The following is a 71,643-nucleotide window of genomic DNA, read 5'->3' as shown; positions in this document are numbered from 1 at the left end:
ACACAGCATCAACACAGCAATGAAAGAAGCACGGGCACATATCGACAGGTACGCAATAAGTATTTTACAGACATGCCCAATCATAACATTAACCTGGTTCTACAGATTCAAACGAAATCTATACATTAATTTAACTAATTGCTGTCATTTTGCGTAGGGTTCACTGTACAGCCATGTTATGATCGGCTGCTGTGTTGCATTTTGGAGTCCTCACTTACGTTGAGACTTAAGAATATACATTATATTTTATATATGGTATGGTATGGTCAAGGAACATAATAGTATGATTGTGGTGAGCAGCAAGTTGTACAGGTGGCTCAAAGTATTGTTGTGTATAGGGGCTGCTTCAGGAGTGGAAAAAGCTGATCTGTATTTTTCCCACATCAGTACATCAGTTTTGCAAGCCCATTGCGCTCTTCTGTCACAATGAAAACCACCACACAGGAGAGCTCAACTCACCTTTATATTTGTACAATTTTTAATAAATTATCATATTCTGTAAAATCCTTCTGAAGCCTAATTTATTAGAATGTTTTAATTCCTTCGGTATTGTATTTTTATTATTATTGACAATTATGTAGTTCTCAGATGTAATACAAAGCAGCTGAATTACCTTTTTAGCAGAATGGTTTCATAATGGACTGGTGTAACAGATGAGGTGTTTTGCACCACACCATTTGAATTTAGCAGACTGACATGAATAGGTCTGTCTGGACTACAAGCACAAATTTCACTTCATAAGATAATTAAGTATATATTTATGCTATAAGTCATGACATTTCAATTAATGGAACACCCTTTCTCACATACTTTATAAAACTTTTCTTGCAGGAAATGAATGAAAACTGCCACAGAAATGCAAGAAACCACAGAAGCACATATTTTGAAAGAATGAACTCTGTTTATGATGGGCTTCCAATAGATGCTGCAGTCGAATACAATAGCTGAATCGAGTTCAATTTTGGACTTTCACATTTAGTGCTTTTCAAACTCCACAGTAATGATAATGTGGAAAGCAATAATGAACTTAAGAACACCAAGCAGGTCAGAAACAAGACAAATCCACTCACATCACCTTGCTTGTTTGGTTGCCAACCTTATGGAACTGCTTCTTAAAGGATCTCAGAAAGTGAGCTTCAGCAGCTGGGTTGGGTTATTTGCCACCAACTCCCACAATTCCTGGAGTAATTAAATGCTTCCAGAACAATGCTGTTTCCATCCTGAACATGGTTTGTTCTAATAATGTTGGGAGCAGCACACTTTGCTTTGTTCAAAGCTAAAGTATGAAGGAGAGATGTGCAGAATTTGTGTCAAACAAACAAAAAAGTGATTTAAGCTTACAATATATATGTTGCTTAACTGTATGTGATATATTTATTTTCCTGGGGTACTTATGTAAGACAAGGATATGTTGAGACAGAAACTTTACTAAATGGATTCCGTTAATAATAATAATAATAATAATAATAATAATAATAATAATAATAATAAACAATTTCATCATTCTCCCTGTGCTTTCTGTTGATGTATAAGTCCTCTCCCCTTTAGCTCTTGATTTTGAAATGTCTTTCTTAGAGATTTGGAAGCTCCCGGGGTTCTCAATTAATTATTGTGTTGGGTTAAACTGAGATTTTGATGCAATTAAATTTGATTTTTTTATTCTTTGACTTACACAACCTATTCCTACTCCAAAAAAATGTTTTTTTAATTAAGCAAAATAAAAAACTTGAAATGTCTTCAATAGAGAAGTATTCACCCCCTTTGCTATGACACTCCTCAGTAAGCTCAGGTGCATCAAATTGCCTTCAGAATTCACACAATAAGTTGAATGGAGTCCATCTGTGTGCAATAAAATGGTCCACATGATTTTTGATTAAATGCACCCGTCTCTATAAGGTCCCACAGTTGGGTAGTGCATTCAACGATATGGCCAAGACCACCAAGGAGCTTTCAAAACAACTCCAGGATAAAGTTGTGGAAAGGCACAGATCAGGGGAGAGATAATTTTAAATTTTAAAGACATAGAATATTCCTTGAGACCATCCTCCCAAACGGAGCAGTAAAGAAGGGCATTGGTCAAAGAAACCAAGAGGCTAATGACAACTCTGAAAGACAGCATGTCAATGGCTGAGATGGGAGAAACTGCCCATGTGTCAGCAGTAGCTCATCTGTCCTAAATACAAAGCATTATGTCTGGTGCAAACCCAACACAGCACATCATCAAGGTAATATCATACTTACTGTGAAACATGGTGGGGTCAGCATAATGTTATGTAGATGCTTTACAATGGCAGGGACTGAGAAGCTTGTCAGGGTAGATGGCAAAATGGATGGAACTAAATACAGGCAAATCCCTGAGTAAAACCTGATTCAGTCTGTTAAAGACAGAGATTCACATTTCAGCAGGACACTGATCCCAAACACACAGCCAAAGCATCATTGGACTGGCTTAAAATCAAGAAAGTGAATGTCCTAGAGTGACCCAGTCAAAGCCCATGCTTGAATCCAATTGAGAAACTGTGGCAAGACTTGAAGAGTTCTGTCCACCAGTGATCGCCATCCAATTTGAATCCAGATGTGCAAACCCGAGACTCACACCTGTAAGTGCTGCCAAAGGTGGTTCTACAAAGTGTTGACTCAAGGGGTTGAATACTGAGTGCTTTTCAGAGCTGCCTTATAATATTTAGGCTAGAAATGTCAATTAAGATGTGACTTTTTCAATGAACACACAGCACAAGAGAAATGCATCCCTGAAGATACAATATGAGTGGGTTTGCCAGAAGCAGCCTTAATGCTATATTCAAAACATTGATCCACCCACAAATAGTAATAATAAAATACAAGCCCGTACATAATAGCGGTTACATTAATGAGTAGAAGAAACCACCTTCCTACAAAATGTGAAGCCTCCTCTGAGTACAGCACATAGAATTATCAGGAGCAGGGCCAGAAGAGTGGTCGAGGGGGCAGGCAGGAGGTCAGGCAATCGGGCAAACAAATCAGAATGGGCAATCCAGGATGCGATGGTCAAAGCAGCTAAGCAAAAGGTCAAATTGCTATAGCAGGCAAAAATATTAGGAATGCTTAGAAGTGACTCTAGGAAGTAATCAAGACTTATGCCTCGGTTCCACTGGCTTAAGCGTCGTGTCGTACTGGAGTTTTTTCTGTAAAACCAGGCCCCTGTGAATCCGTCCCTCTGAATGAGGAGCAGCGACTGTGGGTTTGGTTTGCGTTTGTGTTAAAAACAGAGACAGAGAACAACAATACAAGCGACACACATCTGTGACAGACAGATGATACATAATTAAAATGTTTTATACTAGCATGTTTTCTCTGTATTACTTGTCACCTAGGCATTTGCTTTCCCTTTTAACTGTTGTATGAAATACAGTTTGCTGCCATTTTCTGTTATTTGAAATTTATTGTATGACTTCATGTACAATACTGTATCTGGAAACCAAAAAAGGTTACAGATAGGTCACAGAGAAAACTATGATAAGATCAGAGTGTACACTCTGGCTGTGTGTATACTGTTCTTCAGTTATGCACAGTACAGTACAAAAGTAGGATAGCAAAACAAAGAAGAATGGAATTTCAGATTTTACTCAAATCTATATACAGTGCATAAGGAAAATTTACTTTTTGCGGTGTCAGTGCTTCAGAGTTTCATGCATTTAAATAAGGATTTTATTTCTAATTCTCTACACACCATACAAATACACTAAAATACGAAGCTGAAATATCATAATTGAATACATCTCCACAATCCTGATTTTTTTTTTTTTTTTTTAAGGAAGCACCTTTTGCACCTTGCAATAACAGCTGTAAATCTGCTGGGATAGGTCTCTATCAACATTGTACACCTAGATTTGATAATACTGAAACATTCATTCTTTACAAGACTGTTCAATCTCTGTCGAGTTCCTTGGAGAGCACTGATGGACAGCAATCTTCAAGTCACGCCACACATTTATAATTGAATTAAGGTTGGGGCTCTGACTGGGCCACTCAAGGACAAAAAACCCAATATAAATAAATATATTGTTAAATGTAATCCAGAAAGAAAACATTAAAAACACTTTTAGTATTACGCAGAACTTTTCCTAACTAACAACCCGAAAGAAACCTGTTGAGTGAATCACAAGCTCCATCAATGTCAAAAAATAATTATATTTTGTTTGAAGATATATGCTATGAATGCGGCATTATATTGATACATGTACTTGGTGATCACACTTTTGTTCTGTTGCGGATACAATTCCTGTAGTACACAGGTCTATGTGTAAATAGTTTTATAATGCAGACAATAAATAACACAAACTATGTCCCGAATGGTGTGCTATTGTTTTTATTGTGGATGTGTGGTCTACTTTTGGACCTCCATGCCACATGCTTTAAAAGTGAAAGCAGTTTATAACTCTCTAAAGGTTGTAAATACAGTCATAGTACTTATTAAATGCTTATAGGAAACCTTAGGTGCTCAATCGGTCTACACCATTTGCTGGGACCTGTGATATTCCTGGACTGAGAAACAGCATCTTGGCTCTGATGCAAGGTGCCATCACATATTGAACATCTAATTACACCTCCTAAGATGCTATTATGGCTAAACATACTATTGAACACTAATAGGAACTCCTGTATGATGTTTCTAAAAATGCGATCTGCTTTCTGCTCAGAGATATGAGCAAACAATACAAATAAAATAAAAATTGACGGCTTATAACTCCTTTCGGGTGCCAGATACGATATTTTCTGTAGAACACATATAGGAAAGCATTGATCCCCTATCCATGGATGTCCTTCAACTTGACCTTTGACCTCTTCTTCATGGTAAAAAGTAAAAATGTTGACTTTTACTATGAACACCTACAAATTCCACCATGGCCAACATACCATAGTAAATAAGGCCAAATTTGATTTTTGAAAACAGATACTTTGGATTTTTTCCTCACCTTCAGGGTGTAGAGGTAAAGCATATGTTTGCTTTCTGATTGAAGATAGACCCACCATTACTATTAAGCCCATAAGTGGGCTGTCTAAAAATGTCCTTAATTTTGACCTTTGACCTCTCCTTAAAAGTCAAAGGCTAAATTTGAGTGATTTCTGCTATATAACACCTAATACACAGAAGATAGGCCTTTGGTCAATGTAGAACATATATAAGAAGTCATAGATGTCCTAAAATGTCGTTGTGACCTTTGACATCTCCATCCAGGTCAAACACATATTTAGAGTCAGAAAAGTCAATTTCACACAGAAAGAAGGTTCACAGCTCCACTCTGAGTTCAGATTCTGAAATAGCATCGCTAGTTTACTTAAGAAATGTCTAAATATACTTGACCTTGACCTTTGACCTCTTTGTAAAACTCATTCAACATTTATCATAGCTTATTGTGCTGTAAAAAATGCAGATGGGATAGTGTTTCTTGTAGAAAACACATTTGTAAAAGTAAAATTTTTACTGTCATGGTTGGTTTTATTCAAAATAATTACCTCTCTCCGCCTACATCCCTTCTTGCCTCCTCCAAGTGACCGCGGATCTACTCCCCTTCATCTCCTCCCTCTCAACTCCACTCCTCTATGGCTGTTTCCCCTCTGCTGTCATCCCACTCCTCAAGAAACCAACCCTTGACCCACCTCTCCTCAGAACTACCGCCCTGTCTCCCTACTCTTCTTCCTCTCAAAGACTCTCGAGCGGGCAGTCCACCGTCAGCTCTCTGCCTTTCTGTACCAAAACTCTCTCCTTGATCCTCTGCAATCTACTGAGACGGCTCTCCTGGCAGTCACTAACTCCCTCAGCTATGCTCAGGCTGCCTCCTTCTCAGTCCTCATCCTCTTTGATCTCACCACAGCATTTGACACTGTCGATCATTCCATCCTCCTCTCCTGCCTCACTGACCTTGGAATCTCTGGGACTGCTCTCACCTGGTTCTCCTCCTACCTCAGTGACTGGACCTACCAAGTGACATGGCGAGGCTCCTCATCCACCCCCCAACCTCTCCTCACAGGTGTACCCCAATGCTCCATCCTGGGCCCCCTCCTGTTCTCTCTCTGCACTCACTCCCCGGGCCCCCTCATCACATCCCATGGTTTCTCCTACCACTTCTATACTGATGATGCCCAGATCTTCCTGTCTTTTCCCTCTTCTGACTCTTTCATCCCCTATCGCATCTCTTTCGGTTTGTCTGCTATCTTCCGCCTGGATCCACTCACACCACCTCAAGCTCAACCTCTCCAAATCAGATCCCCGGTTTTTCTTCTCTTCATCACCTTCTGCTGATCTCTCCTTCTCAATCCCCTTGGAATCCACCACACTATCTCCTCCTTGAGTCACCCTTGATTCTGCACTCTCCTACACCCAGCACATCACCACGCTGACAAGCACCTGTAGATTCTTCCTGAGCAACATACACCGAATCTGTCCATTCCTCACCGACTACTCATCTCCAGCTCGTCCAGTCCCTGGTCCTCTCCCGCCTGGACTACTGCAAATCCCTCCTGGCCGGCCTGCCTGCAACTACTACCCGCCCGCTGCAGCTCATTCAGAACCCTGAGGCTCGTCTGGTATTCTCTCTCCCCCGATTCGCACATGCTACTCCACTGCTCCGCTCCCTCCACTGGCTCCAGATACCAGCACGCATTAAGTTCAAGACATTGACCCTCACCTACTGCTGTCTTGACCACACTGCACCAAGCTACCTTCAGTCCCTCATCTCCCCATACATCCCCTCCAGACCACTGTGGTCTTCCGGTGCCAGAAGACTAATACTGTTCACAATCTGACCCGATTTTGTGAACAGCGGGCAGCTCACACTTAATGACTAATTTGCACCGAATGTATGTCTTTTGCATTGTGAAGGAGCGCACACTATATGATCCCTTAAGTACAGGGGAACACACACTTCACGACTGATCTGAAATCCTTGTTGTGGCAATCTGCGTCACAGCCTCGAAACTGCCCTCAACACACGTGATCCATCCAGAGAAAAGTTCAACAATCATGGACGTGGACATTTTCATGGCAAACTTGTGCAGCGCAGATCCAAGCTGCTCCACCAATGGGATCAGTGGATTTCTGTAGATCTGTGCAAAACTGCGGAAAGAACACGACCACAAGCCGCAGTTGTTGTTTCCGTTTGTATGTGCAGACAAACACAAAACAGTATTATAGTATTTTAAAATAACGTGCCCCAAAACAACCATTGGTAGTTGAAGTATTTTAATAAATACTTATGACAATCTTATTCTCCTGTCATGTTTATTCTTCCGTTTCTTTTTTCTTCTTCAATCAGCTCAGCTCTCATTGGCTGCTGATCATGTCAGCCTCCATGACCGGTGCGGATCGAGTCGTAAATATTAAACGTTTAATAAAATCATAGCGGCTCCGAACAGCTTACGATCGGATCGGAGGGCGATTACTTCTCTCTAAGCACGTATCTAAAATTACTTGTCGGAGAAACTACTCAACATACGTACATTATTATTATTACTATTAATAAAGCCTTTCAGGAGGACACTGTACAAAAAGGTCACTGTTGCTTTGGAACAGTAGAACGTTAAGCAAAATATATATTTTTTAAGAATGTAATAGGTTTAATATATTTTTTATCTAAACTTTTTTTTTTGGGGTAAATAGCTTGATCCTTCCTTGACACACTCCTGCACCCCCCCTAGATGGAGCACCACACAGTTTGACATAAACCAATCTACAACTGCCAAATCCCATTTGCTTATTTTAACTTGCTAGCTAAATTAGTTAACTTGATCATTGATGCTGCAGAAGTAGGCAGTATAGAGGCAAAAAAAAAAAAAATATATATATATGCAGATCCTATTCAATGTAAAACTTTCTATAGATGCAAATACACAGCCACCATGTTTTAATAAAATGCTATTTGGTGGCAGGTAAGGTGAACTTGGACTGTGCAGTTAAAGTAACGAGAGGGAAAAAAAAAAAAAAACTTACAACCAGCCAGCTATCTGGTTTAGCTACACATTGAATGTCACCGTCATTGAAACAGTTATTATGCAGCAAGCTAAGGTACAGCAACAAAGCATAACCAAATAATATTACAATATCTTTCTCTTGTGCTTGTCTTTCTTCACTTTATTTTTATGCTTTTGTGTACCAGATTTGGTGGAAGAAATACCAAGAATGCACCAAATAAATTGATTGTGTTGCAGTCATATATATATATATATATATATATACACACATACATACATATATATACATACATATATATACACACATACATACATATATATACATATATATACATACATATATATTTTCTGCTATACCCAACATGTACCAAAACCAGATCGATGGCATGTTTTTACAGCATAAATTATGGTTGATTCCATTATCAAACAAAATCAAATCTGAAAACTGATCAATGCTCAATAATAGAAAATAGAAAATATTAAATGTATTAATTCATTTTTGCTAGGGGACCCCTAAGCAGCCGCTTATGCCTAGAAATGGCTCTGCACCAACATGTTCTATTTTAATCACTTTGGTGAAGTATAACGAAATGTTGTAAAAGAGTAAAGACTTGTATGACTATCAATACTGTACGTGTAATGTAGCAGCTCAGGCATGAGGAACCTAGATGTGGAGTAAAGGGAGTCCAGGGACAGGCGAGGGTCAATACCAGCAAAGAGCAATGTCAAGGAGGATCCGAAGGCGAGGTCGATAAGGCATATGAGGGTCAACGATAAGGCAAACAGACTGGTTGGGAGAATCTGGGAATCAAAGGTCGTGGTACACAAAGAGGTCAAAAACAGGCACTCACTAATCACCAGGAACACTGAGAACAGAAAGAAAGACTAGACTTAGTATTGAATGGGAGTCACAGAGGGGTTTATATGTGTAGCAGAGGGGAGCAGACGGCAGTGAAGGAGAGTGCTGGTCCAATGGGAGTTTGAGGAAGATAGAACAAGTGCACATGGTGCCGAGGAATGTAAAGTGGCTCATTGCTGAGGAATGGGAGGGCTAGTATTAGGATGATGATGACCTCTGGTGGTGAGCTTGTGAATTGTGGGATGTGTGGGATGAAACAGTGACAGTATGCTTCAATTGCATCACTGTCAAACATACTTACATATATTTCTAAATTCATAACTCTAGTTACACTCTATCAGGTGGATTAATAAAATTGGAGGGTATGATATACTGAATTCATCCAGTGTATGACTATCCACAGCTACGTACTTAAATTGACCACATTGCTGCTCTTCACTGCAATTCAGTCTATATTGAAAATCAAAGAAAGAAACAAATCAGAAACATATAACTGAATTATCTCTCATTCATCAGATGGCGGAGCTGTGTGTGGAATCAAAGAGGTCAGGCAGAGACTGAAGAGGTACAGAATAAGTACCCACAGAAATATAATTTGCTTCACAATTTGTTAACTCCCTTGGACATGTATAGTGAATGCTGGCCTTTACCTTATCCCGAGATTACTCTTCTTTATTTTGTGTTATGGTGTTATGATTTAAGAAGTGTTTCTTTCCCCTTTTAAAATAAAATGTTTCCATTCTGTTTATTTTAAAGTGAAAGATCATTTAAATATATATATAGCTACCACTATATGTACAAGAACTGTGATTGATCTTTAGGTGTAACTTTGATGTCAGTCATTTCCTGCTGGTATATGAAACAAAAAGTCACACTTTCTTTGAGACAACAGAATGATAAGGTGTTATGGCATCACAAATGTGTGCAGTGTAGCAAACTGTACAAAAATTCAACAACAATCTTCATACAATGCCACGGTTACATCATTATTGAGTGCTTTGGCATGGTTCCTTTTATGTTGGTCTTATGTTTCTTGAGTAAAATGCTGTAAAATTACATGTTTTACAACAATGTGGTCACTTTTATTTTTTAAGGCTCAGGCAACACTATAATAACATCACACTTTGTTTTACAAACACGACAACATCCCATTATAGGTAAATACAGTGAAGGAAAGATTATTCAAATAGTAATATGTGAGCTAATATGCAAAAGCATTGTAAAGGTAGGCAGGTTTCTGTGTGAAATTATGTTGAGAGATAGAGGACATACAATTTCTGAATATAAAAACCACAAAGAGTATGATCACAAAGAAAACAAAAAAGGGAAAGACTAGGCCACGTCAAAACAGATAAGAATACCAGAAAGGGTTTAAGGGCTCATTTTTATTATTTTATTTTAATGAACATTATCTTTAGTCATCCATGGGAGTTTCCTGCTTTCAAATGAGTAAAGAAGATTTCAGAAAGCATTTTCAAAATAGGATGAAGCTTTTGCAATTCAGTGTACTGAATCTTAATTACTATCTAATACTTCTAATGAATGAAATGCAAATTACACCTGCCCTGAGTCTGAAGGTTTAATTTGCTTGTGTCATCTGTGCTTCCTTCCCCAGTTACCCAACACCCAGCCCTGACCGGATGCTCAAAACTGAAGCCTGATGTTACTCCTGAGTGACTAGGAGTTGAAACACTATATATACTTTCATATCAACTTTTGATAGCATGTTACTGAAAGCAAGCCCTAATGCTATAAAAAGATCAAGATACCAGAAGAAGCTGGTTTGACCAACATAATATATAATATAAAACTACAAACCAGTACTCAAGGCCCTCAGGTACAGGTTTGTATGTGCCTTAATCTGATTGGTTGAAGTTTTTAATTAATCTGGTCCCATATCTTTGACTTTGCCAAAATATATTTTTCAAACGTTTGATGTCACTCTTCCTCCAAGAAGAGACAATCATTGGATGTGTTTCAATGCTTTGCACACAAGAGAGAGCTAGAGTGTCACAGTTTTTAAATACATCTGATATTTGTTAACTTTAATGTTTGTGTAATTGCACTTCACCACAATGTGCGAACAAGATGGCAATTTCCAGAGTGTAGGAAAAGGGCATGTTTATGACGATGCTCACTTTTCATCACCACAGTGTGAAACACAGATCAAGTTGACCACACAGCTACATAAGGCTGGTGTGGAGCATTTCACCTGGCCGGCACCATCTGTTTCTCCACACACTTGTACACATAGACACCTTTAATGCTCTGGACTAGAACAAGTGCGTTCACAAACCGTACCTGAAATGTTACACTTGCCTGAATTTGACAGCACTACATATTTACCCTATGAAAAGAATTACTGCTGAAAATATATCCTTTTAATGTTGACATCTGCCTGCATCCTTTCCTTTTTAAATATATATATTTCTAAAAAAAGATTTATGTATTGATGTATTTCATTTTGTATGTCATTATTATTTGTTATTATTTATCTTTTCTATAGTAATTTTGTCTTATTAATATTAAAGTAATTATTTGATTATTTACATTTTTGAATGTAAAGCAACTCAGGCTGCAGACTTTGTATAAGAAGTGATCTATAAATAGTTACCATTATTAATATTATTATTATTATTATTATTATTATTATTATTATTATTGATAATTTGAGCATAAGATGAGTAAAAATTGTTCCTTCTTCCACTGCCGTCTGTCAATTTCAAGATGGAGCATCAGTGGTGCTGTAAAACGATGTGAGGGCTATAAGATGCTGCAGTGGCGTGTCCAGACTTTTTTGATTGGGGTGGCCCAAGTGGGGCACTAACTTATACAGGGGTGGCATAAAGTACGAGCACACACGGACATACACACACACACACACACGTCTGAATAGCATTAATTTACTATTTGTCTCCACTACCCATATCTACTTTAATTACTAACATTACAGTGTCTTATATTCCTGTGTTTAAAGTTTAATTTAAAAGATAAATAGACCTACCAATCACAACACAACAGGCACCATACAAATGTAATATAAATTTAACTTAATTTAAATAAACTGTACTTCCAATAGTAGGCTACATACAAAAGAAAACAATGCACATTAAAAAATACAGTAACAGTATAAAGTGCCAACAAAACAATTAAAAAAATGAGGCTGTGTGGACAAAATATTTACTTGACAAAATTGTGCAAGACTTCAAATATGCTACAGTGTAGTTGTTTAGAAGAACAGACTGTATTGATTTTAGCAACAGATAGACCGGAACTTACACTAACTTACTTTACAGCAAGAATAAAAGACTCACACCTAACAAATCAGCAGATCTTGTTTCAACACTGTAACATGACTTGTTAAATAACTAATCTGCTAAGAAATAAATAAGAATAACGCTACAGGCACTTTTGTTGTTTAAAAGTTAACATTCAGGTTTGAAGCCAGTGATGTATACAACTACACTTATGAGGAAAAAAACGATTTCACCAGCTTATAAACACAATACTGTGTACAGTTAATGGAAAAACAACAATTCCTAATCATTAGGTAGGTCACATTGTGTGTTTGTAACACCATAATCAAAAAGTTTGAGCTACAAACAGATGTCTTTGCCTTTGTCATACTTTGGTAAAATGTTATATAAATGGTGTGGTTGGACCCAACAACACTGTGGCCAATCACACTAATATCTTTGTTGCAATTTGCCGTTTCAACATACTGTTTTGATAAAGCAACACTTCCAGCACTATTAAATGTCTATCTTGATATGTACTTCATTTGCTACAAAAGATATTAGCTGCCTCTTGCAATACAGCCCAGGATACATTTAAAAGTGTTCAATTTGCCTGTTCTTGTATTGGCTTGCAAACACTTTTATGAAGTCAACCATGTTCAATGCCTTAGCTCTTCTTGATTCAATGCTTAGCACACCTAAACGGCTTAGCCTGCCATCTACCATGGTTGTCTGAAAATTATTTTTAATGAGATTTAGAGCTGAAAAGCTCCGCTCACAGGCAGCACTGCTGACTGGAAGGGCTAAAGCTACTTTGCACAGCCTGAAGAGCTCATGAAACACCTATAATGCTTGCCAACTGCACTGCCCCACTCTCAGCCTTCCTTTTCCAAATTCTCCTAGCCTGGTGAAGCTGATGAGTAAGATCTTCATGATTACAACCATACATTTCACCCAAGCCAAATACCTGATCATCTTGAAGGAATGTACTGCTTTTAGGGTTTAGGGCCTGTGTACCTTTCATTATTAAATGGTTTTGAGAACCTTCTTTCTATTTCACCAATTATGCAGTCAAGGATGGAGTAGAGTAGTCTGTGTCTGAATATATCTTTGTCATCATTACCCTTGCGCAGGCCTATAGTACATGTCACATAAGACCCACCAAGTTTGGAGCTAACTTTTTGTGATCTCTTCTCACCATTCTCAACAGCTATATTGTACTGTTTGGCTGTTTCTACTATGTCGTGCCACAGTTGATCACTAAATGTCTCAGTCCTGTACTCCTGACATGTATCGTGAGGTGACTCCACCATGTCTACTGTCATAGATAAATCACCTGAGGGTGACTGTAGCAGGTCAGAAAGCAGCTTTGTGTTACCAAACAGTTTTCGGAAGGTTGCAAGGAGGCCTATGAATGTGAGGTCAATCTGTGAAAGCAAACCTCGAGCATCAAAACACAACACAGCTGGTGACCTTTCCATCAACTTCCTGCAACCCAACGCAATACATGCCCATCTTGTGTCACTAAGTTTTTGTAACTCCCTAGGCTGGTCACCATACATCTCCTTTTCTGGTGCATGTAAGCTCCTGACATGTACACATAGAGGTTCTCAAGCAGTGAGAAGAAGCAATCAGCCTATGGAACTGACTTCACAGTGTCAGCTAAGACCAAGTTCAGACAGTGCGCATTACATTCCTTAATTCTGGCTGCCACACCTGAGTGTTTGCCACTCACCACTGAGGTCCCATCATAACCTTGTCCAGCAAGATTTGATAGGTCATAGCTTTGTAAACACTGGATGATCATTTTGCTCAGCCCCTTAGCATCTAGACGTTGGGCATGTTGGAAATTAACAAAGCTTTCATGCACAGCCAGGCTGTAGTAATACCTAACTACTAATGACAGCTACTCTTTCTTTTGCAGGTCTTTGCTTTCATCAGCAATGGCAGAGAATACCTCACTCTCCTTCACTTCTTTCACAATTGAATCATGCAACATATTTGCTAAGCACTGCAGAATTTAATTCTGTATGGTATTGCTTGTGTATTTTGCATTGTCTTGTGCCTTCTTGTGCTACCATAGAATTTCTAAGAAATTCCCTTTGTTATCAGATTCTTCATATTCAGTGTGACCTCTTTGTGCTATATTCTGTGTTGCTGTCAAAATGTAACTGCGATTCTCTTCAACTTTCTTTCTGTACTCTTTGTTAATCATGTCTAATATAGAAGAATCTGTAAGCGCTACCCTCTTGTGCGCATTCCAAGCAAACATGGCATTAATGTGAGACTCAGATTTCTCATGCAACTTAAAGCCACCATCTTTGAACATTGCTTTTTTCCAATGTGAAAAGACTGATTCTGAGGTAAAAACAGATTCTGACAGATTAGGCAGGGAAAAGTGTCTGCATGCATAACAGTAGGCTGAATGTTTCCTTTGTGAGTATTCAAGCCATGAATGCAGGTTATACCACAATGGATTGAACAACCTTCCCTTTTCACCTGCTGCTATTGACTGTGAAATATCTGAAAGTGACAAAAGCATGAGAATCAGATCTTGCATTAAGTGTCATGTAAGTCACAGATGTGATTGACTGGGAATACAGATGAAAGAATTGAATGAAGTACAATATATTAAGTGCAATATATTTTATATGAAAAATGAAATATTAAGGCATACCATGAGGTCCAGGTGACACTGCATGGCCTGCTGGTACTGCTGGATGGTTCTCATTGTCAGTATCATTTTTTGACTCTGAGAGTAGCTGACTTGACACACCTGAAGCAATACAAGGATTGTAGTTGTATCAATTTATTTGGACACGCCCCTGAGATGCTGCAACATTCACGCACACAAGGGCAAAGAGCAAAGAATGGAGTTTGCAGAATCTAAATTAGCTTGGAACTGTTTTAGATTCTGGACAATGCATAATTATTCTGCTTCATATATATAATACTAAAATACACAGTGAAAACGTTCTGGTAAAGCACCGGATACTCATGCTTTTTGCCACAGATCTTTATTAATTATAAATTAATATGTAACTCTTGGTCTGCCTTGGTCTGTTCCCACAGCAGTCACTTGCTTAGTGTGGAGGTGGAGGCTTTGGGAAATGAAGTGTTGTGCTTCACTTTTTACAAATATGGTGACTCCTCAAGAAAGTACAAATATGGTATTAACGAGAGGTGATTTAAATGTGCAAATGAGCCACATATTGATCCATTTCCATGTATTATTTAAACTACCACTGATATTTAACTAGTACTTAATTTAGGATCGATGTTCTTACTTTACTCCATTTGTTTATGGGTTGAATTCATTTATACCCCATGGAAGCTATTGGAACAAATTATCTGAATGGTTGTTTTAGGTGTAGACCTATCATTTACCATTAAGATTCCTCTTATTATTCTCAGTACAAATATAATCTGGACTGAAAACTGGAATGCATTGGCGTTATTCTTTCCCCTGGTACCTGCAAGCGAAATGACTATCCTAAGCAACTTTCTCCTTTGACTATTTTTGACTTTTCATTGATAATTTATCATAGAGAATTAGAATTAATTTTAGGACATTTCACAGAAAATATAATTCCTGAATTACTTTTTATTTTGACATTTAAATTCTAGTTTAGAGCAACTGCGTGTTACACTCCGCACTTGAAAGTGTAAAACTAGCCTGAATTTGACTGAGCTACATACACCGATCAGCCATAACATTATGAGCACCTGCCAAAAAATTGTGTAGGTCCCCCTATTGCCACCAAAACAGCCCTGACACGTCGAGGCATGGACTCCACTAGACCTCTGAAGGTGTGCTGTGGTATCTGGCACCAAGACGTTAGCAGCAGATCCTTTAAGTCCTGTAAGTTGCAAGGTGGGGCCTCCATGGATCAGACTTGTTTGTCCAGCACATCCCACAGATGCTCATTCATCAGACCAGGCCACCTTCTTCCATTGCTCCGTGGTCCAGTTCTGATGCTCACGTGCACATTGTAGGCGCTTTCGGCAGAGGACAGGGGTCAGCATGGGCACCCTGACTGGTCTGCGGCTACGCAGCCCCATACGCAACAAACTGCGATACACTGTGTGTTCTGACACCTTTCTATCAGAACCAACATTCACTTTTTCAGAAATTTGAGCTACAGTAGCTCGTCTGTTGGATCGGACCACACGGACCAGCCTTCGCTCCCCACGTGCATCAATGAGCCTTGGCCGCCCATGACCCTGTCGCCGGTTCACCGCATTTCCTTCCTTGGACCACTTTTGATAGGTACTGACCACTGCAGACCGGGAACACCCCACAAGAGCTGCAGTTTTGGAGATGCTCCTACCCAGTCGTCTAGCCATCACAATTTGGCCCTTGTCAAAGTCGCTCAGATCCTTATGCTTGCCCATTTTTCCTGCTCTAACACATCAACTTTGAGGACAAAATGTTCACTTGCTGCCTAATATATCCCACCCACTGACAGGTGCCATGATAACGAGATTATCAGTGTTTTTCACTTCACCTGTCAGTGCTCATAATGTTATGGCTGATCGGTGTATTTACCCTATGAAGAGAATGACTGCAGTGCGCTGACCTCTAGTGGCACTTCACCCACATTGCACACAGCCCAATTATACACGCTCAATTGGAGTTTTCCAGGAAGTTGTGCTTACATTACATTTTCGTTATTTTCTTTAGTCAAGCATGAATAAAAGTCATTACAATTTTATTCTGCCATCTCTTTACTGCTAGATTTATTACATTTATTAAATATTTCCATATTTCCAGTTTTGGGATTCCTAAATTAAAACGTAACTTTGAGTAAAACCAATCGAAAGATAGGCGATCGACATCGTAATGAAGTGACGGTACATGATTTGAATGGGTGAGCAAACCTGATGAAAAGGTCAGTCCTGGAGTAAATCCTCACTGGCAATCTGTCTCTGCGAGCTTGTTTTAATATTGTCGAAACTCAGAACCGAAGCCACTCTGTGCGTTTTTATTTTTGGGAGAACTGGTCCTTAAAATGTATTACACAGAAAACGTCAAATATATATAAGTAGGACAGAAACACACGAATCAATAAAATTGAGGATCACTCTTCCTGGCAGTGAGGTCACATGATTTCACACAGATGTTTTCATAGCCGACTAATTGATTCTGTATGTAGTGCCTGCATTCTTGTTAAGCAGTAGTAGAAGTGGAGCTAGTAGTATTGTATTGTGTGGTTACACTTATTGAACTACGAATATAATGGTGGTTTTGGTCATTAGAAAATGTTGATCTGAATGCTTGAAAGGCTGAAGGTTACACAGCAGTTCTGTAATGCTTCATTGTCCAATTAGACCTTTTTATGAACAGTAGGTTTAAATACAAATCATATTGTGTTCATGATCAATAGATAGTGTTGTGGATGGGTGAGATACGATGTAGGGGGCAAAAGTAAGATAAAACAGTTCACATCAGATCCACATACACAAGCTTGAGAAACTGGTGTTCACTGCACACACACACACACACACACACTGTCATCTACAGTCATGTGATGCAGTTTATTTATCTTGTCTTCAGGTATCACAATGTATTGGAGTGTGAGTGAGGGAGAAGAGAGCTCCGACTCGGACTGCGAGTGAGTACTGGAGGCATGACACTACTATTCTGGGGTGGGGGGGTAGATTATTACTATTTGCTTATTGACAGACTGTCTAACTCAGACAAGAAACATAATACACTCAGAGCAAGAAAATACAACAAACCTTGAATATGAACTAAGAGCAAATACAGAATACATAGTAGGAATGTATTTAGTAGTGGGTCAATTAAGGGCAGAGGGTGATTTCATGTGCAAGAATTAGTAGTGACTGCTACTGACACAAATGGCTGACCTGATTAGGGGAGGCAATGATGAAAGGCAAGAGGTTTTACTCTTTAATATTAAGCCAAACTCCAGCCATTTTTCTCTTGTTTATTATACGTAAAGGTATGAGGTGAAGAGGGAGAGTTTTTCACGGGAGGAATTCTGTCAGATTATGGAGGAGACTGGGAGAAGCTGGGCAAAGACCCATGAAAATCTGCTGGAGTACTACAAGGATCTGGTGAGTGAACCTAACAGACAGTTAGAAGTGAACTGCAAGTCTTTGTCAGACACATCTGCATTTGAATGCAAATTTTAAATTATTAACAGAGAAATTACTGGAGTGTTTGAAATTATAAAACTGGTCATATAATTGCCTACTCAATGCAAAGTTATCTGTAAATGAAAAGCAACATAGAAACTTTCTTTATGCCATCTTCTGTTCTTTCTAACAGATTGAAAGGAGAGACTCATCAAGGAGGCAGATTGCTGAGCAGGAAGAAAAGGTGCGTCCGGTTCCCCGGGCAACTGCATTATGAAAATCTAAAAAATTATTCATAGGTTTTCATTTTCTTCTCCACCCCCTTTTCTAGTTGTGCGTGACTTTACAGATTTGAGAAACTTGCCCCTCCTACAAGTAAGCAGAGTGTTTAGGAAATGCAGCTTTGAATAACAGGATATAAAATTCTCCTCAAGAGATGAATGATGTACCGCAGTAAATCTATCAATAGTCTGTAATTCATTATTTTTTCTTCTAGATACAAATGCTGAAGGAAAAGGGGAATTATCTGACAAAGATAAAAGACCAGATCCTGGAGACAGTGAGATACATAGAGGTGAGCGTTTTGGCTTTTTAATCTGTAATGTTTACTTCAGGGAGGAAGCAAAGTGTCCTGCTTTGTCCAGCTGGAAAATGTGTACTCGTCTGTTAAATCAAAACTGCACCATCTTCCCCACAGCGGAGAATGTTCCTTACATCAGAGGAGATCAGAAGGAGGCAGAAGATCATCTCTGAGGTAAGTGTCAATCACTCTCCCTAGGTAAGGTGCAAGTCACGTGAACCTAATTATCAGCTATGTCTTGTGGACAATGGTGTCATTGAGGATGCCTGTGTGGAAAGGAAGTCTGCCATGGATCTAAATCTCTGTTCTCATTACAGGAGCTGCAGAGGAAGCAGCTTCTGCTCAATCACCTGGAGGAGAAGCAGATGAGACATGAGGTGAGAACTGGAAATCTCGTCTTTGCAGGGAACACACTGTTAACTGACAAACCCCCTCATGAAGCCAGGAACAGAGCTCTGCAGTTGTAATGGCATGGGTTTGTGGGGTCATTCATTTTCTGTCCTGGTTATTGAAATTAAATCTTAGTCAGCCGTGCTCTGTAGGAAAGAGGAATGTCCAAATAACTGTGAATCACTGCGTTTGATGCCCTTTCCCCTTGTTCCCTTACAGGCAATGGAAGCTGATGTGGAAGCTCTCCGCAGGCAGCTCTATCTCTCACTGAGAAGAAAGTACGGTGGCCACAGCAGGTCAGGTGACCAGCCCCAACTCTTGAGCATCTGGTGGTCAGGTCCAGATACAAGACAAAGCTGCAAGAGATCCTGAAAGAGAGAGAGAGACTGCTTAATGAAAGGGACAGGATGGGCCACTGAAGAGAGTTAATTACCTGTTGCTGAGGCTGAGAGAGAAGTGGCTTACTAGCCGAGAGACTGATGAGGACTGGACTTGTTTCTTTCAACTGTTTAGTTTTAGTTTTAGGGTTTAAGTGATTTTAAGGTGATTTTAGGTAGGTTTAGCATATTTCCTTTGTTTTGTGTGTGACTGAAATTAAAAAAAAAACATTCTTACCTGCATTTCTCTTGTCTGTGGTGGTTGTTCGAGACCCTGGTCTGACTCTGAGTGGGGAGCTGTAGAGGGTGGTGTGAGGTTCCCCTCATTAATATATCAGGTTGGCGTAGTCAGGGCATAGGAGTCCTCTATCACCCGTGACATAATTTGTTCCACAATTTGCAGAAGCTGAATTTACACTGCTTCTACATCTCCGTGTTTGTGACCTGCACAATTCAGTTTCCCTCCCTCACGGTTTTCTTCAGCTTGTGTTAAGTCGGCAGTGTGTGTTGTGCACTGCCACTATAAAGCAACTGCATTACATTGTCCAGCTGAGTCTGTTATATAAACACTCTTATTTCAATAAAAAGATTTACTGTGTAACAGGTTAGGAATAGGTTTCTATTAATTGTGATGAATGCAGGGAAGTCTGAAATTAAGAAACCTCTTCATACCTGTGTCTGTAACCCCTTATGGACTTAATGACTTCCTAAAGCATTGTGACAATATAGCAATAGGACAACAAAGACAAAACTGTGCAGCTGCTGCTTTCATGACTACACAGTTTTGCTCCTAGTTGTTTAATGCTACAAAAAGTATGTGTCTCCATGTTGCTATGTTGTGTGCCTTCAGTGCTACAGCTTCAGGACACAAGTCTATTTTAAAGTGCTGGAGTCATGAAACACCATGACATGTTATTGTATGTGACTTGTAATAGGGAAGAAAAAGTGAGCCCAATGTTTATACAGTTAACAATATATTCTACATATTATACAAAGCTGAGAAGTGTTAATTAATACAAAAGCTAAATACTCATTGTTCCCACACACCCTTGAGACCTCGCACTGCAGTGCCCTGTACAGCAGCTGTTTTAAAGGGTGGGAATCACGAGGCTGCAGGTGTGGTTAAAGTAAAGTGTTACTGACAGGTTTGTTCATTCAATGTGTAAGTTTGTTTTATAGTAATTTGGAATAACAGTAAAAGATTAGTTGAAGGGCCGTACAACTTGTATAAACAACAACTGGCAATCAGGTGAGACTTTGTCACCAACTGTCCTGGAGGCTGAAAACCCAACCCAACGATGGCAACACAGGAGTTCTGCATTTAATGATTGAAGAAATGTGGCAGGATGTCTCTATTTTGTCTACATACTGTATATTCGAAGATGGAAATTCATAATTGTATCATTCTATCATTCTATCACAATAAAGCCCAGCCCTAGATAATCTTATTTCTGTTTTTAATCTGTTTAAGTGTTTCTAAATGTTACTTTTCCCCCCAATTTTTTTGTTTGGATTTTTTTTTCCAAACATTATAGAAAAGCATATCACAATTGTAGTATTGAATACCATGTAAATTCCGTAAATTGTTGATCAATGATAACATGTTTAAGGTCTATGTCATGTAGCAGGTTGTATAAAATAGATTTTGAAACAGTTTTTTGTCAATTTCATGGTTATGTTTTACTTTTCTTGGGAAATCCAGTTTTTACAGCTTGAAACAAAGTCTATAGACTACAATTACTATTGTACAGTATCTTATTTACTGCAGTTATTCATCTGATTTCAGTGTATTTTATTTATTCATTTTATAGATAAATGAATGCCTTAAAATGTACTGGCCACTAGCTTAACTTCACTGGCAGTCCATAGGCTGATGTTCAGTTATTAATATGACAGTCTTCTGTATGAACTGTTTCACACTGTGAAGAGATTCAACACATATTTACTTAATGCTGGTACAGTATGACTTAACCATACATGTACATGAATAAAGCTACAAAACATCACATTCACTGATAAAAGTGAGAAGTTCATAACTTAGGTTTTATTTTATGAGTACATTTGCGTTCTCTTCATATATGACTTAAACCACTGACTGATGAAAAAACAGAAAATAAATAGTATCCTGATATTACATTGAATGTCTAAGGCAGGGGTTCCCAAAGTGCTGTCCGGGGGCCAAATGTGGCCCTCAAGGATGTTTGTTGCGGCCCTCCAAAGTCAACCTTCAACCCACTCCTCTTCTGAACCTTTACTATATTGTTACAGTTTCTGAACATTTTGTTACAAATTGCACATGTAATTTGGGGGGAAATAATAAAACAACAGTTAAAGTTCATAAATGTTCCCTAACATAAATGTATAGGAAATAAAAAGGTATGATTTGGGACATATTTCATTTTCTCCAGTGGTTCATTTTCTACTGCGCCCATCCCATGCAACCTCTGGAAATTGGCCCACCATCACCAGACATTGGGAACCCCTTGTCTAAGGACAGAGAAAGCACATCTGATCCATTAAAAGAGTACACATTTACCAAACAATTGTTGTTTTGTAAGATTTAAGTATAGCTGTTGAAAATCACTTTTATGTATTCATGATTACATTGCACAATACCCCTGTTGCCATATCATAAAAAACATTTTGCGACTCATGGGCAACAGGCTTAACACCAGCCCAGTTTTCCTTCTGTGCTATTCCATTAAAAATATTACAGAGACTTTTCATTCCCCTCTTCAACCAGGTACTTGAGACGAGCCTGCACCTCCTCAGCCAGCCTCTTATCAGCTTCCTCCCAGCTGGGCTGCCAATCTGTCATTGAAATAAGCAGCATGTATGAAAACACATCCACATACACACATTCAAACCTAGTTGGCTCGTTCGGGTTGATCGTACCCCTGTTTGAATAACCTTGACAACATTAACACACATTCCGTGTAGCGGGAACAGTCAGACCACCCACATTCAGACAGCAGAGCTGAAGCGCATTCAATTTGCACTGTAATTCAGCAGCTACCTCATGGTTTTCTCATGCTCACCATTTGCTTTGGCTGATGTGTATCATTGATTTCTGTCACTCTCCATCCTTTACCATGATTTGACTTTGCTTGCCTACCTACACGTTCTTGTGGTTTGACAAAGGCTACAGTCAAATTTAATGGTGGCTAACAACTCTCACTGATAGGGTCATGGTTTTGTTTAAAGCCAAGGAAGCCCTGGTCACAGTAGGATACCATATCACTCTGATTTAATTCATGTCTGGGCTGTATGACTCAAACACAACTTTTGACATTGATGTGAGTTCAGTCTGATAGAGGGCGGCCCAGTGGCAGAGTGCTTAGCACTTTTGCCACATGGCTTGAAATCCAAGTTCCATTCCAGCTTCGGGTAACTGCTTGTTTGAAATTTGCAAGTTCTCCCGGTGGCCACATAGGGTTTTGCCAGATGCTCCAGTTTCCTCCCAAAGGCATGGTTATTGAAAATGGAGGGATGGAATGGATGTATGCTTGAATGTGGAGAGAAGGCAGCTAGGTCTAATAGTTACCTGAGGGGGAGCATTCCAAGGTGGCTGAGAAAGTGACCTTTGCCCCAAATTGTTCTTGCGTGTCTTCGTACCGGGGCCGCTCCAACCCTCTCTGATCAAACCACTCCTGGACCATGTTCCTGTAGCTGTTGCTTGTATCTGAAATGGGTAAAAAAACAAATTCCAAATGACAAAACAGCCACATATATAGGGAGACCATATACACCCAAGCACATCTCTTGTATTCTCATTCAGACTTGGCACTGATCCTCACATTAATAAGGTAAAACAAATGTAAAGCTGTGCAACGGTAAAACACTCTTAACCAGTAAATAGTTAAGAAGAATGTACTAGGCAGTAATACAAAACTTGGGTTAAGTCCATGGTGACACAAACTACTATCTCAAGCAGTGAGATATATTAACTCTACCTCTTTATGATGAAGAGGAGGAGTTACAATGAAGCACTTCACTATCACTCCAGATGGCCGTTAGAGGTAAAGGTCAAGATAGAATTACCATTTTGTGGAGAGTAGGTTAGTATTTCCTCCCATCTAGAGACACCCACCTAACTCTGCCCTCTCTCCCAGCAGTCCGAGCATGCGTGCGCTGATGGCGTTGCGTGTTGACTTCTTGGATACATTTGCCCTCCCCTTGCTCTCCAGGGAGAAGGTGTTGAAGTGCAGCTCAGCGGAGGCTTTGTGCAGGGTGGAGGTGGGAAGGAACGTGGGCTGCTTCTGCTGCGCCCCCTGCAACAGCGTAGTGATCCTCCCCACTGCGTCATCCCCATCTGCCACTTTGGCAACCAGATCCCAGTCGAAAAGGTGGGCAAGCTGGGCCAGGGCTTTCTTGGAAGCCTCATGTTTGGCCGAATCCTCACAAGGTCCTGGGGAACAAAGACAGAGTTCACACAATCATGTACAGGTTCCCTGTGAAACACATGGCTGAATGTCAGTCTGAAACCCCCCAGTGGTCAACCATGACGCTACAATTAATCTGATTCAACGAACACTTCAGCAAATAACGTATGTAAGCAGATACTATCTTGTACAAAAACAATGAAGGACAATTATGGCAGCTATCCCAATGAAAGATCAAGCTCAGTCACAGTACACAATCTCTGCAGCATCTGGCAAACTGTATGGGGTTGTACTGTCCGTTTTTTACACACTTTAGTCTGAAAAAAGGGCAGCTAAATCTTCCCAAACTGTTTCTGTATAAAGATGGTATAAAAATCAATATATTGCATAATTGCATATCTACATGGTCTTGTACCATCTCCAGACTGATTTAAGAAAAGAGATATCCAATCCATCAATTCTTTTTCCCCATTTTTCTGCAGTAGACAGATGAGAACAGCAAGTTGGAGTCAGGAGCTGCAATGATCCTCGAGGGGCCTGATCCCTACCTTTCCCAGCACTCGTCAGAGTATAGCAGGCCACGCCCAGATGGCAAAAAAACATCTTCCCTGCGGTCTCGGAGAACTCTTCAGTGGGGAGGCTGTACGAAAGCTGCTTCAAATGCTCTTTCACAATCATTGTAGCCTTGGTTTCTTCTGAGAGATGAAAAGGAAAAGAAATACAATACATTTGAATTCTGTGTTTGAGGATGAACATTTTACACAACCCAATTCTAGGACTGTGTTGTCAAGGCGTGAAAGATGCCTCATGATATCACTGGGCTGCATGTATGGCCACTGGCATTGGGCATACATATTGGCTAAACTGGATCATTTCAGAATGAATAAATCATGACATTTAACTTTGCTAATAACAGAAATATAAGGGTTGAGTTTGAGTTTGAAACTGGAGTGCATTTTTAATGAGACATTTTCTGAGGTTCATCTTTTGCTTGCAAGGGATCTGTAAAATTGACAAGAATGTGACTGTTTGGATGGAACTGAGGTAGTCCCCTATGTTTAATCTCAGGATTTGACCCAGTGGTATTTTAATTCCTAATTCTGTCCCTCTAATACTTATTAACATTACACAAACAGCTGAACATTACAAACAAGCCAAGGGGAAAAAGAAAGCAAATAGCCCAACCTGCTTCGCAGAGACCCAGGCCCTGGCCAAGCTTCAGGTAGGACTTGCGGATAGCTTCCTTCTTTGAGCCACTGGCTTCCTGTGCTGTGACTAGAAGGCCTGCTAGGGGGACACTCACTGTGTACTCAAACATCTTCTCCACACTCACATGACTGTTCACCTGGGGTGGACGCAGACCCAACACCTCAAGAAGCTTCTGAAGCTCTGTTACAAAAATAGGAAGGTAGAAACAATAATTTCTGACATTCACTTCTGCAAAAATGCCAGTCTTCACACTGAGCACTGGCACACAATGCTGCAAACAATGTAAGCCAGTTGTATCAGGGCTGACCATTTTGGTTTCCCAGATGTCCGACTGCAGAAAACTGGAGAAAACTGGTTTTCTGTACATTAAAGTAACACTTGACATTATCAGAAGAAATACACAGCTTTATAAAATGTACATCTTGGGCAATCCATGAAGAATATAGATTGAAGCATGATGATTTATACAACAGATACAAGTTATGGAATGTCACTTTCTTTTGTTAGAAGACCTGTGAGCAAACGTAGCGTCAATAAGGATTCAAGTCAAAAGGTTCACAGTCAAAGGTCAGGTTGTAAGAGTGTACTGGCACTGCGCAAACACTGCAACAATTGTATTGTATAATTTAACTCACCTTCAACAACTGAGAAAGTGAAATAATGCAGAGAATCGCACCTAGATCAACCTTCAGTCTTGCCATTGATTAGTGTCATTCAGAACTAAATACAGCTCTGGATAAAATTAAGAGACCACTGCAAAATTATCATTCTCTGGTTTCACTATTTATAGGTATGTGTTTGGGTAAAATGAACATTTTTGTTTTATTCTATAAACTACTGACAACATTTCTCCCAAATTCCAAATACAAATATTGTCATTTAGAGCATTTATTTGCAGAAAATGACAACTGGTCAAAATTACAAAAAAGATGCAGTGTTGTCAGACCTTGAATAATGCAAAGAAAATAAGTTAATATTCATTTTTAAACACAATACTAATGTTTAACTTAGGAAGGGTTCAGAAATCAATATTTGGTGAAATAACCCTGATTTTCAATCACAGCTTTCATGAGTCTTGGCGTGCTCTCCACCAGTCTTTCACATTGATGTTGGGTGACTTTATGCCACTTCTGGTGCAAAAATTCAAGCAGCTCGGCTTTGTTTGATGGCTTGTGACCATCCATCTTCTGCTGCTTGACTTTGTTTTTATGAACCGCCGTCTTTGAAATTTGAAGGATGGAAGCAACCCGACGCTCACTGTATCCCTCTGCCAGTAAAGCCAGAATTGAACCCTTCTTTTCTCATTCAAAACTTTCCTTTTCAACTCTTTTGGCATAGTCAATAGTTATTTTTTGATTCCAATTACTTTTCAGGTACTACTAGCACTGTTTTTGCCATCCAGCTGGTCCTATTGCAAGAGGATAGTGATAACCACAGCAGTGTTTTTTTATACTTTTCCTCATTAAATAACTAATTCAGTAGAATGAGGTGTGCCTGTGTTTGAATTCAACAGACACTGGAATGGAATGGCTGCCATACATATAGAGATGCTGATTTAAGAAAACATTTCAGTGGTCTCTTAATTTTTTCCAGTGCTGTATATATGGCCATGCAAAGTACACATGTGCAGCCAGAAGTCACCAGTTGGAAATGTATATTCTTCAAGTCCTTAACTCTTGACAGTTGTAGTTTTGCCATCAACCCCAACATATGTATCCCACTTATCTCAATACTGCAGTTTAACTAACATTAAGGACTGCATTTGAACACTATTTTCAAATATTTTAATAGTACTTTCAGACCGGTCATCAATAGTTTCAGTATAGGGGAAATGGAATGCAGTCACCAAACTGTTCACAGTAGAACTATATTTCTTTGCCTCAGTTACATTAACAGTTCCTCCATAGCACTGTTAGAGTAATATCCTACAGTATATTCTAAATACTTGGTTAATGTTGTACTTTTGAAAAAGAATGTATTGTTATTTAAAGCTTTAAAGTGAAGTTTTTTAACCAGTTTTAACCTGATTACTGTTCTGTTCTTACCTCAGAATACACAAATTGGCTTTGGGGAGTGCCTATTCAAACCACAGACCTGTTTTGTGACTTGGCTTATTATGCACTTGACAGGAAGTGTGTCAGAGAGAATCGTTCCTGGGAATAATAAGTGTATAAAGTACATTCTGTTTTTTGTATCCTGTGTTTGCAGGGGCAACTGAATCACTTGAACTGCATGTTAACATGAAGCTCAAAAGGGGGCTTGTAAGTGCTGTACCTGGAGACTCGATTCTGGGCATTTTGTTGTGAGGAGGCAGTTCGCTGGGCTGGGCAATCTGTGTTGCAATGGGAACATAATCCAGGGCTGACTCTGGCTGACTCACATCTCCTCCCGCCCTGCTGTTCTCTGAGGCTGCGGCGAGAGCAGGAGACACTGGAAAGAAAATCTAATTTATATCTCAAAGAGCCTCAAGCCATTTCCTGTAGCCCTGCACATTACATTTTGTTCCTACACACGCAATATGGACAAATGGAAATTAACTGCACAACAATTTGAACTTCAACGTTATTTAGAATCAGTTTTATTGCAGCTCCAAGGGAATCTTTGCTTGCCCTGGGTGCCCAGTGATCATGCAACGCAAAAGAGCATCTTTCCAAACTGTACCTTGGCAGCCTGGTACAGGGGTGGCAGCGCAATGCTCAGAGACTTGCTGGTACACAGGTATCTGCTGCCCCTGTTTCATTAGCAGCTCCTGAAGCCTCCCCTTATAGTTGCCATCCATACAAACAGGGTCCCACTCAAGGACCCCTGCCAGCCTACACAGAGCTTCTTTAGCTGCTCCCTGTTCTGCCTGTTGCTTTTTGGAGGCACCCTCTAAAATACAGAATACAATTTTAGAATGTACCAATAAACATCACATCACTTTAAACAAATCTTCAGTAGTTCAGCATAACCTTTGAAGTGCAGGAAAGCAAAGTGAATTAATGGCAAAACATGGTGTAGTAACTCCTGACACAAGTCGGGGGCAAAGCAATACAGTACGCACCGTAAAAGCCTCTTCTAAAACTGCCAAATTAGCAAATCGCTATGGTTTACTTTCTGCTTTTCATCACAAACTAACAAAAGGAAGGGAGGGGAAACCACACCACACTTTTACAAACCCTCACTCCAGGCTACTCACCTTGATTGTGAAATGTAAAGTCTCCAGAGATGTCCAGCTTGCAAGTAAAGCTGCCATCTACAGGGCCTTCACACATTTCCTCAGGGAGCTGCCAATCAGCCTTAGTGAAGAATTCATGTACTACCTTCTTGGCACTGGTACAAGAAGCAGCTGAGAGAAAAAAAGAAAGAAAATCTAGTACTTCCTCAGGCACAGAATCTAATTTAGTCCCCAAAATCAAGAGAATGTAAAGGGAAGAAAAAATGATCTCAATCTGAAATGGAATACAAGCATGGGCCCGAAAAGGTAGGAGGTTTTACTTAGACACACAGACATACTGACGTTTTGTCAAACTACACTTGTATAGCATAAGCCAAGCATTATGAAAAATATAATAGAAATATGCTGATACATCTATATACAATACTATGATCACAAAATCTGCAGTAGGGAAAAAACGGCAAACAAACACAGATGACAATAGGCATTGTTCGGCTTTAACATCCATTCGGTCAATGAGATGTTGGCATAATATTTGCCTTTCTCTGGGAAGTGAGAATGTTCCAATAATCAAGAATGAGCACCACAGAAAAACATGTTGTGAATTGTAGAACAGTTGGTAATTCCTGTAGGTACCTGAGGTGGGGTCTGCCAGACCAAAGGCCACTGACAGCTTCTTGTACGCTCCCTTGACTGCCTGCTCCTTCTTGCTGTGGGTCTCGTAGGGATCGAACACTTTCTTCAGACTCACCGTTGCTCTTACAAAGAATAGCCTGCTTGCTGTTTTAAAACAAAAATGACAATATATACCACTGATTAGAATATTGCTATATTTATGTATGGAAAACAGCTACAGTCACATGATTTCTCATTCTGATTTTTTCTGGTGCTACTATTTAGTTACTCCTGCTTTATTGTGGCACAGCATTGTCTTTGTTAATGCTCATTAATGAGGGGGTTGGCTGTTGTGTAATAGCTGTTAATTCCACCTGTTAAACAGACAACACTGTTAAGCTGAACTCAGTCAGAGCCAGTGGCACAATACTAAGGAGCTGCTAAATAGTTCTCCACCATTCAGTCTACCAGCTCCATTCTCCACATAATGGGCCTGGTGTTTAAAAGCATTCAGATACACTAGGATACTGCTGTTTTAGCCTGAGAGGATGAGTTACAATAGTTGTGATGCTGACTGGCTTGTAGACACCCTAGACCATGCCACAGACCCACAAGGGTACTAGAGTGCTAGATTTTACTGGAATCTGAAAAGCACAAAGGACACTGAACCGTTGGGGGTAGTTTCCAGAAGTCCTTTAAGAACCTATAAGTGATTTAAAGGTCAGTCAACAAACCAGAGGACATGGCGGGCGGCTGGCTCACAGGTTGGGTCACTGGCTCCTCCTTCAGCTTCTGCTGCAGAGAATCAATGTGTGAGCGCTGAGGGGATGCTGCACTGGGCAGTACAGGAGCTGCTCAGGGAAACCCAGGAAAACAACACTGCAACAATCCTATAGTATGTTACTTTAGCCCACAAGCACCAAAGTCCAGATGAGGGCAATCCTAATCACTCACCGTCACTTTGACCTCTGATTGGCCGTTGCCTCAGTATCCCTGAATAAGCTTGCATTGTTTAAAATACTGCAACCATCCCCCAAGTACAACAGCACTTCTCCTAAAATAAGGAGGACACAATCTGAGCGGCCATTTTCCTTCTTACCCCAGTGCACTGTGCTTCATTCAAACACACAGTACTTCTACTATCACAGAGACCATGCAGGATACTGACAGCCAACAGAGAAGCAATTGGCTGAGATGGTGCTGCTGCTCACCAATGGCAGTTGTGTCTCCAGGTGTGCCCGAGTCCTTGGGTAGCCCATTATAAGAGGGCTTGTCCATGCCATTCCTCTCCAGCAGTTCTTGTAGTGTACCTTTGTAGTTGTCCTCTGTGGCACAATCCCAGCCTAGGACCCCTGCAAGCTGGGTGAGGGCAACTTTAGCTGCCTGTTGCTCAGCCAACTTCTTTTTGGTAGCAGCATCTTAACATATTTGTGGAAAATAAATTTAAAAAGGAGAGAAACAGCGAGACAACTGGTTAATGGGTCACATCTTTGAATCTCTCTGTAGACTTGGAAATTTCAAAACACTGAATGTGGGTCTTCAGGACCAGGATCAAATTTCTTAACGGATTGTGTTGAATTATACATTCTATGTTCCAATAATCTTTACCAACCTTGGCATTGAAAGGTGAAAGGTCCAAAGATTTTTAGCTTGCAGTTAATCTTTCCATCAGGGCTTGTCTGGAGTATTTCTTCCGGTTGTGTGAAACCAGCCTGAGTGAAATATTCCTGGACTTTCTGCTTAAAGGATCCCCCTGAAAAATAACATTTCAACCTGTAATACTATTTTATTTAATTGTTATCCTGGCATATGTGGCATATTTACCTGCAGCAGAGACTTCCAGGCCGAACATGACAGCTAATTTCTTGTAAATTGCCTCCACCGCATTCCCTTGCCCACAATCCTCCTCTGAGAGAGTAACCTCTGTGTTCAGAACCACAGTCACACTGCTGAAGAACACCGGGGCTGTGGGGGAACAGTGCTAACAGGATTACCGTGTGCTTGACTGCTTTCAAGAAAAATCAAACCACGACACATCTGCAATTCTTCACTATCTGGCAATATCTGATTTGTGCGCAAGGAATCCAATTATATAATCAAACAACAATTACCAGTTATACCAAGCTGACATTTATTTTTATTTTTACATGAAACATAAACTAATTAATAAAATATCACTCAATCTTCAAATTATGAGTTCATGTAGGCAACCGAACCAACTTTCTGTTGGATTTTGTAACATGAGAGACTTGCTCCTTCCTTATATCTTTACCGAACTGTATTTTTGCACTTCGTATTGCACTTATGTTGTAAGTTGCCCTGGATAAGGGTGTCTGCCAAGAAATAAAACTAATAATAATAAAAATAATATATATATAAAATAGGTTAGCTAAAGGTAGCTTGTCAGGAACTACTTTCTGAATATAGCAAATTCATTAAACTTGTCATGCTAATAAATTCTTCATTTCACTCTATTGCAATTTGTCGAGATGAATCTGGAAACATTCTCTGAAGACACAATCTCAGAGCTTAACAGGAACTCTGTACCTGTGGTGGAAGATGTGGTCTCTGATTGGACAAGGTCCATGGGTGTGGGTCCCGATGATTGGTCCTCGGGGCAGGGCTGCTGAGGGAGAGATTCGAGCGCCAGCCTGGCCACCTCCTGATGAGCAGACTTGGTTTTTGAGTGGACTAGCACCCCGGTGAACCTCTGTCCATTCACCACTACTACGCCCTTGAAACCTGGCAGAGATAGTACACATCAGGGATGCCTTCTCCACCCTTCTCTTCCTGCCTGTTCTAACTCAAAGCTTCAAGCACACTTCCAACCGGAGAAGGCAGTCTGGCTCTTCATCACACCACATAAGGCCATGGACACCATTGTTGTATCTGTGACCCACCTCCTCTAGTCAAATAAGCATATCATATTTGCTGAAGGGTAAAGCTGCAACAGGCTAGCATCCCTTAGGTGTACATGGGACTTTCAACTTTAATCATAGTGGATTGTTTAAAATACAACTGTTAGAAACAAAGAGCCATGGAACTGAATAAGTGAAATTGTGCACAGGGTGTCTGACAGAAAACAACTGAAGCTCTGTTTTAATTGTTTAATTTCAGGGGACTATCTGATCTGAAATTCTCCATTATGTGAATAAATCATTCATAACGACATTTGTTAGAAATAGTAGTCACCTTTTGGTTCCCGGATTTCGTGAAAAATGGGAGTGGGCCACCTATTCTTCTGTGCCAGTTCTAAAAGATGGTTCTTGAACCGGACTGTTTCAGCACTGTATTGGGTTTCTGCAAGACAAGAGAGCAGCAGGACATGGAAACTGTCAGCTAAGTAATCAAGGTGAAATTTTACAGCTGGGCAATATTAACCCAGCATCCAATAAAGGGATCAAAGAATTGTTTCCATCAATACAACCAGGTATGTGCATGGTAGAGGTCTTCACGGGTCCAAAAATATGTGCCCGAACCCGAAGAGACCCGGAAATGTGCTACCCGGACCCGACCTGGAGCTGTCTATTATTTGAAAGTTTGGACCCGGACCCGTGCAGAACCGAGAAATGCCGAAAATGTTCTTCCCGGACCCGACTCGGACCCAACTTTAATTTTAAATCTGGACCTGGACCCGGCTGGGACACACAGACCCGACTGAACCCGATCGACACAGATCCCACAGCTAATCGCTATTAACAAGTTAATTCACAAGTTGTGAAAATAAAACTTTGTGTCTTACCTATAATAACAATGCTGGTTCAGTGCCACGGCTTCTGACGTTGCATTACTAATGTGCTGTCATTGTGCTCTGAGACGCGTCTGCCATAGATTTAGATACAAAGCGAACGAATTCCAACCACGATATCTATAAAATCGCGCCGACACCCACAATGCACTTCGGTTTACGTCATCTGTCAATCACCGATAATAAGTCAGAATAAGTTCTGCCTTCTAAATTAAAGATCCAATTGTCAATTGGTAAAGTCATCGTGTCACTCGGGTATTACACACAATGTTAAACAGACCCGGGACCCGAAGTACAAGAATGGGACCCGACCCGGACCCGGCTGACCGTTTAAAATATGGACCCCGAACGCATACGGGTCCCGGGTCGTGTCCTGGGTCCTCGGGTTCAGGTAGACCCGTGAAGACCTCTAGTGCATGGTAATCTGAGCCTGCTATTCTACTGTTTATATATACATATATTTTAAATTTAACAAAACCATAAATGGAACTCAGAACAAAATAACATTAAAATGTCAGAAGGCCCCTATTTTCAATTTCTGACACTGAGTTGAAATGCTCAGAAAACAACAGATTTTACTCTCTGCAAATAGAAATTTAATTTGAAGCTTTGCATCTGTGCTTGAAGCAACACAGACAAAAAACTAAAAACAAAAAAATGTATTTCTGACCACCTGCTGACCACCAGTTTGAACATACCATCTCAGACTCCAAGAAGAATGATGACATGAATATCTTCTTGTCACCTTTACAGTTTCCTGCTAAACTGACGTCCATAAAAACAGTCATACAGATCATAGAAACCTGAGGGGGGCTCAAATGTAGACTGATATAACCTATGCAGTGTAATTCTTGTGTTCCCCTCAGCGGGGAGACTGATTTCCAAAGCCACTGACCCACCGTCTGTCTTTTTCTCCAGGCTATCCAATTTGACGGCCAGGATGCTCAGCTGCTGGTCGTGCTGCTCCACCTTCTTCTCAATAAAGTCCAGTTTGGCCACCTGAGGTCTCAGCTGCTCCAGCAGGTCCTTGTTCTGATCCAAGAAGGCCTTCATCGCACACAACTCCTCATGGCTCTGCGCAATACACACAGACACAAACACGGTTGTTAGAGTTGCAGGTAAAGACAGATGGACAGACAGAAAGATACATTTACACAGAGGATACAAAAACAAGGTCACAGCTCCACCTGAGGGACAGAAAAAGTGGTACTCAACCCTGGTCCTGGGCTCAGTCTGTCCTGCTGATATGTGATCAAACTGAGCACTCAATGGCCTAAATGAACCATTCATTGAATGGAATTGGGCATTGATTAAATCATATAGGGCCCTCGAATTCTCCCAAAATTTTTGTAAGATGAGCAATAAAAGTCACATTAAGCAAATTATTAGTTTAATTAAGATTTCAATTAAGTAATTGAGAGCTTAGCTGGAGCACAAACCAGCAAGACAGAGTTGAGAACCACTAAGATAGACAGATAGATAGACAGAAAGACAAACAGATGCACCTGATTTCATTGCCGACAGGTCTAAAGGCAATGAAATAAACATAAAACATGCAGTGCCTAATGCCTCACGGGATTGTTTTTCAGTCTCCCAGCTAAGACTATCACACTGTAAAAGTGATGGACTTACTGCAAGCAGATCTCCATCTTCCTCAAGACGAGAAGCCAGGAATTCAATCTTCTCTTTCAGGACCTGCTGCTCCAGGTCCTGGACCTTCTGTGCATTCAGTAAAGTATGAAGGAATTCTGGACCACAGACATTGCCTTCTGAACGAATACCAGAGCTCAGTTCCAACTCCCCGAAGACAATGTTGAATTCCATTTCCTGCAGCTGGGGACAGGGAGAGAAAATGGTTGAAAAACAATGCTGGGAAAATATGAAGAAACTGGCGACCAATATATTTCCAAGATATTTCAATAACCTATGCTCTGGATTTTATTCTCTTTGCATGTTCATCTTTCAAATTAAACTGAAAAAAAAATCTCCATGCTTCTGGCCTCTTCCCACAAACCAAGCTGCCCAATTAAATTTCCTGTAAAGCCTTGGGGTTCAACTACAAGCTCTCTCTGATGGGATGATGGGATTGGTTGGCAGCCTTATCCACAGCTAGAAAACAGGCTTTAAACAGCAGGTCTCACCTCCTTAATCTCCTTCTCCACCATGGCCAGCTCAGGAAGCTGCACGTGGGCCTGCAGCTGCTGAATCAGCTCCAAGATCTTGTTCTGATGTTCCAGCATGTCCTCGGTCGGCACCTTCATGTCGACAGAGTGCATCATCTGGTTTCTCACATTGGTGACCTTCAGAAACAAAAAGCATGATTAAGCAGGTAGCTGACCTGGGTATGCCTAGCTTCCAGTCCTATACTGGAACCATAGGTGCAATTCCTTATCTCCGATCAATCAGAATTTAACACTATCAATGCTCCAAAACAAAAAAAGGACCCCTTGCTACTCATGTTTGCGACATGTAAATCTGCTATTCGCATTTTCTACTGTATTACTTGTAAATATCATAATCAAACAGTCTTGGGCGTCGGTTGGTTCTGCTGGGAGCCAATGGGACTGCATGTTGGAACAGTGCAACCTCTTGGGTATTCATTGGTCACTACTGTTCCGATACTATTATTATTGTTGATAACTTATTATGTATTTTATACTAAGTCATTAATCTACTGCAACTCGAATTCAATAAAGAACAGTACAGTGTATATATGCAAAGGTAATGTGATATTGAGAGTAGATACCTGTCAGTAATCATATTACTGTGAAATGGGCTATGCTGCTGAACTGTGGCCTGCCAATGCATTTGCACATCTGGGAGCCAATCAGAAATGATATGTTGCCAAAATATAAATAAATAAATAAATAAATAAAAAGACTGGGGCAATCGCACTTACTCATGAGTACAGTGCATCCGGAAAGTATTCACAGCACTTCACTTTTTCCACATTTTGTTATGTTACAGCCTTATTCCAAAATTGATTAAATTCATTATTTTCCTCAAAATTCTATAAACAATACCCCATAATGACAACATGAAAGAAGTATGTTTGAAATCTTTGCAAATTTATTAAAAATGAAAAACAAAAAAAGCACATGTACATAAGTATTCACAGCCTTTGCCATGACACTCAAAATTGAGCTCAGGTGCATCCTGTTTCCACTGATCATCCTTGAGATGTTTCTACTTGATTGGAGTCCACCTGTGGTAAATTCAGTTCATTGGATATGATTTGGAAAGGCACACACCTGTCTATATACGGTCCCACAGTTAACAGTGCATGTCAGAGCACAAACCAAGCCATGAAGTCCAAGGAATTGTCTGTAGACCGCCGAGACAGGAGTGTATCGAGGCACAGATCTGGGGAAGGGTACAGCAAAAATTCTGCAGCATTGAAAGTCCCAATGAGCACAGTGGCCTCCATCATCCATAAATGGAAGAAGTTTGGAACCACCAGGACTCTTCCTAGAGCTTGCCGCCTGGCCAAACTGAGCGATCGGGGGAGAAGGGCCTTAGTTAGGGAGGTGACCAAGAACCCGATGGTCACTCTGACAGAGCTCCAGCGTGTGTCTGTGGAGAGAGGAGAACCTTCCAGAAGAACAACCTTCTCTGCAGTACTCCACCAATCAGGCCTGTATGGTAGAGTGGGCAGACGGAAGCCACTCCTCAGTAAAAGGCACATGACAGCCCGCCTGGAGTTTGCCAAAAGGCACCTGAAGGACTCTCAGACCATGAGAAACAAATTCTCTGGTCTGATGAAACAAAGATTGAACTCATGTCTGGAGGAAACCAGGCACCACTCATCACCTGGCCAATATCAACCCTACAGTGAAGCATGGTGGTGGCAGCATCATGCTGTGGGGATGTTTTTCAGTGGCAGGAACTGGGAGACTAGTCAGGATCGAGGGAAAGATGAATGCAGCAAAGTACAGAGACATCCTTGTTGAAAACCTGCTCCAGAGAGCTCTGGACCTCAGACTGGGGCGAAGGTTCATCTTCCAACAGGACAATGACCCTAAGCACACAGCCAAGATAACAAAGGAGTGGCTACAGGACAACTCTGTGAATGTCCTTGAGTGGCCCAGCCAGAGCCCAGACTTGAACCCGATTGAACATCTCTGGAGAGATCTGAAAATGGCTGTGCACCGATGCTCCCCATCCAACCTGATGGAGCTTGAGAAGTCCTGCAAAGAAGAATGGGAGAAACTGCCCAAACATAGGTGTGCCAAGCTTGTAGCATCATACTCAAAAAGACTTGAGGCTGTAATTGGTGCCAAAGGTGCTTCAACAAAGTATGGCGCAAAGGCTGTGAATACTTATGCACATGTGCTTTTTTGTTTTTCATTTTTAATACATTTTGCAAAGATTTCAAACAAACTTCTTTCACGTTGTCATTATGGGGTATTGTTTGTAGAATTTTGAGGAAAATAATGAATTTAATCCATTTTGGAATAAGGCTGTAACATAACAAATTGTGGAAAAAGTGAAGCGCTGTGAATACTTTCCGGATGCACTGTATAGGTTCAAATTATTGGGTAAATTATTTTTACTACACTTTGGCAGGAGACACAAGTGAGGAGTCACAAAGAAAGGGACAGGCAGTGAATACAGAGGGAGAGAGATAATAAAGAGTAGAAGAGGACAGAGAGAGAAATGAACAGAAAAATTGTAATGTTGAAGGCAGGGAGACAAGAAGAGATGAGAAACAGGGAGAAGGTTATGGAGAGCAGAGAGATACAGAGTCTGAGAGAAAGAGCACAGGAGACACGAAAGGAAAAGGCTCAGAGAGACCACACAAGCAGAGCAATACTGGAGTAGACCAGGCTGAGATGAGAGGTGATAGAGCTGATGTCAGTCAAAGAGACACATTTCTACACGAATTTGATCCAGCCCAGTTTAAAAATAAGACACTAACAGATGGTGTATTGTCAACAATGAACACTCATATAGATTAGCCTCTTCTGTATTTCCATACTGTTGTGTGGATCATTCATTGCAACATTAAACCTACATTAAACACTTATAGAAGCCCGTGGATCCGGAGAGCAGAGCCGGACAGGCACTCTGGACATGTCTGCACAAGTGCGATCATTTCCCCGGTTAAGATATGGCAGAAGCAGGAAAATACTCTGAGATGGATATTTAGGAGGCGTCACACTACTGTGTTATTGTATATTTTTATATAGGCAAAACAATCACCATTCGGCAGCGCAACGCTGATTATATTATTCACAAATTTAGCAGCCTATTGTTGTGTTCTGTATAACGATAGGTTATTATCATAACCCCGGTTCCCTGAAAAAGAAAGACAGCCATTACCGAATGGGAAGAGCCTTCTGACCTGCCAATCATTGAAAACATGTACCAAAGCTGCCCAATAGGGGCCCTGCTGTCAGGAGAGACCCGTCCCCAGCATCTGTGAAAAGTCTCCTCCTGACGCAGCTCCCTGCCATTTCTTCATCAGGAAGGTTGTCTGGCCGAGCGACCCCTGAAGAGTAATGGCTGTCTTTCTTTTTCAGGGAACCAGGGTTATGATAATAACCTATCGTTCCCTTTCAAATCGAAAGACAGCCATTACCGCATGGAAAGACTATACCAGAGCTGTCGCGAGTCTTGACACCTGACTAAGTCTAAACCCACAATGACAAGGACAGCAGAGCCTCACGGCGCCTGAGGGCTAGCAGTTTGAAGTACCTTGGTGCCCAAGCCTGGGCGCATCCGGTCCGCCACGTTGATGCGGTAGAACCTTGTGAAGATCTGTTGTCCAGACCAGGTCGCAGCATTGCACAGTTCTTGCAGTGTGGCACCATGAAAACGAGTCCACGACGTGGCTTGTCCCCTCATTGAGTGCGCTGAGATGTGTTCAGGCATGGGAACATTAGCAGTCTCATAGGTGAGCCGGATCACGTCCGCTAGCCAGTGCGCCAGTCGCTGTTTTGAAACCACCCTCCCTCTAGTGGTGGAACCGTAGCAGACAAACAGCTGGTCAGATTTGCGGCTCTGCGCAGTCCTCCGCATATAGCACCTCAAAGCCCCGACATTGCAGAGTGTGTGTAGTCTGCAGTCCTCATCTGATGTATGTGGAGGGGGATTGAAAGACTCCAGGACAATAGGTTGATTTATATGAAACGCCAACACGACCTTGGGCAGGAAGGCTGGGTTCGTCCTGAGAGTGACTCTGTCGTTGCTTCCCGATAAGATCAGACAGGCTTTATCCACATACAAGGCATGAATTTCCCTCATTCTCCTTGCTGACGTTATCGCTACAAGAAAAGCAACCTTGAGCAAGAGGAAGCGGAGCTCCGTTGTGGAGATGGGCTCAAAGGGAGCACCGCTCAGTCCTTTCAGCACTAATTCCAAGTCCCAGGCTGGAATTGTGTCCTTTATCGGTGGTCTCAAGCGTTTTGCCCCTTTCAAAAACTGGATTGCCATTGTCAATTTTATCGTGACATGCCGATATGGCAGCCAGATTAACTTTCAACGTGGATGCAGATTTCCCGTCTTCAGGCAGCTGTTGCAGGAAGCACAGGATTGTCGATATGGGGCATGACACAGGATCCACACGTCTCTCTAGACACCAGTTCTGAAAAACTGACCACTTGTAAGTATACTGGGCCCTGGTGGAGGGGGCCCTGGCTGATTGCAGTGTTTCCATGACATTAACTTGCAGCCCTAAAGACATCAGACGGTGCCTTTCAGAGGCCAAACCTACAACTGCAGCTGTGCTGGGTTGGGATGCCACAGCAGTCCCTCTCCAGTGTCAGTGGAAGATGTGGCAGTGGGGGGAAGGCATACAGCAGTTCCTGCGGCTATGGGTGAGCATAGGCGTCCACACCCAGGGGGCTGCCTCCCGTCTCCAGGGAAAACCACAGAGGACAGCTGTTGCCTGTGTAGCAAAAAGGTCGACCCGAGCTCGTCCCAGCCTCTGCCAGATCTGTTCTACCACCTGTGGTTTCAGTCTCCACTCCGAGCTGTCCAGTCACTGGAGAGGACGTTCGTCAAACGCACACCAGCCAGTCGTCCAGGTAGTTCAGGATCCTTATCCTCTTTGTCCTGAGGGGGGCCAAGGCTGCGTCCAATCACTTTGAAAAGGTGCGGGGAGCCAGAGAGAGGCCGAACGGCAGCACATTGAACTCGTATGCCTGGCCCTGGAAGGTGAAGCGCAGGTATTTCTGTGCGCCGGGAGGATGGGGATGTGGAAGTAGGCATCCCTGAGGTCTATTGACGTGAACCAGTTGCCCGGTCGGACGGACTGAAGGATACGCTGCACAGTCAACATGCAGAAGGGTCTTTTCTTCAGAACATGTTGAGGCCCCTCAGATCGAGAATGGGCCTGAAGCCTCCGTCCCTCTTTGGCACCAGGAAGTACCCCGAGTAGAAGCCTGCTCTAGAGTCTTCGTCGGCCAGTCGTATTGGTCGAGTCCGGTCAGTCTGTTGGGGGGGTGGGGTTGGCGATGGCGGCCACACCCCTTCAGGGACGCTGCTGCAGCTTCGTAGGGGGCTGCTGGGCGTCTGTTTTGCACCTACGCTTCCAGCTGGAGAGTCTATTCTTTCCCCTCACCGGCAGCTGGCCCCTGCAGTGCTGGTCAAACTGCGAGCCACTGGGCCATCTCGTCTGCTGGAGGTCAGCATATTTGGAAGCCGACTCTTTGGCCTTCACTGACTGCTCAATAGAGAGGTCCACCGACTCTGCAAACATCTGGCCCAGGGTGATGGGAGCATCAAGGAGGACGGACTTGTCTTTGTCTTGGAGCTTCGCCTGCGTCAGCCACAGATGGCGTCTGGCTGCCACCATAGTTGCGAGAGATATCCCCATAGCTTTCGCTGCCTCTCGCAGCAAATCCGTCCACGTAGGTGTTGACGAGCTCCAATTCCTCCACATCCGCCATAGGTTGGTGCTCCCTCAGGCGTCCCGTCAGGTGCCCCATGTACAGGATGAGGATAGCCCGTGCATTAATGGCTCGGATAGCTGAAGTTTCTGCAGCATATGCCTTTTTCAGCATCGTGTCCGTCGTCCTGCACTGTTTATTAGGGCAGAGCGGCTCCTTGCCCAAAACAGCACCCGCTTGATCCAGCCTGGACACCGAGTCCCTGATCGGTGGGAAAGATCCCAGTCCCTTTTGTTCCGCCCCCGCTGTTGCGTACATCGCCTCTGCCTGTTTGGAAGTCACAGGAGCAGATGCCGGCTGGTTCCATGTGGACTGTACGATGTCCAAATAATCGTCATGCAAGGGGAGAGTATCCGCGGGCCTCGCAGTCTTCTCTCTGACGAATCGGTTTTTGGGAACCTGTTCCTGGGTGCACCATGGGACGTCCACCGCCGTAGCCACCCGCCTCATCAGGGCTTTGAACTCTACGCTCGGCCCGACACTGAGCTCGCTCTCTCGCTCTCTCCTCCGCAAAGGAAAGCACATACGAGATATTGGAATGAGATGCCACATGAGATAGTGCCTCTTCCGGTGGCGGTGGTAGTCGGGGTGGCGGCTGGGGAAGACGGGGGGCTTCCTCTCCAGTCGGAAGACGGGCCACCCCCGTGTTCAGTATTTGTTGTTGAGAGTCCAGCCTGTCCGCCAGTACCCCGACTGTTTTGATCAGTGACACAATCCCTTCAGTCTCTTGTCTCCTGCGGCGCGGAGGGGTGGAGCGCCTCACCGATCGGGAGCGGGAGCGTCTTGCCCTCGGGGATCTGTGTCTCGGAGAGCATGTTCTCCTCCCAGGGGAGCGTCTGCGAGGAGGTGGAGATGGGGAAGCCGACTGCACTCTCGCTGAGGAGGAGCGAGACGAGCGTCTCCGCCCTGAAGAAGCGCTCCCCCACATAGCAGAGCCCACAGAGGAGCTGACAGACGGGGAGTTTCTAGCCCTCCTACGGCACGTTGCCTCTGTAAAAGCCGCACAATGCAGACAGTCGCCTTCTCCCGTCAGCGCATTCCTGGCGTGTTCCTCTCCTAGGCAAAGCACGCACAGATCGTCCAAGGGCAGCTTGCCCTGGCATCCGGAACAGCGATGGAAAGCCCCTTTTGGCTACATGCCTGTGAGAAGGTCCGTCTCTAGATTGTCCACATCGAGATTCTCCAAGTATATCGACAGCTCTCGTGTTAGAAGCACTTCACCAAACTCCTCCGCTCTGAGACTGTCCCCCTCGATGATGAAGTCGACGTTGTCAATGTCGAGGTCCGAGAGGTCAACACGGGCGTCCAGAGGTGGAGAGCGGGTCGACGTGAGTTCGTCGAGAGGTCGATGGTCGAGGAATCAATGAGGTAGGTCGATGTCGACAGCAGGGTAGAGGGATCAAAGAGGTTGATCGATGTCGAGCAGCAGGGTCGAGCGATGGAAGAGGTCGATCGATGTCGACAGCAGGGTCAAGGGATTGATGAGGTTTATCGATGTCAACAGCAGGGTAGAGGGATCGATGAGGTCGATCGATGTCGTCAGCAGGGTTGAGGGATCAAAGAGGTTGATCGATGTCGAGCAGCAGGGTCGAGGGATGGAAGAGGTCGATCGATGTCGACAGCAGGGTTGAGGGATCGATGAGGTTGATCGATTTGAAGCAGCAGGGTCGAAGGATCGATGAGGTCGATCGATGTCGAGCAGCAGGGGCGAGGGATCGGTGGGGTTGGTCGATGTCGACAAGGTCGAGGGATCGACGAGCTCGGTGTCGAGAGCTGTAAATATCCAGTGTTTTATTAATACAAAAGTAACTGAGCTCACGTGATTATTGCAATATGATTGGAGTCCTGAGAAAACACTAAACGACCCCGAGTTACGAGCTGAGCAGTTTGTACACAAGACGAGTGAACAGCAGCGCTGACTGATACATTGTGTCACAGCAAACGAACCAAACCGATATCCTTTGAGACACGTTTTCCTGTATAGAGATAATATATTTTGTATGATTTATTGGTACATAACTTCTGACATGTGTGGCAATAGTTAGCATTACATATGCCAACCTGTTGGTTCATCAGTAACACTCAGAATTGCTGTGTAGCGTTATGTTGGGTGTATTTTGATAAGAGCATTTGGGCTCTGAGCTGAAGCACTGATCTAAAGAAGACCTCTCCCCCCCCAAAGTTATCAGATTTCCTTAGCTCATCAGCTTGGAACTGGTTTGCATCAAAGTGACAGTTTTGGGGAGGATGGCACCGAGAAGAGGCCAAATAGGTTGGAATTCTGCTATGAGATGTCTGGAGAAAGGGGCCTGTAGGTGATAAAAACTCTTTGAAGTGGACGAGAGCCGAAATCCCGACATAGAGCTACGAACCCGGGCCAACCGGCATTTCCAAAAGATGGCATGGATTGACATCAGTCATAAATCAAGCCCCCCTCCAATAGGACACTGGGGGCTGAAACCGAAATCCAATCTCAAGAACTCAGGGACCAATCACCTATTGATCTGGCAGACTATAAGGAACAGCGGACAGTCTTTCTCCCTCTCTCTCACCTGAACCAGTAACTCGCTGCCACAGCTCAACCTGTAGCTCTGTTGCCAGAACCAGAACCAGAAACCAACCAAGTCTTTGCCGGCAACAGAAGAATCAAACTGGGAGAAGGAGATTGAGCCGTACGAAGAATTCTTTTAAAGGACTTTATTAAATAAAGAACTTTACAGACTGCGCTGCCCGCCTGTGCCCACCTGATCAGTGGAGTTTTACAGCTGGACAAGTCGACTGTATACGAAAGTGTCATAGCTATTTGAGACCCTTGGAACGAACAGGGCCCTGCTTTCCTCAAAGACTTTGTCTTCAAATAAGTACGATGAGAGACCCTGCTTGCCAAGAAGATTTTGTGCACAACCTTGGAGCCTTCAAACCAGTGGAAAATCTGTTTGGAAACGACTCTACTTTCGCGAAACCCCAACTTCCAGGTGCATCGACTGAGTGGAAGTTCTTGGACAAAGCCGAACCGGACTGCCTTTGTTCCAAACCACACGGACCTCGTGCCGTGTGCTGTTATCTGAGCCCGAAGCCAGAGAGGCCTCTCTGCGAGGAAGTTCAGATAAGTTTAACAGTTTGGAGTTCATGATTCATGACATTTGAGAAATCAATTAGAAATGTTAATCTGTGATTCTGTTTAACTGTTTAGTCTGAAACTGACACAAGTTAATAGACATTAGATTATTGGTGGCCCTGCCTATCCTTAATCATTGAATAATAATCAGTTAAGGGAAATTGTGGTAACAAGTAATGATAGGATCTTTCTCGGCAACTAAACGTAAATGAGACTGATATATATATAACGAGAAGTTACCTGACATAAATACTAACCTGCATAGTTATTTAATGTCTGACTAATAATACTAACGAGAGACTCACCTTCGTCTTACTAATCGGTATTGTAGTCAATGTGTTTATAACCTTTTTTGTTTAACGATTTGTGTTATCATATGAGATCCCATGGTCTTTGATTTGGTCACGGAAGTGATTTGTCTTTGATTTGTAGATCTAGAGTTGAATTTTAATTAGTTTTTCCCTTTTGTATAATTAGTGTAGTGCTACATTTAGTCTTGTTTTGAATAAATTTGACAATTTATATCTTTGGAATTGGTGTCTGTGTCCAATTATTACAGAAATTGAGTTCTACAAGATTCCAGGATTCGTGATAAGGTGATACTATAAATTCACTTCTTTAATTGAAATTTATAAGTGTACCTTACGCTACAGCTGCAACTATGTTATTTTCAACCTCAGCCATTTCTAACAACCCGATGCGTTTCTCATTTCAGTCACAAGTTTTTGTTCAAAGGTGGCTTAACCTTGTCATGTTGTGATTCAAAAATGCGCCCCTATTCTGATTGGTTACTGCAGTCAGCTGACGCACTGCGTCCACATGCAAGGATTTGACACTGAATTTGCCAGCAATTACCCATTCGCACAGACCTTGCCGTTAATAATATGCCGGCAAAAGACACCCTATCCAGGAAGCAGGGTAGATGCAGCCTTGGTGGACACTACCTTATCTAGAATGTCGCTTTTCACCATCGGCTTGAAGTGTGAGCAGAATTTCATGAAGTTCAGGATTGCAGAGATATCAAACTGCTTCACGTTATTGTGATTCTTGTTTCCTCTGGGCATGTAAACCTGCAGCGGGGAGAATGTGTAGAAGGTCAATTAAGGAGGGTTGCTAGGCCTACAGTGCCAGCTATTGTGGGCTATGACCAAGGGTCTTGAGAGGGGTACATTGACCTAACAATACTGAAAGACAGAGAGAGCTCCTGTTCTTATCAAAAGTGTGAACAATCATTAAAATTTTTGGCAGATTTTTCTCAAATTTGTCAACTTTGTAATTAATTATTTAAGACTGACTTCAAAGCCATATATACAGAACCCATACTTTCTTCCTTCCTCTTAAAAAGTGATTATAAAGATATTTATGATTCTCCAAGGAAAACTGTATTTTAAAAAATAAAGTAAAATAATATAAAATACTTGCGAAGGTAACACCACAAAATTAAAAAATCTAGAATAATAAAATGTAAAGAGATTTTGATGATTCGTGGAAAAATAAAGCTGTTTGCTACACAATAATTAAACATATGAAGTAAAATAGAATGGGTGCTTGTCAGTGTGAAAAGGTGTGAAAATGTATTTTAAGGGAATTCAATATACCTTTGCCCTAAAAAGTGCCCACTGTCAGATCACACCTCTAGAAAAAAGTTTATTTCTGGGAGGAACAAAATGAAAGTGCAAACGCCTTACCTTTGCAACTTCCCATTTCTGTGACGACCAAAGATGTGGCTTACAGTTATTCCAGTAGATAATCCCCTTACCACTACTGTGGTTTGAAAGGATTTCATTTTTCCAATCTGTACAAGCAGCACACATCTGGGGAGCCTGAAGGGGGAAACCCCAATAAAGTGTTAAGTGTGTGTACAATAGTCTAAATAAGGAAAATAGCAGGCTAAGAAAAGGTAATTAACTCCCAAGACTTGTTGACAAAAACGCACTGGCACTCAGCCACTAAAAATACTCCTTATTTAAGTGTGTGTGAAGCCAATAAACATGATAGATTGGAGTTTAAAAATGTTGTACAACACTACAATAAAGTAATGCAATTGACTTGGTTATTAGTATAATGCTAAAACCCTCTGTGCTTCATACGTGTCATTTCACTTTATTGGTGAAAGGCATGATGTTTAATGTAACATGTATTGAGCAGTGATGGACATGAATTGTGCACGGATATTAAAAACAAAAGATATAAACCTGTACAATGTATACGTTTCGTTTGGAAGCAGGGTACCGCAGCAAGTAAACGTACCCAACGATTTCCAAGGGACATTTATATGCATATGGAAATGCATAAAGGGTGATAACAGGGAGGGAGGGATGCAGACACCACCGACCCACCTTGGTGCGCTGGGGTCCGCAGCCTCTGGAGTCGCAGGGCGGCCGGCTCTCACAGACCCGCTCCTCCAGTTTACTCCGCAGCCGGGAGTGAAAGGTTTCCGTTTCGTTTTCCAAGAAGTCTTCGAGGCTGCTCCTCAGTAACTGCAGGCTCATGGTGGTCTTCAACCAGTTTTTGTATTTGGCATTTTCAAACCGGTGCTGCGTCAAACAAGCCATGACAGAAAACGTGACACAAATGTGTTTTTTAAAACCCTAAATACATCAAACTGTTTCGACATCCACTCCAGCAGTAGCCGCTCAGCAGCTGAAGTCGGCGGCCTCGGGATTGCGCACAAACAGCCTGAGAGGCTGAGTCACAGAGCCGGCTGCTCACATGATCCCGATGGGTGGGGGACAGCAGCTGAGAGACGGAGGACGGGTATTTAAACACATTTCTATATTGTAGGAAATGTATCCTTTATCGGTGGCTAGATGTGGGGTATTTTTAGAAAAACGACAATCTGGTTGTGAACTTGTTTCAGGTATTTATGTTTGTGCAGCTTCACTGGTATGTCATTGATAGCTTGGTATCTGCATTGCGGTAGGATGTTAAGGTTCTCATATGATCTGGAGTTTATTAAGATAATATTTTAGCAACATTTATTTCAAGAAAGACAAGTACTGTAGCTATATTTTGAGTATTATAAAATTAAGTGTAAAGCTCAGACTATTGCTAGAGTTCACTAGATATGGAAGATGCAATCTCCCAAAATATACTTATTAGAAATAAAAAAGAGATATTCACAATAATTACTAACATATTTATTAAACTGCATTATTCAAAGAGGTATATCACTCAGACAAAAATCACATTTGTTTGATCACATAACATTATTAATTAGCAACTACTTAATTATGTATTAATTCACTACCAATGTAGAGTCTCATAATACAAATATCGGTACATGAAAAAAGACAAACCATATCTTAACATACATAAGTTTAATACAATTCCCCTCCTAATATCATAGAAAGTACTTCAATTCAAAATTCACATTCATGCCAAAAAAGGGTTACTGTTTTCAATGAATCAATCCAAAACAATTCTCTTTGTAAAAGCAAGTTATGATGTGAGTAATTACTTTTCCATCTGTAACCAATTTCTAATCTTTAAAAGCATGTGTTGTGCATACATAGTCTCACTCTGATGAAGGCATGTATGTGCCGAAACGTCAGATTTCGAATAAATACATATTTTGGGGGGATTGCACTTTAAGAGTGTATTCTTCCTTTTCCTCTTTGATGTTAATTGTTCCTGCTGACCTGCACCTCATCCATACTACTGGTGTGTGAACTTCCTTTTGTATCAGAGTTTGCTACATCACCTGTTACACTTCCATTTAGGGTCAGGATTGCGTTTCTGCTGGCTACGATGAAGATCAGTGAGTTATGCCCAACTCAATACAAAATAGATCACATAAAAGCAAAATCACAGATCAGAAATAAAATCAATATTGGAAAATGCCAGGATATCAAAAACAGTGATTTGAAAACAGCACCTGCAATCGAGTCGAGTTGAACTGCTTTGTGTGCACTGAGAAACACAAGTGTCTTCCTTTATTTCACAGGAAATAAACACAGACTTGACTTCTGCTGAAGAGGTAAGACACCAAACATGATATCACCCCTTACAACATCCCACTGCCCCAGCTATTATAAATACATGTTGCAAGAAAATATGAAACACATGAATAACAATGATAAATGTCTAGATTTCAAAAAGAGACCCCATAAATGGGTCATCATTATCTGCTGTATAAAATACAAAAATCCATGGATATAGCCGTAGAAAGCAACATGCCACAAAAATAAGAAGGGCACTACAACCACCGCAAAAGAGCTATTCTGACTCGGTGGACCAGCCCAGGAAAGCTGCTCGTCAGTCACTCCCTTCTTGACCTTTGATGGTTCAGAAGGCTGTTTCCAAGGAGTCACTGGAAAAAAACACTGGGTATAATTACACCTCACCAACCACAACACACAGCTAGAGAGAAGTGCCTTATTGATAAGGAAACAGAGTTGTTGGTGTTAACATTATGTTTATATGGAATAATGCTCAGTAGACATTTAATTATTTCATTTTTTTCAAACAACTGGCACCAATTAATTAGTATTTAACTTTGTGTTTTAGTCATTGTTGAACCATATAAGTTACTTTGGATAAAACTGTCTGCTAAATATCTTAACTTAGTAATATTATTGTTGTTGTTGTTGTTGTTGTTAATAGTAATTATTATTAAATACATGTTTTTAAAATATTTATAAAAATACTGAAAAAAGGTGAGTTCAATTAGACACAGTATAGAATAAATTAACAATAATTAATGTATGTAGTCAGTAAAGAATAAAAAAGAAACCGTTAAACAAAGATGACAGATCATAAGGACAAGAAAATACACAATGGTTATTTCAGCCAACATTAAATAAATTATTGAAGTTCTTGAACATTGCTATATTGAATATAGTTGACCATAAAAAAGTAAGGAAGTGAATAGTAATTATGTAAATTGAGTACTTGGTAAATGGACACTATACTGATTTTTTCTGAGGGTTACATCACTTGTAACATGCTCATCCACATATGATCCCTTACACTTACTACTTACCTCAAGTTCCTCACTAATTTTAACAGCCAAAACCGTGTAGTGAAGCACCACCTAGAAAAACAAAGGTAAATGCAAATAATGTAATGTTTTATTTAGTTATACTACTTTTTGAATTTTATAAATACTGGCCATGTTTGTCCCTTTCATGAAAAGTGATTATGCACTGTAAAACACCATTTTCATTTAATATTAGTTTCCAGTATTTACCCCAGATTTCAAAACAATATACTAATGGGTAACCTTTTCCCATATACCTGTACTTTAAGATGTCACACTAAATCAAATGTTTTTACAGACAGAGAGACAGACTTTTATAGACTGATTGACTGCAAATCAGCTATGGTACTTGAAAGCTGAAAGGTGATCAGGCGTTTGCTCCAAATTACTGTATTAACAAAAACACTTGCTGCATTAAACCTAACCAGATGCTTTCCATGTCTCAATATATGGATGTTAAGTGATGACTGATTAAAGTGACTAAACTAGGGTGTCCAGGACCAGGGCATAACCCATACTAGAGTTTTGAAGTCTCTGGCACACTATGCATAGGCAACCTAGGCGGTCACCTAGGGCGCCACCTGCAGGGGGGGCGCCGATTGGGCCCCCCCCCCAACAACAATATATATATATATATATATATATATATATATATATATGTATTTTTAATTATTATAAAAACAGTGTTTTCCCTAAAAAAATTCACAGGGGGGGTGGGGCTGTTGACAAATTTCAACAGTGGAATTCATCATAATTTCTTTTTTAAAAACTATTTAAAAAAAAATCATTGTCAGAGCTGCTGCGCCATCCAGCTATCCAGTTATGTTTTTAGCATTCCAGCTAGCGATTAGCATCTGGTTAGCTAGCCAACAGACATTTAGAAGTCACGCTTTCAATTCATGGATGTCGGGTCCATGAGCGCCGGGTTTAGGAGCTGCTCTGAATATAACATAGAAACACTGAAAAATAAAACGAATAACACATTAAGTCAAGACTTAATTATTTGTTATCAGTGAAATGATATTGCTGACTGGAGAGATGGTGGTGAGGGAGGGAGGGCCAGGTGTGGACGGTGGGTGAGTCGAGTGCGCGTGACAGTTGACAGTTTATCCATTGTAAATTTTCTGACTGCCGTTCTGACTGCTGTTCTCATGAAAAGATCGAAGCCATTGGTGGCACAATATAGAAAGAAGAGGAAAGATGAGGAAGAAAAAAGACATAAGTATAGTATTTCTTATGTGTTTATATTAGTAAAATTAAAAAGTGTTATTTCCCCTTAAGCTTGTATTTGTCTTTGGGGGGGTGATTTTTAGAGATTTTGTGTAGGGTGCCAGATTGGCCAGAAAAGCCCCTGATGGAGCTCACAGTGTAACATGTGATCTCCACTCCCTGGCTTATTAGTGATGTCTGTTCCAGGGACATGAACTGACAAATCCACAGACAGCATCTTCACAAAGAACAGAGGACAGTGCTCACACAGGCACAGCCACAGCCAATATACTGGTGCTACACCAATACACACTGCATTGTATGAATTGGGTGTCTTGTACCACAACAGAACAGATTTTACTGAATGTGACAAGCAATGCCACACACTGCTATAAAACCTTATTATACAGAGGCCTGCAGTGTTGAAATGAGCTCCACCCAGACAGGGGTGGATTAACTGCAGCCCAGGACCTTAACCTCCAGGCGGCCTCAGCGAGTCTGACTGTCAATCGAAATTGTATGCTGCCTAATAAAAATATGTTTTGCATTTCTCAGATGTGTCATTCAGTGTGCAGTAACAGCATAACACCGCACATCATCCTGAGAACACCAGCCCTACCGTGAAGCATGGTGGTGGCAGCATCATGCTATGGGGATGCTTCTCTGCGTCAGGGCCTGGAAAACTTGTAATGATGGATGCGGCAAAGTACAGAGAAATCCTGGAAGAAATCCTGCTGAAGACTGCAAGAGACCTGGGACTTGGGAAAAGATTAATCTTCCTTCAGGGCAATGACCCCAAACATACAGCCAAAGCCACACTGGCATGGCTTAAAAACAAAAAGGTCAATGTCCTGGCGTGGCCCAGTGAAAGCCTGGACTTCAATCCAATTGAGAATATGTGGAAAGAGTTGAAAATTGCTGTTCACCAAAGGTCCCCATCCAACTTAATGGAGTTTGAGCAATTTTGCAAAGAAGAATGGGCAGAAATTGCTATGTCCAGATATGCAAAGCTGGTAGAGACTTATCCACATAGACTCATGGCTGTAATTGCTGCCAAAGGTGCCTTTACCAAACATTGATGGAAGGGGGTGATTACTTATGCATTCAAATGTGTTCTGTTTTGTATTTGTAATTAATTTAGAACAATTTGCAGATTATATTTTTCACTTTGACATTATGCACATTTTCTGTTTGATCAATAGCACAAATTCCTGATTAAATCCATTCTGATTTCATGTTGTAACAATGAAATGTGGAAAAGGGAGGTGAATACTCATGAGAGCCACTATATATTGTTATGGCCAGTAATGTGCCTGTGCGACCACTCCTGTGTGGATCCTTGTCTGTCCACCCTGGCTGCATCAGAGAGTCTGGCATGCTCCTCCCTGCCTTTCCCCTGTCTGGTCTCTCTCAGTGTACAGTTCATGTTGTTCTTTTCAGAGCATTCGAACCAACACTGCAATAAAAGAGCCCAGAGAGTGGTCACATACTTTCATACCCACAACGCTCAAAAGTTTTACAATGGTGTCAGAAGCGGGAGTATGGAGCACCTCTGGCATTGTGGATGACTGAAGCCGACAAGCTAAAGGAGCGCATCCCGCGTCGCTTCAGAAGATGCGAGGAAGAAGAAGCCAGAAGTAATCCCTTCTGGAGCCTGACAGGGAACCTGTTATCCAAGTTTTCCACTCAACGTTCAAGGGGAATTAGCACTGCAGGCATTTTTGAAAGCGCTGAGCACCGCCATGTCTACTTAGCAGCCCCAGTCATGTTAGACAAAGCCGTGATCCCTGCTATGTGGGCAGACCCTGTGTTTGGGGGGGTAGAATTAAAATGGAGAGCCTTTCCGTGCCACACAGAGGGAAACCCCACTCTCACCCTCCCTGTTATCACTTCCAGTCCAGTAGACAAAAAATAGGAAATCAGGTTAGTGCATTTAATACAATACCTTTATTTCACACGTGGAGAAGAACAAATACATTGAAACGATACAAAAAGTCAGACTTTTATACAGAAAATTAATAATTGGTAATAATTAAGTAATTTCTGTTATCTTTTAAACAAGCTAAACCGAAGATATTTATTCGTGGATGACAGTTCCCAGGCTAAGAGACACTTAAATTACACAGTCTGACAACGTCTCCCCGATGCACATAATTCTTAGAGTCCAAGGTACCTCCTGGCCTGACATATAATATATAATATAGACTTATCTTCTTTAAGTATACAGGCTGAGAAGCCTTGCTATAGAGAAATTCAAATCTTCCTTCCACAGTGCAAATCTTGATGAATACAATACAAAAATTAAAAATAAAAAAGGAAAAATTAATAATCAACCTTCAGCTGAGGGAGTTGCTTCTTTCACATTTTGTGAGGGATCTGAAAGAGACAACATTGTTTTAGTTTTAGACCACAAAGCCTTAACTAAATACGTCCATGTTTGACCAATTAAATGAAACACTACAAATAGATTACGTTTTAATATTATACTAGTACAAAGCCTTTACATTTTAGACGATGAGCTTTGCTTTTTTGTCTTGGAAAATATTTTGTGTACACAATAATAATTCCACTGCAACCACAGCTACTGAATTACCTGGTAGTGCAGCAGCTGGTGCCTGGTTTACACTTATGCTATATCCAAATACATCTGAGCCTTGTATAACAGGAGCAACTACATTACTGTGATTATATGCCCCTATATTTGAGCCAATTGCAGACTTGCTTTTGGAGGAAGGTTCAGCACCAACAGCAGCTAAAAGCAAAAGAGAAATATATATAAAATCAGGAATAACACATTCATTTATCATTTAAGATTATTCCCATCATCTTTTTAATGCTTCATAATTGACAAACCTACATTGAAAATAACACCTAATAGAAAGTATTAATGTCCTTAAATGGCAGATAATGCAAAAACATTACCTGAAACTTAAGTGTACCATATAGTCCAAAACTGCAGTGCACAGACACACTGGGACAGATTAATGTATGAAAACTAATATACAGAATTCAGCCCTCCAGCATTGTCAAACAATTAACTAGGATCTAATTAAAACAATACAAATTAAAGTAAAATGAAAATTAGTTGTACAGTTTACACAAGGTAGATAAATTAATTGTTTAATTATTTAGAGGGCAGATGGAAATAAAACTTGATTTAAGTTTCAATACTACAATCACTGCTGCAAAACATTCTGCCTGATGTGATGTATTCTCCGATATGTCTGTATATAATGTATGACTGTATTTGTAGGTATAGTATATTTATATTTAAAAACTGTAGTTGGAGACATCTGATTGGACAGGAACAGCAGGGAACAGCGGAGTTGAGTGACGGGGACGAGAACCAATCACAGTGGGACACCTGTGTACAATAGGGATAGGAAGACAACAGAACACAGAGCACACGCCAGTCGCCAGTATGTACGCACACAAGGCACGTAACAATGTAGTACTCACATGGTGTAGGCTGCCTGTTGTTTAACCCACTGGAAGTTGAGCTTTGTATGTTCACACTCATGCCTTTCACTGTTGAAGATGTAATTACACCGGTAACAACATTACTGCCCCCATCAGCATGCACAGCCTGATTAATTGACCCTGCAAACACAAGTTTTATATTTAATTTAAAATATTTATGAAAACATAATCCAAGACATACAAGACAATGCTGAAATCCCATAAATGGAATTCAGACATTCCTCTCCATAAATTAGTACAGTGACATAATTCTGTACAAAAGAAGTGACATTTGTAGTGACTGAAATCCCTGCATTGGTTGTCCCTTTTTCTAAATATTTTGTCCAGCAGGCTTATCATTTAATTTCTTAAATTCTTTTTTGTTGTCTTTAACAGTTAAAATATCACACATAGAAATTTCCAAACATTTCAAATTTTTTATCAAAATTCAGGTGCAGATACTATGTGGGTTCAGACTTTTTCCAAGAACATTGTATAGTACATTATAATAAACTATGTATCAGTGATAATTTTGGAAGACATTTAAGATTTAGTTTTAGTCTTCTAACTAAAATGCTTATTAGTCTTAGTCACATTTTAGTCATTTCATCTTCCACTAGTTTTAGTCAACGAAAACTCCTGTCATTTTAGTCTAGTTTTAATCTGTAATTTTTAGTCCATGTATTTTCTTTTACCTCATTATTAGCATAATGCATCATGCCTGATATCAGATGTTTACACCAATTTGCCTAGTTGATGGATGCAAAACATAAATAAATTGATTGACTGTTAATTTTAAATGTATTTGAAATCAAGTCAAACAGCTCCTAGGAACTTCATGGTCACTTTTCAAATTACTGTAATTCAAATTCTCTTAAATTTGAGGTCTCTCTTGAAAAACAGATGTTTTGAAGAAAGAACAAAGTTACAAGAACAAAACAGCCTTCCGTGCAGTTTCTTATTGGTGGTGAACCTTCTCCTAAAAACAAAACATAAAACAAGTGAACCAATAAAGTGCTGCTACACAGTATCTTTGTTCATTTTTAGAAATGCACTTCTTGAAAAGATGCGTCTTGCTCTGTTGTATCGTCCCCTGGCGAGGTCACCAGTGACACTAAACACCCTATCTGAAAAGTTCTGCGCAGATCTGCAGAATCCCATCGATCCCATTGGTGGAGCAGCGCAGAGCTGCACAGAACTGTGGAAATCTGTGCTACACGAACGCGTTCAATGACTAAAGTCTGCGTGACGTGAACGCACCCCATGTAAACATGCCGGCATTCTGGGTATGGTAGTTTTCTGTAGGACGTCTGCTTACAGGCGTGCAGTTATGGATAAAAAGGGGTGAGATTAAACAGTTCGAAAAAAGAGTACAACAGTTGTAGGTCACTGTAGGATTTAATAAATGGCTGTTTGAGATCATTGTCGGACATTAAGAAGTATTCAATCTAAATCAAAGGAGACAGTAAGTGACCGGGTTTAACTTCTGTAGCTACTGTATCTGTTATGATTTATTAATAGCTCTATTGGGGTTTTAGTCAGTGGTGTAGTCTACCTGTTATACAGTCATATGCCGTATGCCCACAAGAAATTAGCAGTAATACGTAATGTTCCTTTCACAATAAATAAACAATACATTTACTATATTAAATACGTTTACATTTCAATTTAGCCTTCGGTTTCTTCTTTCTGTGTTCAACAAATACGAAAATCACGTGTGGCCTTTAATAAGTAAGCAAACTGAATGGGAGGGGGCGATACCCGATATGTCAGGTGACAAAACATTTTCAGCTCAGGTTCCATGCCCCAGATGTGCACGCTACCAACTCTAGCTACTTGCTTAGCATAGCCTACTAGCTAGTTTTTGTTGCGTGCATCTGTGCAGCAACATGAAGTGAAAACAGCAAACACTTGAGAGTTTTAATACAGCCTGTAAGGTCTGAAATCGAAAATGTTACTGTAATAAATATGATGATTATGATTATGACTATGATATGATGCATAGCAGTGTTAATTTCATCAACAACCTATTTTCAGTGACAATAACTATGACAATAACGAGACGACATTCTGTGGAAAAACTAAATAAAAATAAATGCCTAAATGAATTGACTAAATTAAAATTCAATACAAAACGAATTGACATAAATACAATACAGTATTTAGCAAGGCAGGGAGCTGTTTCATGGTCCAATCATAATCCTGCATGTCTTGTGCAGAAATGCGACATCCTCAGTATAATTCTGTCATTTGAATGCTTAGAAAAGGCATTTAACTAGATGTGCCTCAGCCACCGAGGCACTTTTTAGCTCAGTCACGGCGAACCGTAGTTACACCTGCATGTGTGATGGCTGCAGCTCCGGACAATGTATTGCCCCGACCTGGACTTGGTCGTAAAAAAGTTTTGTATGGGGATTCATTTTAAATACAACCCTGATAAAAACAAAACCGTACGTGTATGCAAGACCAGCAAAGCCGGGGAAATTAGTTGAATTGTGGTCCCATGCTCTCTGGGAAGTACACATCGAACTTGAAAGACATGAAGGCTCACCATGCACAAACATATTCCTTGGCGAGGAATGTTTTCCCATGTGTGAATTAATGATTTAGCTATTTGTTACTTTTTTGTAAGGGAAATACTGGTGTCGTCAGTTATAACAATGAGGGACACTCACCAGTTATCGGTCTCTAACGAAAATAATGCATTTTTATGGTTATACCTTGGTAAGATTTTTACTACCGAATTGAGCTTGTTGATTTAATTTGTTCACCGTAAAACTGTTAATAAAATGTAATTATTATGATGAATGATGGTTTCTCATGGGCTTTGGCTCAGTGGGCCAGCAGTCGATCTCCTCCCAAAAAAGCCCTACAGGAATTGTATGCAGGGATCTTCCTGTACATTTTCAGATAATTCATCACAGACAATAAGTCACCGATAAAACATTGTGATCAACAAGTTTTCCATTAGAAATCACTACTTATAGTTACCAATTAAGGCCAAAATATATCATAAGCTGTGGTAAAAATCAACAGTACAATAATAAATCATAAATAACAGAAACATTACATATTCCCTTAAAAATTACATCAATAAGCCCCCTACAGAGCTATTATTAAATCATAAATAACAGATACAGCTTCTGGGCTGCTGGAGCTGGAGTTCTATACCCTCAATGGTCTTGAGTTCAGCATGAAATCTCTCCTCCAGATCCCGATGGCTCTTCAGAAAATCTCTCAGCCTCTGCAAGTCCTCCAGGCTCTGTACAAAAGCAATGCAAAACACATACTAGAGTGCTTCAGCAAACAGGTTGCTAAGGTGTTCCCTCTACATGTGCTGTATAGTCCACAGAAATGTAAAGGCAATGTCTGCTGTACCTGCTCGGTGTGGGGTTCTCCCCCTCCAAAGTCAAGGAGCAATTCCCTCAGCAGCTCGGTCTCCACTTCGCTGATGTGCTGCTCACTCCCTGGCCCATCAGTGCTGTCCATTCCAGGGACGTGAACCGACCAATCCACAGACAGCATCTGTGCACAGAACAGAGGACAGTGCATGTAGACGGTGGGGTTAGGAGCTCCCCACTAGGGATTGGATCCACGACGCACAGACTGATTTACATGAATTCTCAGATCTACAATACATAGCTGGACAAATTGTGTGGATAAGACATCCTTCCTCTTCCAGGTCTTGATTCAGTTGCCAATTTAAGGTACCTCTAAAACCAGCCGGCACTCAAGACCCAGAATTGCCTGCCCCTGCCTTGGGGTGTGTGTCCACTGACAGCAGATCTTAAAGGTAGAGCTTCCTTTACCCCCCCTGCAGCATCCCCACACTGAGGACACTGCTGCTCCCTCACCTCCTTTATCTCTTGAGCGGCTGTGGCCACCCCTGGAACCTGTCTCAGTGCCAGGAGCAGACTCTGTAGTTCCCTCTCATACTGTTCCATCCACTGGGCAGACACCCTCATCTCACACGAGTGCATCAGCTCATTGCGCCTCTGTATCACCTTGGGCGGACCACAAAGAGATAACTATACACATACATACAGTACACACAAGGTTTCTCATTAAATAAGACATCCTTTACCTTCTTAGATTAAGATTAACAACTGGCTAAAACAAGCATAATTTGTCACAAAACTTACAAGCTGTAAAGGTTTTCAATTCAAGATTCCAGTTTGTGTTTATCGACTCCCGCCACTAGGAAGCTGAAAATGTCAGCAAAGATAGGTCACACAAAGAAGTGCACCAGCGATTATAGATGCACTGAGAATAAGGTACCATGTGTAAAAGTAAAGTGGATGAATACATTGTCACATTAGATCTGGGAAAAATCAGATTAGGGTCCCTCTTCAGAATAACTAGTATTTACATAATCCTGACAGCGATCTTATATTACCTGTCGGACTTGCCGTTGATCTACGTTGCTGAAGTGGTCACAGAAATTGATGAGATTAAGCAGCGCTGCAGCATCGCACTGACTGGCTCCGGTAACGTCCATCTGTCCACGCGGCATGTAGGCCTGCAGAGAAGATAGCTCTTTGGTATGAATGAAAGGTGAAAACTAAACCAAACCAAGCCAAGCCAAACCACAGTGCCTGAAGAAACATTTTCCAAACTGTTCCAAGAATGTTACTTGGTCCTCTCATTGTCCTTTCCACACCCAACGCTTAACTAGTTACTTTAACCAATTAGTCACTTCAATGGACCAGTTGACCCCCTTGCATAAATCTAATGCTGGTGGTGATTTAAAGGGACCTAGAAAAATGTCTGTCCTGACTTGTCACCGGTAGATGTGCAGAGCCCTTACCTTAGCGATCTCCCAGTGCTCACATGGCCACAGCCAGGGCTTGCAGTTGCCCCAGTTAATGATCCCTGCTCTGTTGGTGTGGTGCCTTCGAATCTCCTTCTTCCATTCATTACACAGAGAACAGAGTGAGTTCAGCTGAGAGGAGTTCAAAAACAAGTTACTCACACAACATAGTGAACCTTTGGAGATGAAGTACAGGTTTCAGGGGTAACTTTATTTGTCCTAATACATTTTATACAAATAGTTTATTTATAATGTAGGAAAGACTTATCCAGCAAAAATGTTCTTCATTGCAAGGTCAGAGTTTGTTGAATATTACTGCTATGAGTTAAGGGACTACGAGAAACGGATCTTTTACAGACGTGCTCAAATGTGTTGGTACCCCTCCACAAAAAACGAAGAATGTAGAATTTCCTCTGAAATAACTTGAAACTGAGAAAAGTAATTGGCATCCACCATTGTTTATTCCATATATAATAGAAATCAGACTTTGGTTTTCATTTTGTTTTTCAACATAATATTGTAAATAAAACAAATGAAAATGGCATGGACAAAAATTATGGGACCTTCAACCTAATATTTTGTTGCACAACCTATAGAGGCAATCACTACAATCAAATGTTTTCTGTAGCTCTCAATGAGACTTATGCACTTATTAACAGGTAGTTTGGCCCACTCTTCCTGAGCAAACTGCTCCAGCTGTCTCAGGTTTAATGGGTGCCTTCTCCAGACTACAGGTTTCAGCTCTTTCAATAGATGTTCGATAGGATTCAGATCAGGACTCATAGAAGGCCACTTCAGAACAGTCCAATGTTTTGTTCTTATCCATTCTTGGGTGCTTTTAGCTGTGTGTTTTGGGTTATTATCCTGTTGGAGGACCCATGACCTGCGTCTGAGACAGAGCTTTCTGACACTGGGCAGTTCGTTTTGCTCCAGAATGCCTTGATAGTTTTGAGATTTCATTGTGTCCTGTACCGATTCAAGGCACCCTGTGCCAGGTGCAGCAAAGCAGCCCCAAAACATATCCGAGCCTCCTCCATGTTTCACTGTAGGTATGGTGTTCTTTTCTTTGAAAGCTTCATTTTTTCGGCTGCGAACATAGAGCTGATGTGACTTTCCAAAAAGCTTCAGTTTTGACTCATCTGTCCAAAGGACATTCTCCTAGAAGGATTGTGATTTGTCAATATCCAGTCTGGCTTTATGTTTTTCTTTCAAAAGTGGAGTCCTCCTGGGTATTCTTTCATGGAGGCCACTTTCCCTCAAGAAGCAAGGGATGGTGTGATCAGAAACTGACGTACTTTCACGTTCAGCTTGTATCTCTTTGGCAGTTATCCTTGGTATATTTCTGTTCAATCTGGGGTCGATTTTCCTCTTGCAGCTGCACCCAGGGAGGCTGGCTACAGTTCCATGGACCTTGAACTTCTTAATGATATTTGCAACTGTTTTCAGAGGAACATTAAGCTGCTGGGAGATGGTCTTGTAGCCTTTACCTTTACCATGCTTGTCCTCAGACAACTCTCTCCTTTGCTTGCTCTGGTCCATGTTCAGTGTGGTGCACACAGTGATACCAATTTATTATCTTTTCTAAGGGGTACCAACAAATGGGTCCAGGCCATTTCAGAATATCTTTGTAGAATGAACAATAATGCATCTCTTTTCACAGCTTCTTTGCTTTATTCTATGACATACCAAAGGCATGCAAATATATATGATGCAATAGCTTTTACTTTCATCACTTTTCAGGAGGAATGAAACATTATTTCAATGAGCTGTAAGGGTACAACAAATTTGAGCACGCCTGTGGGATTCAATAAGTATAGGTATTTAGGCTGCCTCCCCAGAATGGCCAATTTGTTTGCCACACGTGCCTCTCAACAACTTGTTCAGATTTGATTTTTCGTAGTCATTTTGATTTTATCTTCCGTTCATTTTATGAATATCACCTTCATGTTCATATTTTCCAGTTGTGGATTTTATAATTGTTTTCATACTTGTTTAAAAAAAATGCTTTGCACTAGTTAGAAAAAAGCTTCCAAACACCCAAGATAGTACGAACCTGAAACCAAAATAACAACAAAATACAAGAATGAACATTGCCGGTCCCCACCTATTGCCCCACCTAAGTCTCAAATGGGGGAAACAATGCAAACCACGTAGCATATACAGATCACTGTCTATTAATAATGTATTTTTTACAACAAACGTGGTAAATAATGAAAAATAAGAAAATGTAGTACTTTAAACTCATGGGCTCTGTTTAAATGTATTAAATAATGAACGGCTTCCCAGGAAAGGAAGCCGCCTTAATGGAGTGTCTTGAAGGTCTGCGCGAATCTGCGCTGATCCACCAATGGCATCGGTGGGATTCTGCAAATCCGTGCAAAACTGCGCAAATGTGCGCTACAAGAGCGGACCCCAGTCAATCTCGTCCTACCTGGTTGCCTTTGGGTCTGCAGCGGATCTGGCATCGCTTCTCTCTATTCAGCGCAGGGTTACTGTTGATCAGTCTGCCGTGGAAGCGTCTCATCTGCTCATCGATGAAGCCCTCTAACCCGTCTCTCAGTTTAAGGAGGCAATAGCCTGCCTTCAGCCAGTTTTTGTACCCCGTCTCATTCAAACGGGCGCTTAATTCCTCATACACCATTTCGTCGTTTAATAAACTCGGTGCAGTGCTCCTTCTGACCACGTCGGACAAAGCAAACGCGCACTTTACCAAGAAAGCTTATTTAAACAATACATACCAATAAGGGTGGTTGTTTTTTGTTTTGTTTGTTATTTCTCACCGCATTTCACAACTTTTAATACTACACAAATACGTCCCTGATGTAGTTAGTTTTCTCTTGCATTTCATTGTATAGTTCCTGTTTGTGAGGAATTCATATTTACTTTACGTCACGTAATGCAGTGTGACGCATCCTGGGACTTGTAGTCCTGCCTTTTACAGAGGCTCTTGGTTTTGCTGCTACACACTTATCGCATTAAAAGAGTTCTGCGTTTAGAGGTACAGTGTGAATTTAGTTGCAGTTTTTAGCTGCATTTGAAAACCAGCTACTCTTTTTGGGGGAAAAACACTGCTATGTTGGCATTTAGCCTTGAGCAGCTGGCAATAGCAGTTATCTTGTATCTTTTAGCATCCAAACAAAACGATCATTGCTGAATGTTGTGTGCAGTTTAAGCTATTTTAATGACTGACCAGTACTACACACCTCTATCTCACCTTCCCATTCTCGTGTGAAATCAATGCGAGTCAATTACTTGCATTAAAACACAAATATATATACAGAATGCAAAATGTATTAAAAGTACTAGATGCAATGGCCTTCTTAAGAATAATGTGAAGTTTAATCTCACTTTGTGTTTTGTGTTTGTAATGAAACGATCAAGCCAATTTTAATATTGAACAAAGTTCAAATATAACCTTTAAAACGAATGCTGCAAGTCTAAGAAAAACTGCCCCAAATGTAGAGTTTGCATGCCCTTTTGTTGAAATGACACAGACGACGGACCTCTCACATGAAAGGATCACACACACCAGATTTCTTTATCTATTTATTAAATAGTATTTATCAGAGACCTAGACAACATGTCTCAGATTCTTCTGGAAAGACTCCAAAGCAGTCATAATAAAATACGGCTTAATTATAAAGTTTGTCACAGTTTTACAGTATTCAAAGTGACGGGCTTAACTGAAAAGAGTTGAATTTAAGCCAAGACATCAAAAAGAGAAAATAAAAATACACATTTACAAGTACTAACAAAGTATGCATCTTCAATACCTCAATAAAATTGGTTTCTTGCAGTATAAAACAAAAGAGAAGAAGAAAGTTGAATAAAGTTTCTTGCAAAGAGTTTCTGCCATTTGCCTCAAAATTCTGCTTATAAAACAATGTACAACTGCAGGTAAACAAACCTCTCATCTTTTATTACATTTTATTTTAGTTATTATTTAAGAAGTGCATCTCTGAAAAAATAAATCCATAGTTTTTGTTTAGCTCTTTAAAATAATTTATGATTGGATTCCCCCAAGGGAATGTGTCTGCCTGTAGTCCATAGATTGAGTGTTTGTTTTTCTTTCTTCATTTAAAAAAAGTGTTTGATGGTCACTCTTTAGCACTCCCTTTTTAATTTTTTCTTCAGTGGAAACATGTCCACCAGAGTCAGCTAAGTCCAAAAACTGTGGTTTGAGGAGAAATGTCAGACTGGATTTAGTCTGCCAGTGTGCTGGATTCCACGGTTCACTGCAGAATTACACCCTCCATGTGGTTTTGAAGACCCAGAGATGCGCTGCTATGGCCGTCCACCGGGGGGCAGTGAGAGATTTGCCATGAGTTCATGAACTGATGCAAATATTGTGCATTCACCTGTGGGAGAAACCAACAGTTAGCCCACGTCAGCAAGTTACATCAAGCATCTATGGTCAGCGCCATGCAACTTCCTATCTATATCCTGTACTGCTCTCACGAGATGACAGTATCCAGAAATGGATATGGCTTTTTAGAACTAGGGAAAATAGCATTGGTTTGTAACGGAGTACATAGAAGCAGCTGAATTGGTATTATACAGTACTAATATTGTATTCTAAACAGTATGTGAATGTAGGTCACATTTTTGTCAAGATAGTAAAATCTCGACTGGATCCAGAGGGAGTTTCTAGACTTACTGCTAAAACACAACACAACGGGATGCTTTACAGACAGTGTTCGCACCTTACACACTGCAATGACTGCAGCTGACCCAGTTTCATATCAGCCACTAAAAACATACTGAAATGTGTCTGTGAAAGAGGTGAAATCCCACACCTCCCTGCCATCTAATATTTAAAAAGAATACAATTGTAACCTTGGAGGAGAGGTTGTGGTTGTTCTCCTCTAGGTTTTGTTTTTAAATCCTAACCATCAGAATTGAGATTAAGACTATAGCTCTATTGTTATTCATGTTATTTTTCAATCTGTTCGTTGTTTTTTTTGTTTGTTTTTTTAATATGATTTTTGTTGTTTGTTCCGGTCACCGCTTTTGTGCAGTTGGTACTTGTCTCACAGGCATATAAACATTATATTTTCGGTCCTTTCTGCTCAAGAGTTGTCCCATATCCTCCGCTACAGTACTCGCTTGGTTGTTGCACTAGCTAAGAAGACAGAAGCAGTTCACTTCTGTATTTTGTGACTTTCACTTTTTGCTGCCTTTCTAAATATACAGGATTTTTTTTTAAATTTTATTTCACAGTCGACCAACTTTTATAGCAAAATAGATCACCAGGAAGATTGTGTCACAAGGTATGCAAATAGCCTTCACACCGTTACACAATTTTCAAGAAGCTGTGAAAAGTGCTTTCAGGGGCTACAGAGCTGAAATGAGTTGCCCTGACACCACGGTAATATAACCGCAGAAAAGCAGCCAGTACTAAATGGAGCAGACACAGTTATGTACGTATACAGGAGCCGGGCCGTATGCGCCGTGCAAGGTCCCGATTCAGCCAAGCATTTATATAATGGGTACACATTTATACTCCTTTTAATAAGGCAAGCGTTGTTCAGCCTGCACTAGAAATCTGGGATTTAACAGACACGGATGTGGAGAGAAAGTATCAAAGGTGATACTAAATTAATAAAGATCATGGCAAACTACTACATCATTGCGGTAGTAAGACAGTGTGGCAGCCCGGTGTTGGGCGCAGGGGCTGTGCGGTCTCGGAGGCAGGCTCACTCACTCGGGCGCGGGGGGTGCATCTCGTTGAACCTCTTGAGGATGCTGCTGACCATGAGCGCGGCCGCCCCCGAGGAGCTCTGCTGGCGCGGGATGTCGGCCTGCTGCGTGAGGCCTGTGGCCATGTCGTACACGATGGGCACGATGATGCTGATGGGCTCCTGGGGTACGGGCAGCCTCTGGGTCAGCTGGAGCTGTCGGAGGGGAAGAGGAAAGACACGTGTCACTTTTTTATAATCTTAGTCTTTTAAAGCAGCCTGGTTTTATCTGACCTTGTTATTTATTTTACATATGAAAAGCCCTACAATTAGCAATACTTATGCTCAGCTTTTCTTTGTGTTAAAGAAGCGGGCGGCGGACAGGGCTGATGTACTTACGAAGAACAGCATTTTGGATTTGAGCACTACGGCGATGGTCCCAGGAGGAGCGATCGGAGGCGCGCTGGGTGGGATGGTCAGACAGAACTGCACATTCCACTTCAGCTGGTTGGCCTGGTCTGGGAACTGGGACACAACAGCCACACACACACTTTAATACCATACCATGGAGAGCATCCCATAAGGCCTTGCATATCAACAGCAATGGTTTCAAGCAATTAAGCATGAACTACCTAGGCCACAATACAAACAAACACCTTTAAAAGCATGAGAAAACTTCTTAAATGTAAAATACAGCCTCTAACAAGAGCACAATGCCATTACTGAGGTGCTTGTCCCTTCAGCAGTCAAAGCCACTTACCAGCTCAAGCTTCATGATGCGCACACAGTCCCTGAGGATGTGGGTGGGAGCCCCCAGTAGCTTGGTGAAGGCATTTAGTGTATTGTACTTAAAGGGTGGGCCTGCAACCTGACAGACACCGAAAGAGAAAGAGAGAGAATTAATATCTTTCTTCCCTAATGGGGGCTCAAGAACAAGTATTGGCACATAATAAGCACTAGAAGTGAGTAAAGGAGAACAGTGGCACTCTGTTTCGCACTGTGATTATACATTACATTCTCCTGTGTGGTTCGTCGGACATCTGAGAGGCCCCAAAAAAAGAAAATGTGAAATGTCATCAACTGTTAACCCAGAGCATTTACAGCACACGGGACTCCACTTTATTGTTAAATAGTGACTCTGCTCAAAGATCCAACAGCTGGGGTAATGGGGATTGCCTTGTCTCTAGTGTGAGGGGTGATATGTGGTCAGAGCAAATCTCGCCTTCATCGGCCGGGAGCAGAATGGTAAGGCTTCTGAAACCTGCACAGGATGCTCAGGTTCAGAGCAGTGGCACGTCACAAGACACCAATTCACTGTGCACAGTGCTGCAGCCACACACACACACACACACGGGAGATATTGCCCGACACACAGAGTGCCTGGGCAAGAGAAAAGCTATTTTCTGCATGATTTGCCAGTGGATCTGGGAGACGCCTCATGAATGCACTATGAAGGAGTTACAGATATATGCTGCACCCTTCTTCCAACTCTCAGCGCGAACCTGCTTCTGAAATATACCCGGCAGAATTATTTTGGCATTCTATCGATTGTTTTAATACCATCGTCATTCTGAAGTTTGCCATTTCAAGCCAGTAGGCCACATGAAACCATGTTAAATATAGCTGCAGAAACCTGAGGGTGAGTACATTACACTGCCATCTACTTTGGAGCGCTCCAGAATTAGACCAACAAGTTGGCTCAGTCCTGTACATGCTTTAACGTGTGTGTACTTGTAGTAACAGGCATTTGGGGTCTTCGAACTAATCTTCTTAAACAATAGTCTATTTAAGTATTAATAACCATCAAGGACTTGCCTTGACAAAACTCACTGCTGCCTAACTTTCTGCTCGTTGTTCCAAGTTATTACTTATTTCACATCACATAGTTGACTGCTGGACAGGCAGCCAGTGAATAGGTTTGGGTCGAGCTCATCGCAGCTATATTCGTCTGGCCACAAATTGGTGCTGCCTGGCCAAACAAATGCATGAACAAACTCCCCAGTGATGTGGCTGAAGCTGAAAATTTGGGACCATTAAAAAATAGACTGGTTAGGATCCTTGGATCACTTCGTTATTAATGGACTACAAACGAGCACGATGGGTCGAACGGCCTCCTCTCGCTTGTAAACTTTCTTATGTTCTTAAATGCAGAATGGCAGGTTGCAACAGTAAGACTTTTGGTTGATGCATCAAGTGCAACATGTACCTCTGCATATCAAAGAACAGGCAGTGCACTGAAGTATCACTCCTAATCACAGCACCGAAGGAGAGGCCTCATGAAAGAATTATGTCGAGTGAAAAAGTAATTTGTTCAGTTGAAACAAAGTTCAGATTGTTGAAGACTGGAAAACCTACATCTCAAGACTGAGTTCTTTCAGTTGGTTTGTTTCCTTGGTTTTATAATAGGTTTCCAGTTGGTATTTTAGTTTTTTTTTTTATACACATCTGTAAAATTCTTCATTTTCATGAATAAAGGCCTGCTGTCCACTGCAATGGACATACAATAAAATATGAATACAATATTTTTTCAAAAAAAATATTTTGTAATATGTTTCTTATGCACCAAACACTACAGTGATTTAAAAAAAAATCAAAATTCCAAAACATTGTTTTTGCTGGGTGTCAGGAGGATATTAAAACACTTTTCGCCTTGGCGGTATTAAGTTGTGGTTTTGAGCCATCACTATTCCTTTCCTAACACAATGGAAGAAACTGAGAAAATAAAATGTACAAGCACTCGTCTTGCTGCCCCCACTATCGTTTTCTCCTGCCTCTCGTCAACAGTTCAGAAACAGACCACAATACTTATGTAATTTTCTAGGGGAAACAATGCCTCATATTTGCTAAGTATTTCTGGTGGAGGCTAGAGAATGCAACACATTGTGATTACATGCTATTCCTCACTATGGCTTTGTTACAAGGAACATGCATGACCTAATGTAGTGTTTAACCAAGTTCAAAGGGCAACACTTTCATCTCTCTCTGATGAAAGCGTTCACATGGAGTGGTTGTGAGGTTTGGAACGCCCAAATTCAAATGGGGCTTCATCACTACAACTTAACCAGAGGGGGGACAACTCTTGGGTGAATCAGATTATAGTTTCCACAAAAGCGTGTCTGGTATCGAACTTGTAATTTTTGCTGTAATTTTTTCAGTCAAATTAAAACTGCAGAAGCAACGAGGCGTTCTTCTGAAGTAGCACCGCTCATCCAAAACAGCAGAGGGGGCTCCTGGGACCCCTCAAGCAGCCTGCCGTTTGTTGTGTAGGTGTTAAACCTTCTGTGAGGCAGCGACACTGACATAGGCCCTGACAGATGATTTCTCTTTGAACACTGAAGGTGAGGTGCTGCTTCTTTTGTCTCTGTCTCCCACCCCACCCCCAACACTCAGGTCCTACAGGGACTGTGCACGACTGCGTGTACAACTTGTCCCAGCACTGCCTCCCTGGATGCGTTTCCATTGCAGCTGCCCCCCACCCCCCAAGCTACAATTCTCTTTCAACTTGAGTTTGTGAATCTACTGCTGAAACTGCCAGGAAGGGCCCGATTAGCACCTGACTGTTGTTTTAATTAGTTCTCCTGCAGAGTCTAGGGATAAATATGAAAGGTATTATAAAAGGTTTTTATTTTTTCATCTTTTTATTGACTTCCCCAGTGTCTTTTTGAGGGCAGAAATCCTTAACAAAAATGTGCTCTTCAACAAAATAGCTGATCAAAAAAGATTTACTGTGTTGTTGTATTTATTTATTTTCCCACAACCAAGATCTACCTGCAGGCCAAACCATAAATGAAGAACAGAGAATCAGGGGACCTTAGTAGTACATTGAATCTGTAGTGTAGAAGAGAACCCCCCAACAGAATTCTTAATATTAGTTTTCCCTTTACTCATCTTATTTTAGTCTTCAGTTTGCCATTATTCACAAAGCCAAAATACACACTAAAGATTAATGAAGCACTCATTTAGTTTTCTTCCTAGCATCTCTCTTCTCCAGAGCAATAACCTCGTGATGGTTGGCCCTACAGACTGCTCTGTCTGCATGTTATCCAAAACTAGGCCAGGGAGGAGATGACTTATTTTTGTCCAACCTGAACCCATCAGGATTTTATTTATTTATTTGTTCTCTCCTCTGTAAACATCCCTTGTTCCTGGCATATTGTTTTAATTTGAGGGGGTTTCAGTATATTCTGGACACACAAAAATAAAATAAATGAATGCTGTTATGCGAATGGCACCTCGAGGGGTGGCTGTATATATGATCTACTTCTGCTGCAGAGGGAGACGCAACAAAGCCCAGGAGATTTCACTAGCAGCAGCAGCACATCTTACCCGCGTCTCAAAGAACTTCTCCAGGACCTGCAGCTCCTCCTGGGACCAGGGCCCAGTGTTCTCCGGGGTCACCTTCAGCTGCAGGGTCTGGTAGGTCTTGGGGTTAAGCGCCACTCGGCACTTCAGCACCTCTGTCTTGAATGTAATGACCCCCGGCTCGCTGGAGTTCAAGATCTGGAGCTGTGAGGAGAGGAGATGAGAGAGTGAACCACTTTCCCAGCACTAACGAGCAATTTTGTAAATGCTATTACCATAATGTCAATATCTGCCGGCCCAAAGGAGCAATCTGGAGGTGTCGATATAGCGCTAATTAGGAAGCAGCTGACCTTGTTATTGGGGGAGGAGAAGTACAGTGAAGTGCAGACAACCCACCTCCTAGATATAGGAATACTGAAGGGGTTATTACTACCTTAACCCAGAGGAATCATATATACATATTTTAACGCGCCCCAGTTTGATTGTGCACTTGCGGTTTTGAAAGGCATTTACTTTTTTTTCAACAATTTGCTAATGTGAACCATCTAAAAGTCTCTGGAGAAGGGTTTTCCCAAGGACAGAGAGCTTGGATTAATACACTCTTTTCTCATCCTACATCTGGGAAAGAATGTGCAGGAAAATTGAGGAACAACTTCTAATGCCACCCCCTCGCACAGACTTCTAGGAGAAAAAACCTGTGCATGTTTGGCAATTAATAAAACACCATCCATAATGAATAAATACACACACAAAGGGAACTGAGATGTGAATACTGATGTCGATGGCTTTATTTATGGGAAGGGGCCATGGCTGTCAGAGAGAGAGTGTGTGTGGTGTGAGAGAGAGAGAGAGAGAGAGGGACCATGAAAGTGTCTCACGTTGGGTTCCTGCTGGATAATCCTCTGGAGGTGGCGCCTCATAATGACCGAGCCCAGGAACCTCTCCAGCGGGGAGCACAGGTAGCTGCCCGCCAGGCCAGGAACCAGGCAGGGCGTGGGTGAGGGCAGCAGTAGGACGTGCAAGGCACTGTTGGTTAGGATGGTGGGGATGGAGGCCGCCCAGGAGCGCTGAGGTAGTTTTCGAGGCGGAGGCATGTTCGTGGGCATCGTCTGGGAACCTCAAACAAACAAAGGAAGAACTGTTAGGCCTGGAACAAAGCAGCAAACTGTGGAAACAAACAAGTAAACACTGTAGTCACACCCTACTCTAGAGAGCCCCTAGAGGTGGGTGGGGGGGGGGTGACACTTACTGGTTCCAGCACGGGGAGAATGAGAGGCATCGGGAATGGGCGAGTGCAGGGAGGGGTTGGCTGGAGACATCCCAGGCATGCGTGCTGCAGGCGAGGGGCCGGACACCTGTGGGGAGCCCGGCCACGTTCCCGTGCGCTGGCTGGGAGACATCATGGCGTAGGGAGAGCTGGGGTCCAGAGTGCCTGCAACACACAGCACACAGCATCATCATCCTTTCCCCATACAGGCCTGGTGACCTGGGTATGTACTCTTGGGTATGAGCTCATTGGTTGACCTCTGTGAGACTCCATCTTTAGGCCCATCCCAGAGACAAAGGAGCTAAAAGAAGTCAGATTGTTATGACGACAGTACTACAAAACTACAGAACGTTTTTTAGATGCGGACCCCACCCAGTGAAGACTCAAACTCATAAATATAAATTACGGAATAATCATCAATTTGTGCTGCTGCTTTTGTTTTTTTGGTCTTCTGTTATGGATGGCAGGCGAGGCATGTGCAGAGGCAGCCCCAGTGATGATTGCTGGGAGAATGAGGGCTGTGTTCTGGCATATCTAAGCTCTGTGGAGATCACAGATCTCTCTCAAGATGAAAGAGATCAGGCCTCTCTCTGTGGAAAGACCCCTTTCCGAGTCCGTGGTGAGAAAGGTACATTCCTCAGAGGGAAACCAGGGCAGGCGGAGGTGTGAATACTATCTCCATGCTGCCTTAAAGGTTAACCACAAGCCAGTGAGGAGGAGGGAGGGAGAAGATGACAGAGAAAAAGAGAAGGCACAAAAATGTGACTTGACCAAAACCACGTTCCATCATATCATTCCTAAAATTCAACATCCACCTCTTAAAATCTATCTGTAAACATCACTACTGTCATGATGAAGGTGTAGAAGTAGACCCGTTCAGAGTTCCCTACAGAGCAGTAACCATTGCATTGGAAGATGTGCCCGGTTTTAAGGCTGGGTTGCTACTATAGTAAAAGTGGAATCTGCAGAGAGCTTTGGGTCCATTGATTCGATTACCCAACTGTATTGACTGCATGTCTCATTAAGACTCACAACAACACAAAAACAAACATTTCTATCCCACCCACCAGTTAGCAGCAGAGCATGGTTAATCAAAAACCAGGCCCTTTGGAGAAACACACCTCTAAGAACGATACACATCTCTTGTTGGGATTTTGCGGTCTGGGTTATGATGTTTTGCCCAGCATTTGCTTGGCTTCTCAACCCCACGTTGGCACATGCACTTACCGTGCGGACTGGCAAAGTTGGAAGTCTGCCCCATTGAAATCCCCAGAGAGGAGGGAGACGGGGTGGGGCCGAACGAGGCCGGCGAGGGGGCCCGCAGTGCACCGCTAGGGGAGCTGGCTGCGTGGATGTTCCCTGCATACAATCAATCAATCAAGGCGGCTCGTCAGACACACCAGCTTGCAAAGTCACGTCAAACAAAGGCTAAGCGGGCTGGGCTGAGGGGACAAAAGGTGAGGAGGGGGAAGGGGGGCGCCTGTAACAACCAGTTTTCACCGTCAAGCAAGCTCTACAGAGAGGTGAGGTGGTGGCTCCAAGCTGATGGTGGGATGTTTTGAGGGCCACAGGACTGAACCGCATGCTTCTCACTGAGCAGGTGTTCCTGGGGTAAACCTCTCTGTGAAACTGTCTGGGGTCCAGCACAGCACTTCTCTGCAAGTCACCCATGAACTGCCTCACAGGAACAGCTGCAGTGAAAGCCCTTTTTTCAGGTGGGGGTGGGGGGTGGGGGCTTGTTAAGCCATGGATAGGATATGACACACAGTGGCTGCCAGCCATGGAGTGGAGGAGCACAAGCAGCTCTGCACTGCATTATGGGCCTGGAACTGGTTCGTTACCTGGCGACTGTGTGGGCATCATGGAAGGCGAAGGGGCCACCCCTGCGTGGTAGGAGGCGGGCGGCGATGTGATGGGATAGCCTCCAGCCCCTCCCGGCTGCTTCCCGAACGGCTGCAGTGTCAAAAAGGGAAAAAGTTAAGAATAGAAAAGACAAGGCCAATGTTTTCACTGTACTGCCTGTATTGCCAATTAGATGCTTATTTTATCTTTTATTTTAAGTCCTGTTTTTGTTTCAGTCAGAGGATGCTCCTGTATTCCAGAGCACAGCCTAATTGAAAGCAGTTTCCCAGACTTCTTTCTCTTCCACCACTGAGTACATGAGGGCTGAAGAATGCACTCAGACTAAACTGAATACCCTCAAAAACAGGGGAGGTGTCCAATGAATCCCACCACAATACTTCCCAGCGCATGATCTTTATATGGCCCAGAAGAATCATGAATTCAGATCCACGTCACCTGTGGATTTAGCGTTTGTTACTG

At 41.7% G+C, this 71,643-nt stretch overlaps 3 protein-coding genes and 2 long non-coding RNA genes across 9 annotated transcripts in view; 2 read left to right on the top strand and 3 right to left on the bottom strand.

Moving 5' to 3' along the window:
• The window catches only part of LOC136751799 (uncharacterized), a 7,271-nt gene extending 5,612 nt beyond the window's left edge, over window positions 1–1,659 (top strand). Inside the window, exons 4-5 of the long non-coding RNA XR_010817075.1 lie at window positions 1–48; window positions 832–1,659. The exon at window positions 1–48 is cut by the window's left edge and continues 1 nt beyond it. This is a non-coding gene — a long non-coding RNA (uncharacterized LOC136751799). The remainder of the gene's footprint in view (window positions 49–831) is intronic.
• A 19,860-nt stretch (window positions 1,660–21,519) lies between these two features.
• LOC136751338 (uncharacterized) lies at window positions 21,520–46,279 on the bottom strand. 2 transcript variants are annotated; one of them, XM_066706873.1, is made up of 21 exons: window positions 45,955–46,279; window positions 45,304–45,438; window positions 44,560–44,685; window positions 34,747–34,905; window positions 34,238–34,438; window positions 33,505–33,679; window positions 32,050–32,157; window positions 31,405–31,599; window positions 30,682–30,822; window positions 30,470–30,610; window positions 30,069–30,275; window positions 29,592–29,708; window positions 28,879–29,022; window positions 28,264–28,413; window positions 27,747–27,956; window positions 27,360–27,515; window positions 25,062–25,265; window positions 24,425–24,571; window positions 23,585–23,902; window positions 23,039–23,176; window positions 21,520–22,305 (listed from the first exon to the last, which is right to left on the bottom strand). In XM_066706873.1, exons 1-21 carry the CDS (start codon window positions 46,168–46,170, stop codon window positions 22,205–22,207), a joined length of 3,489 nt encoding a protein of 1,162 aa, XP_066562970.1. In that variant the 5' UTR covers window positions 46,171–46,279; the 3' UTR covers window positions 21,520–22,204. The 2 variants fall into 2 exon arrangements, with proteins under 2 accessions (XP_066562970.1, XP_066562971.1); XM_066706874.1 differs by having other exon boundaries at window positions 27,360–27,494.
• Window positions 46,244–51,037, top strand: LOC136751340 (uncharacterized). The gene is made up of 3 exons (XR_010816996.1): window positions 46,244–46,372; window positions 47,562–47,594; window positions 50,361–51,037. It is a non-coding gene; the product is annotated as an uncharacterized LOC136751340 (long non-coding RNA).
• Window positions 51,038–51,733: 696 nt separating this feature from the next.
• Window positions 51,734–60,951, bottom strand: LOC136751339 (uncharacterized protein CXorf38 homolog). 2 transcript variants are annotated; one of them, XM_066706875.1, is made up of 9 exons: window positions 60,506–60,951; window positions 58,072–58,206; window positions 57,661–57,783; window positions 57,119–57,268; window positions 56,643–56,789; window positions 56,436–56,526; window positions 53,265–53,405; window positions 52,399–52,557; window positions 51,734–52,181 (listed from the first exon to the last, which is right to left on the bottom strand). In XM_066706875.1, exons 1-9 carry the CDS (start codon window positions 60,713–60,715, stop codon window positions 52,135–52,137), a joined length of 1,203 nt encoding a protein of 400 aa, XP_066562972.1. In that variant the 5' UTR covers window positions 60,716–60,951; the 3' UTR covers window positions 51,734–52,134. The 2 variants fall into 2 exon arrangements, with proteins under 2 accessions (XP_066562972.1, XP_066562973.1); XM_066706876.1 differs by having other exon boundaries at window positions 58,072–58,170.
• A 656-nt stretch (window positions 60,952–61,607) lies between these two features.
• The window catches only part of med14 (mediator complex subunit 14), a 34,138-nt gene continuing 24,102 nt past the window's right edge, over window positions 61,608–71,643 (bottom strand). For 2 of the 3 annotated variants that reach the window (XM_066706870.1, XM_066706871.1), the window contains exons 23-31: window positions 71,163–71,274; window positions 70,549–70,680; window positions 69,304–69,486; window positions 68,933–69,171; window positions 68,079–68,258; window positions 64,513–64,620; window positions 64,152–64,277; window positions 63,779–63,968; window positions 61,608–62,432 (exon numbers count right to left, since the gene is read on the bottom strand). In XM_066706870.1, coding sequence (XP_066562967.1) covers window positions 62,359–62,432; window positions 63,779–63,968; window positions 64,152–64,277; window positions 64,513–64,620; window positions 68,079–68,258; window positions 68,933–69,171; window positions 69,304–69,486; window positions 70,549–70,680; window positions 71,163–71,274 — 1,344 coding nt within the window. In that variant the 3' untranslated portion in view covers window positions 61,608–62,358. The remainder of the gene's footprint in view (window positions 62,433–63,778; window positions 63,969–64,151; window positions 64,278–64,512; window positions 64,621–68,078; window positions 68,259–68,932; window positions 69,172–69,303; window positions 69,487–70,548; window positions 70,681–71,162; window positions 71,275–71,643) is intronic. The other variant, XM_066706872.1, reaches the window with a different exon arrangement.

This window comes from Amia ocellicauda, chromosome 6 (assembly GCF_036373705.1).
Source record: "Amia ocellicauda isolate fAmiCal2 chromosome 6, fAmiCal2.hap1, whole genome shotgun sequence".
Classification (NCBI taxonomy): domain Eukaryota; kingdom Metazoa; phylum Chordata; class Actinopteri; order Amiiformes; family Amiidae; genus Amia; species Amia ocellicauda.
This window is presented reverse-complemented; position numbering and strand designations above follow the sequence as displayed.

Excerpts from the sequence above, each read along its gene's own strand:
- LOC136751338 (XM_066706873.1), bottom strand. The coding sequence starts at position 46,170 with ATGGCTTGTTTGACGCAGCACCGGTTTGAAAATGCCAAATACAAAAAC. Across the intron at positions 30,276-30,469 it reads TTTCACCTTTCAATGCCAAG|ATGCTGCTACCAAAAAGAAG; the intron begins GTTGGTAAAGAT and ends AAATATGTTAAG. Across the intron at positions 27,516-27,746 it reads CCCTGTACCAGGCTGCCAAG|TGTCTCCTGCTCTCGCCGCA; the intron begins GTACAGTTTGGA and ends TTTTCTTTCCAG.
- LOC136751339 (XM_066706875.1), bottom strand. The coding sequence starts at position 60,715 with ATGGTGTATGAGGAATTAAGCGCCCGTTTGAATGAGACGGGGTACAAA. Across the intron at positions 57,784-58,071 it reads AGCACTGGGAGATCGCTAAG|GCCTACATGCCGCGTGGACA; the intron begins GTAAGGGCTCTG and ends TCTTCTCTGCAG. Across the intron at positions 52,558-53,264 it reads CAACAGGCAGCCTACACCAT|CTGCTGTTGGTGCTGAACCT; the intron begins GTGAGTACTACA and ends TTTTGCTTTTAG.